At 38.6% G+C, this 72,089-nt stretch overlaps 6 protein-coding genes across 6 annotated transcripts; 3 read left to right on the forward strand and 3 right to left on the reverse strand.

Moving 5' to 3' along the window:
• Nucleotides 1-6,669: 6,669 nt before the first annotated feature.
• LOC102716989 (WAT1-related protein At5g64700-like) lies at nucleotides 6,670-9,732 on the reverse strand. The gene is made up of 7 exons (XM_006658561.2): nucleotides 9,477-9,732; nucleotides 9,306-9,368; nucleotides 8,640-8,756; nucleotides 8,169-8,421; nucleotides 7,906-8,061; nucleotides 7,637-7,788; nucleotides 6,670-7,151 (listed from the first exon to the last, which is right to left on the reverse strand). Exons 1-7 carry the CDS (start codon nucleotides 9,662-9,664, stop codon nucleotides 6,977-6,979), a joined length of 1,104 nt encoding a protein of 367 aa, XP_006658624.1. The 5' UTR covers nucleotides 9,665-9,732; the 3' UTR covers nucleotides 6,670-6,976.
• Nucleotides 9,733-22,609: 12,877 nt separating this feature from the next.
• Nucleotides 22,610-29,483, forward strand: LOC102717268 (rab GTPase-activating protein 22). Its single transcript, XM_006658562.3, has 11 exons — nucleotides 22,610-23,134; nucleotides 24,188-24,283; nucleotides 24,407-24,510; nucleotides 26,251-26,507; nucleotides 26,593-26,715; nucleotides 26,791-26,879; nucleotides 27,187-27,292; nucleotides 27,384-27,481; nucleotides 27,879-28,142; nucleotides 28,786-28,869; nucleotides 29,292-29,483. Exons 1-11 carry the CDS (start codon nucleotides 23,024-23,026, stop codon nucleotides 29,337-29,339), a joined length of 1,380 nt encoding a protein of 459 aa, XP_006658625.1. The 5' UTR covers nucleotides 22,610-23,023; the 3' UTR covers nucleotides 29,340-29,483.
• A 41-nt stretch (nucleotides 29,484-29,524) lies between these two features.
• Nucleotides 29,525-31,670, reverse strand: LOC102717542 (bisdemethoxycurcumin synthase-like). The gene is made up of 2 exons (XM_040526313.1): nucleotides 31,517-31,670; nucleotides 29,525-31,096 (listed from the first exon to the last, which is right to left on the reverse strand). Exons 1-2 carry the CDS (start codon nucleotides 31,668-31,670, stop codon nucleotides 30,000-30,002), a joined length of 1,251 nt encoding a protein of 416 aa, XP_040382247.1. The 3' UTR covers nucleotides 29,525-29,999.
• An 11,586-nt stretch (nucleotides 31,671-43,256) lies between these two features.
• LOC121054998 (2-hydroxyisoflavanone dehydratase-like) lies at nucleotides 43,257-50,869 on the forward strand. The gene is made up of 3 exons (XM_040526314.1): nucleotides 43,257-44,294; nucleotides 49,739-49,870; nucleotides 50,771-50,869. Exons 1-3 carry the CDS (start codon nucleotides 43,257-43,259, stop codon nucleotides 50,867-50,869), a joined length of 1,269 nt encoding a protein of 422 aa, XP_040382248.1.
• Nucleotides 50,870-51,656: 787 nt separating this feature from the next.
• On the reverse strand, nucleotides 51,657-53,117 carry LOC102717817 (bisdemethoxycurcumin synthase-like). Its single transcript, XM_040526255.1, has 2 exons — nucleotides 52,827-53,117; nucleotides 51,657-52,749 (listed from the first exon to the last, which is right to left on the reverse strand). The coding sequence occupies exons 1-2, from the start codon at nucleotides 53,011-53,013 to the stop codon at nucleotides 51,755-51,757; spliced, it is 1,182 nt and encodes a 393-aa protein (XP_040382189.1). The 5' UTR covers nucleotides 53,014-53,117; the 3' UTR covers nucleotides 51,657-51,754.
• Nucleotides 53,118-65,121: 12,004 nt separating this feature from the next.
• LOC121055040 (probable carboxylesterase 2) lies at nucleotides 65,122-66,629 on the forward strand. Its single transcript, XM_040526437.1, has one exon. The coding sequence runs from the start codon at nucleotides 65,200-65,202 to the stop codon at nucleotides 66,589-66,591; it is 1,392 nt and encodes a 463-aa protein (XP_040382371.1). The 5' UTR covers nucleotides 65,122-65,199; the 3' UTR covers nucleotides 66,592-66,629.
• The last annotated feature ends 5,460 nt before the right edge of the window (nucleotides 66,630-72,089 follow it).

The following is a 72,089-nucleotide window of genomic DNA, read 5'->3' on the forward strand; positions in this document are numbered from 1 at the left end:
GGAATTAGTAGCCGTGGACTGAACGCAGAATATTTCCCTTTTTTAAAATAAAAAATCTCTTTGCTCTTTTCCTGACTGAATTCTGATGCCTGGCTGCTGAGCAAAAAAGGAGTAGAATCTAAGGACGTGAGCGGCATACGTAGGCTGTAAGATGTAATATGGCGCTCGCCTTACGAAGTTGATCTTGTCAATCGCTTTGATTAATTAGCATCTGATTTTTTTCTTTTTGTTAAATATCCTAGGGTTCATTTGTTTCAAGTTTATGTGCGCCTCTTGTCATGTCACGATTCTCTCGGCACATATGGTCAGGTTTTAGGCACATCAGTGGAGTGGCATCATTTGGCGATATTTTTGAAACGACACCAATATAGGAGTAGTGTAAAAGAAATTAATATAGTGGCACTAGAATATTGTTTTACTCTGTGTTTGGGAACGCTAGATAGGGTAAAAACTCCACCTATTTCCCATGAATACACTACCTGAATAACTAAATGATACGTTTAAAATATATATATATATATATAGCTTTAAAAATTATATAAATATATCTTTTAAGTTTACAATAGTTAATATTTAACTAATTATTTATTAACAGGTCTCCTTGTTTTGTGTGATTATTTTTATACTTTATCCGTCTCAGAATAAGTGACTATTTTGGCCAAGTTCAAACAGATAAGTACTCATGTAAAATCATATCTATACACATATCTATTTACCCTTTTGACGATGAAAAAAATGTGTAATAATTGTACAGGTCTTATTTAATATGTTATCTTTCCTTCTTAGCCCCAAAATAGTCTTATTTTGGGACAACATTTGTTTAACCAAAATAATCACTTAATTTGAAAGAGGGAATATGTTTTAGGCACATTAAAAAGTCATATCCTAAAACAATTTTATCATTGTATAAATGATTTTGATTTTTGTGAAACAATTAAGTAGTCAAAATTTTGTCTCATTGACTTTAAATTATACTACGGCAGCGGGATTTTTTCTTTTTAGATAATAAAACATAAACCTTCCAGTCTGCATCGTGAGATGCACGTAGCCATGTCTTGTAACACACTACATCGCTTCAAAAATATAAAAGCCTATTTGATTTGGTGAAATTTCGACCCATAAGAATATAAAAATTATAGGAATAGGAATGTTAGGAATGTATGGTTATATCAATTCATAGAAATTCTTTCAAAATATTTGAGTTGATAGAATTTTTTCTATACTCTCTCTATGACTTGTAGGGAAAATAAATCTTTGTTTTTCTATACTTCATTTCTCTAAACCGAATAGATTCCATATGAATCTAATAACTAGGAATGAATTTCTTTGTTTTTCCCCCAAAATGAATAGGCTCTAAGTAATTATTAGTTCTTTAACATAGACTAAGGAGATATTAGAAGGTTTTCTTTTAGCCACTTCAGACTTCAGTGGTCTTTTTTAAATTTTAAATTGATTGTATTTTCTTTTTAATCATATGATTGGCTCTAAAATATTGGAATATTATGATAATTAGTACAAACATACTTATATTTTGGTATAAAACTTAACTCCAAAAAATATTTAAATTTTGAGCCAGACATTTTTAGCTGCCGCGCCAAAGTTTGTGAATAGCTAATGAAAAAAAAAACATATCTGGAATGAACTAATTCAGGCACATTCTTTTACGCCTTGGGAATATTTCCACTACAAGATTTGTTTAATAAATGAAATGGAATGATAAATATACTTAATGAGATATGCTAACACTTTTATTTGCGATTGATGACATGACATCACGAAGCTACCAAACAAATGACATCACCCAGCCCCTGCTGCTTCCTAGACCATACATGTGAAATTCCACGATATTTTCTACAAAGGCAAAAGAAGGCGGTCGAGTGCCTTAAAGCAAGGGCGAAAATAGGAGGCGAAAAGAAATTAAAGGCTACTTTGGACACGTGTGATACTCACTCAAGGAGCAGAAATCATAGGCCACTATTTTCCTCTAAGTAAAGCATTTCATTTTCGGTTGGAAGCTAGCTTTTGTTCCTATTTAAAAGGAATAACTAAAGGCCGGTCAACGGAGAGGTATTGGGTAACTCATATCTACACCTGATTTTATTCATATTAATTTTTAAAAAGATTAATCATATCTAAACTAAATGGTTATTATGTAGTGGGTACGAGTAACCTGATTGATAAAAGGAAGAAATATGTGTCAGTCCATATAAAGAAATTGACTAAAATTTATACAAAGTTGTTGTTCTATGTAATAAATTATCCCATCAATTTTTAGTCAAATTTAATAATTTGTATAGTGTGAATATGAGTTTAAAAATTTTAGATCTGAGTTTATACATACTAAATAGGTATTAATTACAAACTGGGTTAATTGGGTAACACCATCCCCTACCCAAAATTCAAATGCGTAATTATTCTTTACACATACGCTATCCAAATGACATGGGTATGGATATAGAGGTAGATATTCTAGATCAGTACATACTGCAAAAAGGTTTGGTTAATCACCGCAAATCGCTATCATTTTATAAGATGTTTAGCTTTTTCTTAATACATTTGTCAACCATTGTATATGTTATAGCTCTTATGCACATGGGAGACCAGCCGTGCGCAGTGATGAACCCAGAACAGAAATTACCAGGGGTCCAATACGTACTAATTATTTAATTTTTACACTTGTACACTAATTAATATGATATAATTAGTAAGAATTAAATGATTTACTCGGGGTCCGAAGACCCCGGGGAAGCTGAACGTAGGTTCGCCACTGGTCATGCGTAGCCTCCATTTGATGCTTCCATCATCCGTCTCCGTGCCAAAGTAAGACTTAGTTTGGTGGCATTAGATCAGTTTCACATAAACAAATCCAAATCAAGACCGCTGTATGAATCTCCAAATCCCCAAACTACAAAAAGCCACCTCTAAGCCCAACTTACTATGAAGAGATTTTGTTCGCATCGGTCTCTGCTCATGTATCGGCGATGTTCCAATCGACCGCCGGTGGTGGCCAGATAAGCCTCTATGGTTGACGGATTTGGTGGTGGAGCATATGAGGACAATACAGTTGAGAGGCGAGGAGAGAAGAAATAAAATTTTGGATTGGTCTTAGGCAGTGAAGTTGGATGGAAAAAGGTATCGGCCATAGGGATTTATTAGTATTCATATAAATCTAGAAAAGAATAAAAACATCTTGTAAGTTAAAACGGAGGTGATACAACTCTTTCAAGGGAACTTCCAAGTTCCAACACGGTGATAACTGATAACTACTAGTGCTGTACAGCATTTACAAGTCCAAACCATTTTAACCAAACAGTGTCACCTAAGTGCAAACTGGTCCCGGACCATGCAACAGATGGCAGCAAGCACTCCTGCGACATGCAATCGGCGATAATACATCGATGGATCCCCATCGACGGTGGCAACACGACAGCAGCATTAGAGCAGGTATAATAGTAGACTATAAACCGGCTATAAATATATTTTTTTTAAAAAAAGAGAAGAAAGCAGTGGACTACTAATCTATAGCCAGCTGTAGCACATGCTCTAAGACGCTTAGTGTGTATGATATATGAAACCATATATTAATACTTTATAGGTAACTATTATATAAATTGGCTATTAGATTGACTATATAGATAAATTGAAAACCATTCAACTTTAGCCTGTTAGGTGGAGTAGTTGTTTGTGCCGATCGTGTTGGAGCTTGGAAAGAGCAAACTGGGCCTTTATTTTTCTTTTCTTTTAGCTGGCTTGATCGATGTAGGGCCTTACATTCAAGTGTGGTTGCTCTCCAGAAGCCCACGATGCCTTTTCGGGCTCTTAAGTTCCGGTTGTTTTTTCCTCATCTCGCTCTTCCGGTTTCGTTACACGAGGGTGCGAACGGCATTTTACAAATAAAAAATAATTTATGAGTAAAACTTTTATATACGTATTCTTAGCAATCTAAGGGGTAGGACTGAAAATAAATCACGATGTAAAACTCCAAAATCTATTTAAACTAAAGTCAATTAATTTTTTTTTGAAACGAACGTCCGGTTAACCGGTGCTTTTTATATTAAGGAAGATAGCATAAACATGTACAAGAGGCCGTATGAAAATACGGTGACAGGGAACAGTAATCAAGACAACGGCAAGGCCAAGCCTAGGCCTGAAACCCAAGCTGCAAATGTTAGTTTAAAATTCTCGCGATATCCTTGGCGCCGCAGAATTGCCATGTTCTGAGTTCCTCTCCAATTTTCTCCCCAGCAATCTTTGTGACAATTCTTTCCCCTAGAAGATTCTTCTATTTCTTTCGCACCATACTGGATTGTCTTTTCTTTGCTTATACTCCATCCAGATTTCTCGCACGAAGCAACAATCTTTGAAAAGATGCTGTGAGGTTTCCAAATTCCTATAGCAAAGCTGGCAGAAGTATCTGTTTGGTCACTCCCCTGTTTGTAGACGGTCTGCTATCCAGAGCCTGTTTCGCAAGAGAAGCCAAATGAAGAACTTACACTTTGGTGGTTCCCAAGCGCTCCAGAATGCTGCGCGGTCGAGTGATCCGATTCTGCCATTAAATTGCGCCATGTACGCTCATCTGGCCGTGTAGGCTCCTTTCTCTGACCATCTCCAGGATATGTCATCCTCTACTCCTTCCCCCAGCTCTACGTTTGCAGCCCGCAATCTTTCATTGATTTCGAAGAACTCATGAACTGTTGATTGGTTCATATTGGTTGTGATTTCTTGAATCCATTTGTCGTCCGTGATTGCCTACTGCACCGAGATAGCTTTCTGCTTGCAGCATCTGTACAGCGTCGGCGCAACTTCCATGAGTGGCATGTTTCCAATCCAGTTGGACACAATTTAAATTTTAGCTTACAATAAAAAAAAAACAAGAAGAGAGGTCTGACCGTAGTATAAATTGTTAATCACATAGTAGCACCTGCACAAGAGCTAGCAGCCTAGCACTAGCAGTCCGTCCGATCGCAAGACCGCTGGATGTAAGAGCATCCTCAACAGCTCATTCATCTCATCCTTCATACTAGGAATGAAGAATGAAGAGTAAAAGTTGAGCTCTAGCAGATCATCTATCTTATCATCTATTTTTGGATATCATCCATAGTAGGAGAGAAAAACTCTATATTTAGATGTTCTCTTTTCAATCCTTCAAATAGATATAGAGTATGTCATATGTAGATGATCTGGTGGAATACAAAGGGAAACGAAGGATGGAAGTTTTTAGATGATCATCCAAATGAAGATATGGATGACCAAATTTAGATAAGCTGTTGAGATGCTCTAATCACGTTGACGCTCTAGCTGCAGTTGAGGCACAGGGTTGGCGCAACAAACGGGTAGTCCGGCACGGCACGTACGCGGCCGCCGGTGCTTGCGGTTCTGGCCCTGGCTGCACCGGATGCACGCGAATTTTTTTTTTTTTAAATTTTTTAATAAATAATTTTATTACTAAATCTCCAAAGTAAATATTTTCACCGTACGAGCCTTTTGGCTCGCCACCAATATTAGCGTGACGAAACGGCTTGTCACGCCATACCACGTCGACCAGGCTGCGTGACAGTTGTCACGCCACCGACATTTGTGTGACAAAAGGTTCGGTTTTAGAAAAAAAATTACCAAGTGGTTTAATTACTTGCTAAAAATATTTATTTAATACAAAAATCGTACGTCGTCGTGCCGCTTCGACTATATCGATGTACGTTTGGGTCATCGTACGACTGCGTGTATATTCCACGTTTGTACTCCTACTTAACGGTCTAACCGTCTAATCGTTTCTGCAGCTTCACATAAGGTACGCTAAACTTTACTTCATCCGTCCAAAAATATTTTTTTTAACCCAAGTGTTTAACAATCGTCTTATATTTGAAAATCTTTATAAAAAGTAGTCACACGTAAAAAGACTATTCATGTTATTTCATCTGATAGCAATAAAAATATTAATCGGAAAAGAAATTTAAATAAGACAAAGAGTCAAATATGATATCTAAAAACTAAAAAATAAACTTATTTTAGAATGGAGGGCTAAAATCGTAAAGCTTAACTTTTAAGTTGATTTTAGCTTATTTTATTTTCAACATTCAATTCTAGAAAGACAAGAAAACACATGTAAACATTTTATTTATAAATTCTTGATTATGTTTATTATAAGCCAAATGATAAGGTTGTAAGCACCGTAGCCTGTCATGAAACTGTACAGGTTAAGCTTTGTCTCGTGGACGGAGGGAAAAGTATCGGGGGACCATCACTCCAAGAAAAACTCGAACTTCAAACAAATCCTGATCGAATTTGGATTATTTGAATAAAAGTCAATGTATTTTGAAGAAATCCTAGCGAACCCGAAATTACCGACTAATTAGAACGTCCTCTGAGTCTAAGATAGGGAGATTTCTATTCATGGCGAGAGGACTGTACTTAATCTCCAGATGAGATTTCGATCCATGCGTGAGGTTTAGCACATATCACATGATGTGACTGACACTCGTAACAGCACACGCACGAATGGATCCGCGAGGGTTAATTTTGCTCCTAATCAAATGTTGTGCCGTCGCTTTCGATCGCCACCGTGATCAGATGCGTCATGGCAAACACACCGGGATACATGTACAGCGACATCGCATCTCATCACTGCTACACAAATCAAACAGCACATCCTGAATCCACATAGAGGCTCACTGAGAGGCAACTTGAGCTTTAATTTATTCAGCTAATCAAAGCACAATGCACACTGCTGGAAAGGAAAACATGGTGCCCGGGATTAAATTAAAGCAGAGCAGAGCACCATGGCATGCTACATCGATCCTGAATAAATTGCAGCCACAAGTTCGCTCGCCGGCCGGTCAGCCGGTGAGTAGATCGATCGATCTGCTGCACACGTCGCCGGCGGCCGGACGGACTCGACAAACTGGAGGCATTCAGTAGATTTCGGTCTGACGCAACCGATCGATCTTTTTGTGTCACATCGTTTGGTCGGCCGGCGGGCCTAGACCTTTGCTGCATCAGTGTCAGCAGATTCAGCAGGCACCTGGGCCTCGCTGTCGTGCAGCTCCAGAGCAGTTTTGCCTGCGCCGATCTTGTTCATCTCGTCCTTTTCCTCTATGCTTTTCCCCCACAGAACGTTGTACAGTCCTCCGATCAGTAGTATCCCAGCAAAAATACTGCACGGTTTTATTAGCAATGTCGGCAAGATAATTAATTAGTGCATGAGAAATTGGGAATACTACGAGATCTACAAATTTGTAAGTAATTTAGATTGGGAAATTTTACGGCCCCTGGAAAAGTTTCGCATTAAGCTAGATAAATTTTGGTACATTAAGGTAAATAGTGTCTAGAGGAACTAAATTTGTATTAGAAAATGTGATAACTTTCGGTACCATCGAAATACTCATTTCAGATGCATACGAAGGTCCACATTTTGGAATGAGAAAAACCAGGATGAGTTCATAATTCAGAAAAAGAATCAAACATAAGATCCAGACAAAATTTGAATTTGATCTCATACGATATGAATTGAACAAAGTTTTGCTAAACTCCTAAAACATTTTTTTGCTAGAACTTCCATCTGAGAGACACTTCTAGACCCAATCCCTTTTTTTTTAAAGAAAATGAAAATTTATAGTGAAGTTGTGAACCCTGTACGTACCTTCCTAGGCTAACTGCATCCCCTAAAATGAATGAGGACATGATAATTGTGAATATGAAAGTAAGTGGCATTGACATCGCAAGGAACACCGGGCCCCTCTTCGCAATCGTCCACATTTGCATGTAGTATGACAGTGCAGTGACGACCACGCCCTGCAATAATATATTGTTTCATGGGGGGATTAAAAAAAAAGAGCATGCATTCAGTTGAGCAATTCGAGCTGCACAATTTGAACTTGAAAACGTCGCATCATCAGAAGCTTCAATTACACTGTAGATGACTGCACCAAGCTCAACATTCCATCCCAGCTTCCATTTGGAGAAGTCTCTCTCGACTGCAACAGCCACAACGAAAGCCTGGACTGATGCGCAGCAGATTTGCAGCGTGGTGTTCATCAGCTTGGAAGTATCTTCTATCAGTGGTCCCTGAAAAGGAGAAGAAGAAATCAAGTTGAACATGCTCAATGATGAACCAAAGTCTGAAGTGCTCAACAAATCTGAAGTTTTGAGTGGATATATATATATACACACACCTGAAGAACCGTCCATAAGCCTGCTAAAATGTTAGATAGTGTCATGAGGAAAATTCCAAGAACCCATTGCTTCTTGGAGTGGGCATCTCCTGCAGAAGAACTGCTGCTGCCTTGCTGAAAAAAGTGGTGACGGTTGAATGATTTGTACATTGGCCCCTCGTAGAAGGCCAGCACGGTGACACCGGCGATGCAGAACAGAATACCTGCCGCCTTTACATTGCCATGGAACTTCTTAAGTTTCATGGACTCCATCCTATCACAGGTAGTAGTACAGATTTCAAACTTCTGATGATGTGTGCATGCTTTTTGCGCTCTCTTTCTCATGCAGATTTCTCTTTAAATTCATCGCAGTTAATTTGAGTAATCAGTTTTTAAAATTACTAAGCCAATTCAAACTGCAGTTTTCATGACTTAGGTGTAGAATGAGAATGTTCGAACTTTTTTCTTGAAAAAAAAAAGAAATTCCATTACCCAAATACAACGGCAAGGATAAAGGTAACCACTGGTTGAACGTTGTACAACGCTGACGATGACGTTGCGGAAGCATAATTGAGACCAAGGTTAAACAAGTCGCCACAAGCTGTCACCCTGAGAGAAAAAATATACCAGGAATTACACCAGTTTCATAGGTCAAGGTAAATATGTTCATTGTTTAAATATGTTCTGGACTTCATGCATAATAGTAACAAGCATAATCTGACAAGGTATATAAAGGCTTGTCGGCTTGTCGCATCCTTTGCCTGAACATTCTGACCCTGTGCTATGTTGTGTAGGCACATGAATCAACTCAATGCAAAGCATAGCATAATTAAATCGACAAAACTAGGGAAGGTTTGGAAAGGCAGTGCCAGACATGCACGGAAGAAGGGGTTCCAGGTCACAACAGAGCACAGCAAGAGATGACTTGCAAGTCGTGAACACAGTTCATATCCACAGTTTTTTGTATCTTATAGCAAGCCTAAATTCTGCAAGAAAAATCATCTCGCCCTAGACAAGACTAACAGAAAGAAGAGCCACAACTCCTGCATGAACTTTCGATTTCAGAGAACAATTCTTGCATGCAGACATGCACCACTGAGTAGAGCCACAAGAATATAACTGGGTCCTCATACGAGCTAGAACCAAACTCAAACTCACCCATATAAGGCATGTATAAACATTTTCCCTGCAATTTTGAACGTCACCGGTTTAGCTTTTCGCCTGCACAACAACAACAGCAACAACATCATAAGAGAACAGTAAAGTCACGATCAATGCACAGTTAACACCTGACAAGCTCCTCACAGCAAAGAACAAAAAGAAAGAAACCTCTCAAGAACAAATGCAGCAGGGATCAAGACGAGTGCAGCAGTGGTATGGCGATAGAACAGGAACACCAGCGGGTTCATGCCATGGTCCAGGGCGACCTTGCTCACGACGTGCATGCCGGAGTACATGAGCCTGATCAGAACCACGGCCGCGTAGGCCTTAGCGCCGCTGCCGCCGCCACTACCCATCTCGAGCTTATTCTTGATGAGTAGCTGGCTAGCTAGCTGCTGCAAACTTCTCTGAAACTTAGTGTCTGAATCTTGGGTTCCTCAGACTTGTTGCCACCTATATATACATTGCCAAAAGCACTGGCACTGCAACCTCGTAAGCGCATAGGCCTTGTGTCCGGTGTGCACGACATGGATAATCACCTAATCAGTGATGCGCCAATGGAGGAAGGATTAGTAAAGCGGATGGGAAATGCAAATGAGTCATGTGCTGGAAGGAATAAATTTGAGGAGGGGATTTGGGTGAGGGGTGATATGAGCATCCACTGATGAAGGGAGAGAGGGGGGAAAAGATGGTTAGCAAGCCTAGCTAGTGATCTGAGTCGATCCCAACTTAGTTTTGCCCAGTAGCATTAATTAGTGGCTCTGGGTTTACCATTTGGAGCCCCAAGTCCACTAATTTGCTTTTTCCCAAAGGCAAATCAGGAGCATACTGTTTCATGTCAACATATTTATATGTGCACATTGTTTGATTTGATTAATTTCTTCCTGGGTGGTGACTGATGACAGAAAAGGAGGCATCAGAATTTGTGACAGATGGAACAAGCAAACTGACATGCAGTGCAGAGATGCACATCAGAAGTGCATTGTGTTGTGATTCTGGATGTTGCCTCTAATTAAGTCTTAGTTGGATATCTAGAGGTTGATGCTGGTGGTAGTGGTAGTGCTTGCATCTGTTTCTAGTTCCCATCAAAGTTAATTACCAGAAAAAAAATATATAGATACAGTGATCGAAGTGGTAGTAGGTTTGGCTTGCACCTAGAATATATAATTAGCATGCCACCTCCTTTTTAATGGATATGTATCCTCTAAATAAAATGGTAAGTAGGACAAATCAAGATCATTTAGGCAGGTACTAGTAAGGAAACTGTGCCCATTTTTTGCTTGATGGTTCCGTGAGGGTGAAGGCAAAATAGCAACTAAGCTAACTGGAGAAAGACTAATGTCGATACAAATTTTAGAGCTTTCTACTACTTCCCCTGTGTAGTTTGCCAAAAACTGAGCATGCTATTTTCAGGATTCAATTCAGCTTCTGATAGTGAAAGATTTCAGTAGATGCTCTGGATTTGTGCCAATTCCTGGATCAAGCAGTTAGATCCACATGAATGTATTTCGTGCACACAAGCTTCACCTATAGACCATGCATATGTATGGGTGGTATGGGTCCAATCTTTTGATCTAGAAATTTCAAGTGTGTCTAAAATGAGACGTACTGAAATTTTGTTGATTTTTAAGAAAAAAAATATATAAGCACCGAGTTAGGATGTGAAAGTACCAATTGTTCTCGGCCGATTAACACTCTATGCATACCAACTAATAAATGTCAATGAAAATTTCAGAAAAAAAAGATACATTTACTTCCAATGGTATTGCACCTATGAGACACTCATCTTAAAATTCATTACATTTCAACTATAACAAAAAAAATTGAAAAATCAAGCATTTAATGTAGACTCTATATCTACTTGAAGAGTGCTTAGCCTAAAGAATACCTTAATGTGAAAAATTAGGGGTATTGACTAGAAGTCGAACCCATCTCAATATAGTTGATCTCCTCCATGTTGATCGTAGTAGAAGTGGAGGATGCTGATCCTCGAACAACCCCAGAACCAGCCAATGGAGACACACCGGTCACCGGCTTGATCTCGAGGGGTCACTGGTGACATGCAAAGTAGTGACGGTCTTCGGGTCGCCGCCTACACTACATAGGAATTGCTGCACATTCTTCCTCCAATTCCTTGAGTTTTTGGTTAGGTCTAGAGAGAATTTTGAGGAGAACATAATAGTGAGAGATGTATCCCTTGTCACGCAGGGGCGAACCTACGTAGTGTTTTTCAGGGTCCTCGGATCCCGGGTAAATTATTCAATTCTTACTAAATTATATCGTATTAATTAGTGTAAAGTATAAAAATTAGATAATTAGTACGTATTGGACTTCCGATAATTTCTATCCTGGATTCTTCACGGACCTCACGGCCATACTCCCCTTATAATTAAGTACCGAGTGAGATCGGGTTAATCATTTCAAAGATGGTAAACGCCTCCAACCATGACACGTGTTTGATAATGGAAGTAAACAGAGAGCCCAACAGTGTAAGGTGCCCTCCGTGAATTTCTTTGGTTACCATACCAAGAGATCAAATTGTAAATTGGAAGTGTCTTTTCTATTGCTCCTCTATGTATTTTGAATTTGAAGATGACTTTGAGCATAGTTGTAATACCACTGAAAGTAGATATACAGTTTTTTAGACTTTTTGGTGATATTTTTAGTTGATGTGTAACGGTGTGTATGCAACAAAAATGCTATGAAGATTGTAATTTGTAAAGATACCTTCTCTGCACCCCCACAAGTAGACAAAGATGCTATGAAGGTTGTAATTTGTAAATATAATCTTTGTACATATGTAAATTCATACACATATCATGCATGCATGATCTTAATAACTAACTACCCCGATTTAATTTGAGTAGTGTGCTTCCTTTGTGCCTTGGCCAAATTTTTAACTAATGTAGTAGTGTGCTTCCTTTGCTGCGGCCACTGTTCTATTTAACTAATATGATTGAGGAGTGTGCTTGACTTAATATTGTTGACACATGATACCCTGATCGACTAGCACAAAAATTACAATAAACATTTACAGTAGACCACGGTAAAGTCAACACCAGTCAACATTAATTAAGCTTTGCACAACAACCAATGCGTTCCTAGCTAGCTTATTAATTAGCTGATCTCATGAAACGATATGGTGATTAACTAGCTAAACAAATCATCTAGCTTACAGAATAAGGGAAGAAGATCCTGGAATATTCCAAATCGTAGGGCCTGAGGCAGCAACAAAATCTTGTTGCTGGCAAGCATATATATATATATGTGCATCCATACTTTGCAGATATGGTTTAATTTCTTCATCTTTAGCCGCTTTCTTCAATTCCCTTTCTTCTTCCTTTTTCTTTTTTCCCCTCCCTGCTGGTGGATACAGGACAGACTGATGTGTCGGAAAAGTTTCTTGACAAGCTACTCCGCTAACTCTCTCTCAGATGGATCGTACCTAGGCATGTTAGTTCGCGAAAATTTTTAGGTTGCGTCATATCGGATGTTTGACCAGATTACTGGATGACTAGTTCAACGTCTAATTAAAAAACTAATTATATATGTGTCAGGAAAACACGAGACGAATTTTTAAGCCTAATCAATCCGCTATTAGTACGTGTGAGTTACTATAGTAGTTATGATTAATCATGGACTAATTAATTAGACTCAAAAGGTTCGTCTCGTAAATCTCTTACAAAGTATACAATTATTATTTTTTAACTATATTTAGTGCTCTACGTATGTGTCCAATGATCCGATACGACGGGTGAACATTAAAATTTTTTAGCTAAACAGGGCCTTGAGAGCGACACGATTCCAGATCAGCTAGCGTTTTGTTTAATAAATCATGAGAAGCTAGGAGGGATAATTGCGATCGATGTCTGATAGCTATAGCTTCGCGCGTTAATTGGGAATTAAGTTGGATCACACATGATTGTGCACTAGTGTGCCAGAATATATGCATTTCACATTGCTAGCTAGCCGGCACCGCATCTTTTTCCTTGATGATGCTTATATTTATAAGCCAAAATTTAAAATTTTTAATTAAGAATTTAGAGTTGATTTTAAGATTTTTCACCGTACTTAGTTTATTTTTTAAAACATTTTTCACCGTACGTAGTTTATTTTTCAGCCTTGTCTTTTAGATCGCTAAGAATATATATATATAAATTCTATTTATAAATTATCTTTTGTTTGTGAATATGTTATTTAGCTTTTTTTTTTCATGATCACCTCAGGCTAGCTAGCTGGGTACTGTATATATATAATTCAGTTCTTATCTGGAGTGTTGTCGAGAGTCCGGAAACCACCGATCGATTGGAAACCTAACGGAGCAGAGAAAAGTTGGTGAAATTTAACTGCATACGTTAGTTAGTAATCCAACTTCCATGGAGACTTTGTTGGTGTCGACATAATTACTGTTCGTGTATAAGTTTATATATGTCTGCATCGATCATCAGCTAGCTGCAGGCTAATTAAGCCAGGATTGATCCCACTCACACATATACATTGTGATGTGAGGGTACGTAGCAAGCAACTGGTTGCTTACCTATATACCAAACTCATCGTTTCGCTTCTGCTTACTTATAAACTAAAATTTAAATTTTGAACCTTAAATTTAGAGTTTATTTTAGGTTTTATCATAGTTTATTTCTAGTCTTTGTTTTAAGATTACTAAAAATACATATATAAAAAATTATTCATAAATTATTTTTCTATTGTAAATATATTGGTTAATGCCAGGTTCCCGTTTATGTGGTTACTGCAGTAACCAGGGCCTCCGTGGGGGCGCGATACGGGATGTTCCGTGGTTTTGAGTTTAAATTCGAGAAGTATTTAAAATTTTTGATGAAATTTAATGGATAAAATATATTTTGTATAGGTTGATATATAGTATAGTTTTGTCAAACAAATTCATGAAAAAATATATTTTCTGCATAATTAAAAATCATAACCGAGAATTCTGAGGAAAAAGTTAAAAAAATAACTTATTGCAAATAATATTTCGTAAGAAAATGGTTAAGAGTATTTTGTTGTTGAGTCATTATTAATTTGCACTAAACACCAAGGTACAGAAATACAAATATATAACGATGGATATAGGAAAAATATATATGGAGAAAAATTATATGTGCATGTTAGTACATACATAATAATTTTATTCGTAATAATAGGTAGTAGGTATAGTTGTGACATGGCAATCAAAGTGAAGTTGTTATTTGTTATCGATGTGAATTATTTAGTGAAAGGTGATATGACGGTGTATGTTTGTATGTTGCAATATCAAGAATTTAGAAAAAGCCATGTCAAAATTTTCTTTTTTTCCCTATAACATGTCCTAAATGTCACAAATATAATCACAAAATATTTTCCTGTATTTTTTAAAGACTTTTTTAAAGTTTTTTTTGCATTTAACATCTCACAGATTTTCTTGTTTTAAACCTTCTTCTCTCCCGCGGTTTCGGCTGCGAAAACCGCGCGAGAAGCCACGGATTTCACCGTTCTCATGCGCTATTATGACAAACATTAGCCACGGTATCCGTGCGAAACCGCGCGATAACCATGTTTACCGTGGAGATTTGAATTTAAATTTTTGGTTTTCAAATTTATCGTGGTTTTTACGACATCCGTGGTTATCGCGTGGTAACACGCTATTGGCAAGCGGTGGCAGGGGCGGCAGCCATGGTAAGTGAAACCGTGGTTAAGGCACTCGATTCGATAAATTCCCCAACTCGATAAGGCGAAGTGATATTGGCTACCTTTTTCCTCATATGTCTTTTCTCAGTTTTCATGCATATACTTTCTATGCTAATATTTTCTTTAAAAAATTACATAATATATATAAGTTAATAAAAATTATATATATAAGCTACCCATATCACATTTTAAAGTTGATATTCAATTGTAATAAGTATTTAATAGTTTATATCATTAAATAACTATTCTAAAATTAGGAAATCTTCGTCCTAAAAAAGAACGCAACCATTACCATGCAAAAGACCCCAGATCGGGGTCATTTGTAATAGCATGTGCTACTGTAGAGAACTACGGTAACCTAAATTAGGACTATTTTTTACCTTTTGATCAAAATGGACTAGACCAGGTGCGACAATAATACCACATTGATGCTATAGAGTCTAAAACACTATGGTTATAGTGTTTTTTGGAAATTTTTTATTAAATAAACCTTTTTAGCAAGTAATTTTATTACTAAACTACCGGGCAAAATTTTTTCAAAACCGAACCTTCTGGCCACGCCAGTGTTGATGAGCCTGGTCGGCGTAGCATAGCGTGACAGCCACCGATAATGGCATGACAAGCCGTTTCGTCACGCCAATGACAAAAGATTCATACGATAAAAATATTTTCCCAGAGCTCTAGTAATAAAATTATTTGTTAAAAAGGTTTAAAGAATAAAAAAATCTATTTTTTGTGTTGCTCACATTATTTTTTCACTGTTCCACTGACATAAACAATGTTCCATCTGGACCCAAGACCGCCTTCTTGTTGCCGAGACGCCATGCCTCTCTCTGTCGCACAATCTCATGGGGCGGTCAATCTTTGGCTTGAGACGGATTGTCAAGTGTTTGTTAGGCTTTTGGAGGATCGTGTTAAACAACGCTCTAAGGTTTCCTTCATTCTCAGGGAAATGGCAGAGCTCAGCGGTAGTTTTGTTTTTTTAACCCTTAGTTTTGCCAATAGAAACTGTAATAGGGTAGCCCATGAGTGTGCTCGTTTTGTTTCTGGCGATAACCAGGTGGTGGAGTGGCATGTAGCACCACCTAGCTTATCTGATCTGGTAATGGCTGATTGTGAATAGGGATGGATAGAAAGCTCGTGGCTCGTTACCTCGCTCGACTCGTGACAAACTCAGCTCGGCTCGGCTCGTTCTAGCATTTTAGCTCGTTAGAGATAACGAGCCAGCTCGAGCTAGCTCGTGAGCTGCTCGCGAACCTAACGAGCTAGACCAAACATATGCGATTCGTCGGCATTCATTGATTCTACCCCGGAAAGCATGTGTTCAATAATTTATAGGTTCATCATGTGATTTGTTGGTTCAAACTTTAATATTTAGATACAATTCCATATGATTTGCATGTTTGAACTGAAAATTTGCTTATATAATCTATTAAAAAATTGTTTAAATTAACTTTTCATCCATGGCTCGCGAGCCTAACGAGCCAGCTCGAGTTTTGTAACGAGCCGAGCCAAGCTGGATTTTTAGCTCGTTACGATAACGAGCCGAGCCGAGCCAGCTCGTTATCTTAACGAGCCAGACCGAGCCAAGCCGAGCCGAGCTGACTCGTTATCTATCCCTAATTGTGAAGCCATTAATATCTAATATATGAAGCTACGGCTTGCTAAAAAAAAAGGTTGTTTAGTTTGCAAAAACATCACATCAAGTTTTTGAACACGTATTTGAAGTATTAAACGTAGTCTAATTACAAAATAAATTTTAGACTCCGCCTGGAAACCGCGAGACGAATCTTTTGGGTCTAATTAATCCGTCATTAGCACATGTTGGTTACTATAGCACTTATAGCTAATCATGCACTAATTAGTCTTAAAAAAATCGTCTCGTGATTTCTTACATAACTGTGTAATTAGTTTTTTGGTTCATCTATGTTTAATACATTATTTAGATATCCAAAGATTCGATGGGATGTTTTTGAAGAAATTTTTTGGGAACTAAACAAGGCCTACCAAAAATTTTCTCTAAAAACATCACATCGAATTTTTGGACACCTAAATAAAGCATTAAACGTAGATGAACCAAAAAACTAATTGCACAGTTAAGAAAGAAATCTTGAGACGAAACTTTTGAGCCTAATTAGCCCATGATTAGCCATAAGTGCTACAGTAACCAACATGTGCTAATGATGGATTAATTAGGCTTAAAAGATTCGTCTCGCGATTTCCAGGTTAGCCGTGAAATTCGTTTTTTCGTTCGTGTCCAAAAACCCCTTTCAACATCCGATCAAATATTTAACGTGACACTTCTCCCAAAAAATTTTCTCAATGTATACACACCTGAATGTAACGTCGGCTAAATAGAACTTCCCGCAGGCCATACCCGCAGGGTAACCAGCTGCCAGCGTGCGCCGCGTCGATCTCCCCACGAGAGACGGACGGAGGATATCACAAAACACACCCGCACCGCGCGCGCGCGCTGCGTATGTACAGCGTCCCGCGCTTCTGCTTTGCTGCTGCTGCTGCGCGGCGCGGCACAAAACCGGCAGCGCCCCGGCCGCACGCACGCATGCACCGTGCAGCACGGTGGGCAGGCCGGCGCTGCGTGCTGCATCTGCGACCCCCGCGCCGCGCGCACCGACGTCTTCGAAGAGCTTGGTTGGTTCGCACGTTTTGGTGGTGGTGCTGGCCTGGTGGGTTTTGTTCTGGGCTTCGGTAGGCCTGCTAATGGGTTAAATGGAAATGAGTTAAATAAGTTGGTTTTAATTTGGACTGTTTGGTTAGATGCAAATGGATTATAACTTTAAATGATTAATGATCTGGATTGGATTGGGTTATATAGACAAATGGATTGGTATTAATTGGATTTGGTCAGGTGATTTTAGCTTTTAAATGGATTTAACCCGTGGAGGGTAAATGGATCCTTTAATTGGATAGCTAATAGATAAGATAATAGACATACGTGGGGCCCACATGTAGAAATCGATCAAAATTTGCACAAAGTTGCTTTTATACATAACATATCATCCTACCAAATTTCAGTCAAATTTGATAAACTTTTATAGTGTGAACGCGAGTTTTAAAATTTTAGGTCCGAGTTTATACATATCAAATGGTGCATCCATTCTGCAAGCGTGGATTGGATTCATTTTAACCAAATGGGTTGGTGCGGGGTGGGCTAAAATCAAAGTTGGATTGGTTTGGATTGGATTCTAATGAAGAATAATTGATACGGGTTGGTTTGGTAGACTAATTAGCAAAAAATAGATTGGAGAAGATTTGGATTGTATTACAATCCACTAGCAGGCTTAGGCTTCGGACGTTGGTTTGGCACAGGCCTCCTAGCTTCTTCTTCTTCCTTGTACTAACTAACTGAGATTGGCCCAAAGCATTTTCTTACCTCAAAGCCCAGACTCGTTTGGGTTTACATCTAAGAGCATCCCCAACCGCTCATCTATTCTATTCTTTATTGTGAAAATAGATGATGGAGACTACAAATTAAGCTCCAACTGAATGACCATCCTATCATCTATTTTTAGATGTCATCCATATTAGGAGAGAGAACCTTCATATTTGGATGATCTCTCTATTCTCTAAAAAGATATAGAGGATGTCATATATGGATGATCTAGTGAAGTACATAGAGATACGAAGGATGAAACTAGTTTAGATGATCATCCAAATGAAGATATAGATGACCAAATTTAGATGAGGTATTGGAGATGCTTTAACTGAGATTGGTCCAAAGCCTTTCCTTACCTCAAAGCCCAGACTCGTTTGGCTTTACATCCAAGATTGCGTTCGTTTGGAGGGGAGGTGGGTTAGTATATCTGACGTGAAAAATATAGTAATAGCTTAGTATAAAATTAATTAATTATTAAAAATAATAAAATAGATTAATATGATTTTTTAAAACAACTTTCATATAGAAAATTTTTACAGAAAATACGCCGTTTAGCAGTTCGGGAAGCGTGCGTGTGGGAAAAGAGGATGGTTAGATATTTAACCACGGAAGCCGAACACGGCCTAAGTATGCAAATAAATTTATCTGAAACAAAAGTATGCAGGTTGTTCGCAATTGCTATTTTTATAAGCTAAATTTGTAACCTTACATTTGGAATAGTTTTTGGAGGTTTTTACACCGAAGTCTATTTTTCAATATTGGCTTTTAGATTACTCAGAATACATATATATATATATATATATATATAATTATTTTTTTTAAATATGATGTTTGAAATCAACCCAAAGCAGAGAAGAAACTGATGAACATAAATAAAAAATAATTTCAGGTATACTGATGGAGTGATGGGCTCCAAGCCACAGAATAGATGCGTGCTTGCCACCGGGCTGGGTCCCCTTTGGGCTACGCAATGTGCAGTTGTTGCTCTTCTAGTTCAATTTGAACAGGACCAACAAGACCTGATATGATATTGCCCAAAAAAATATATGGGATTATTTAAAAAAATGAGTTCATACAGGCAATTTGCATCTGATGATCAGATGTATGTGACGAAACCCAGATGTCACAGGAGCATTTTCCTCGTCACTCATTTAGGGTGAGAGAGGCTCGAACTCTCGACCTCAGGATAACTCGACAAGCTATCTGACCAGATACAGAAAGGATTTTCGAACACGAATGAAAAAATAAATTTCACATCTAGTCTAGAAACCGCAAGACAAATCTTTTGAGCCTAATTAATCCGTCATGGCACATGTTAATTACTGTAGCACTTATGGCTAATCATGGACTAATTAGGCTCAAAAGATTCGTCTCAAGATTTTTTCATAACTGTGCAATTAGTTTTTTTGGTTCATCTATATTTAATGCTTTATTTAGGTGTCCAAAAATTCGATGTGATGTTTTTGGAGAAAAATTTTGGGTACTAAACAAGCCCTTAATCTCTCATTTTACCAATGTGACTGGCTGACATTTGACATGATCGTCTGGACAACAGCGCTCATTGTGTTCCAAACAGAAAATTGCTATTTACCCATTGTCAAATCAGGGGTTAGTTAGAATAACACTCTGCATTTGAGCTTCACCACAATATCACTCTCAAAACCAACAACCGAAAATGCCATTTGGTTCCTTTTCTTGTAAATTATTCCCTCCAGTATTTTATTTGATATCATTCTACATCTGATTATTCGTCATATTTATTTTTTTTATAAATATGTAAAATTATAAGTAATGCTTGAAGTATTTGAAGTAATAAATTAAATTAAAATTAACAATTGAATAAGACGAACAGTTAAACATAGAATCAAAAATCAATGGTGTTAACAATGAGAGTAAGGCCGTGTTCGGGAATAAGACGAACGGTTAAACATAGAATCCAAAATCAATGGTGCTAACAATGAGAGTAAGACCGTGTTCGGGAGTGGGGATTGGGAGGGTTAGTTATCCGGCGCGAAAAACGTACTAATAGATTAGTATATTATTAATTAGTTATTAATTATTAAAAAATATATAATAGATTAGTATGATTTTTTAAAACAACTTTTCTATAGAAAACTTTTATAAAAAAATATATCATTCAGCAGTTTAGAAAACGTTCGCACGGAAAAAGGGATTAGACAACTTAGCCATACAACCGAACGTGGCCTAAATCAATTTAGCATTCGATTGGTTTGTGACTTGTGAGGTTACCAAATTAACTCCGACCGTTGAATAAGTGGTCAAGGGCTGTTTAGAAACTCACGTTACATAGGAATAAGGCTAAATTGATTTAATTTATGAGAAAAAGGGACTAATTTAGAGTGTTGACTTGGTTTGAGAATGGTATTCCGATGAAGCCTAAGTACATGGTTTCATTTGAGTGAGACCCTGTTTTGAGAATAATAAAATAGTATTTTTTTCGAGATTTATGAAGCTGTTTATTTTCGTTAAATTTTAATATGAACCAACCACTACTCCATGAATGGTACACCGTCCTCAACTAGTACGACTAGACCCGGTCCTTTGGTACAAAAGTTGAATATTTGACAAAGTCTAATCCTAAACTTGACCATAAGTCACTAGGTCAGCCTAATCCAGCCATTAAGGCCTTGTTTAGTTTGCAAAAAGTTTTTGCAAAAACATCACATCAAGTTTTTAAACACACATTTGAAGTATAAACATAATCTAATTACAAAACAAATTTCAGATTCTGCCTGGAAACCGTGAGACGAATCTTTTGAGTCTAATTAATCCGTCATTAGCATATATTGGTTACTGTAACACTTATAACTAATTACGTCCTAATTAGGCCTAAAAGATTCGCCTCACGAATTTTCTCCCATAACTGTGTAATTAGTTTTAATGTTCATGTATATTTAATACTTTATTTAGGTGTCCAAAAATTCGATATAATGTTTTTAAAAAATATTTTTGGGAACTAAACAGGGCCTAACTCCACATGGACCACATCTACTTAAAAAGATCCATGGCATCAAGTCCAAAAGATCCATGGCATCAAGTCCAACAGGCTTAGAAGTCAGAATAAAAGCCAATGCTATTTCAAAATTCTAAAATATATATGATTAATACTATTTCAAATTTTAAAACAATAATTAGACTGATAGTTTAGTATTATGCAATTACTACCATAGATTCGTATGTAAAATATTTTTATAGTTTATAGTTATTGATAGTATATTAGAAAATCATGTATTCTACTAGTTAAACCAAATTAGACCTTTTTTTCGATAAAATGGATTAGATTTATTTATATTACCACATCAAGAACAATCAGTAGAATACTTTTCTACCATTAAGACTCTAAATCAACTATCAAAATTTTTCTACCAGTGATAATACTACTTGGTAGAGAGCTGTAGCCAAGTCCGAAAATATGTGTTCTACCAAAAATAGGTGTTCTAAAACATTACGGATAAAGCACAGTGTTCGGTGCGTGTAAAAACTATCCCCTGAGTAATAAGATTTTTCTCACACCAAACTTCAAATGATATTTCACATTTTAGTCTTTTTTGAACTTAATTTATAAATAGATCCTAAAAACTTATCTAAAAATATATTACTATCTTGACCACATAGCCGCTGATGCAGATGTCAAACATCTTGGTGCCAAAGCCACTTGCGATGAACACATATGACACCAAGCTAAGTCATTATAATCGGTGCCAACCCTATTAGTGGAGAGCTAACATATAATTTGAATATTATCATTCCTATTTAGATATATAAATAACCGTCGGAGATTATGTGTGTATGACTCTACTTTTATATAATCTAGGTTCAAATCCTCTTGTTATACTCCTAACATTTTTAAAGTGCGGCCATCCTATGTTGATGCCACCAACGACGCTGGTTGACCGCTACGACGAGAGGCTCAATACCACTAGCATTCATCTCGTATCGCTTCATTGCTTGGTTTTGAACTGATATGAGATGATTGGTCAACGGTATTAGCGTTGATCCTTGTAACATCTGCGACAGAGTTGATGGCGCCACCAACTTCGAGAAGCAAGTTTTTAAGGGTATATAAAGAGGTAAAATGTAAAAATAGACGTACCCACCACCTTCCTCCGAGGAAGAAGAGGGAAGCGTTGCTTTCCATTTCCCACCATGAAAACCACACCACCAAGAAGCGGAGAAGAGAGAGAGAGGGATGCCCGGAGAAGCCGGCAATGTCGAGCCGAGCTTGGAAGCGGTCCTCGTCCTCGTCCTCGTCCTCCCACCCTCCCGCGCATCCCCTCGACCTCCTAATTTAACCCCGCACACCGCCTCCCCGGTTCCCGCGTCCCCCCTTTACCCTCCCCTCCTCCTGGCGATTCCACTCCCATCCGTCGCCCACCAGGAGGAAGGCCCGCTAGGAGGGGGGATCGGCGCTCCATTGCCGCGTGCTTGCTTGCGTGCGTGCGTTGCCCGCTTTTTTTTCCCTTGGTTCCCTGCCTTCTCGGAGGTTCGTTTGGATTGGCGCCCGGGCCCCCTCCATCGACGTGCCGCCGCGTTTCTTCTTGATTTGGATTTTGGCCTCCGGTGTGGTGTGGTGTGGGTTGGTTGCCTCGGCTGTTCTTGATTCGGTCGGAAGATGATGAAATGGGGCATCGGCGGCGGCAGCAGCGGGACGCCGGCGGATTCGTATTACGAGGTCCGGTCGGATTGCACGGACGATGTGCCCAAGAGCAAATTCAAGATCAAGGTTTGGTTTTGTTTTTCTTTCCCTCTCGTTTCTTTTTATGCACTTGCTCGGATTGCACGATAATGTGGTTCTGGTTCTCACAAAAATGGGATTTTTTATGGCGCTAGAATTTTGTCAATCACTCGATATAGCATTGAAGAGATGTAGAAAGCGGAGGAGAGTCATGAGGAAGGTTGTAAAAATATCGTGAAAAATGGTGAAACTATTGCTTCACTAGCGCGCGAATAAAATTACCTCTTATATACCGTTTTACGGATGAAAGAAAAATAAGTGGAGATTGCTTTCCGTATGTTCTATGATCTTAAATTTAAAATTAAGTTACTCCTATTAAATTTAGAACAAGTGGAGTACTAATGACTATGCTGATCGGTATTAATTGTTATTGATTATCTTACCATTTCACAACGGTATTGTTGGTTTCTAGCTTAATTTACAGTTAATCTCAAAAGTATATGTCTGTCAATTGCCGATTCATGTTTGAGCTTTACTCTTGATGGTTTCATCAACCTCTGCTGCCATGGATATATTTGCTTGCTAGCATGTCCTTTCATCAGACCACATGCAATTTTTCTGTTGTTTAAGTTAGAGAAAGGTACTGAGAACCTGAGACATCCTGGAAACTGGAACTGCCATATTCACCAATCTAAAGTTAATCACAGTACCAAAAATTAGAAAATTTCTCTAAGTCCTTTTGCTTAGGGAACTGGATTCCGTACTTGTTTATTGTGGCAGTATCCTTTTTTTGTTTCCAAATCTCATTAGTACTTAAGATATAAACACATTGAAGATATGCACTACTGGTTATAGCTCTTCTCTATCCTATTTTATATCCTATGGATAAATTGCTCAAATTTAGAGTAAAGATGTCGTTTGCTGTACATTTCTTCTGTAGCAAAAATCGAGTTTACTCTAATTAAATGAGCATAGTTTCTGAACTAGATCAGTTTCTTGGAATGATCAATGATCTTGGTGCCACAATGTCACTCAATTTTCCTATGTGCAAAAAAAGTCCTATATTGTTAGCAATTTATCTTCTTCGTTTCTTCATTTCAGGCAGGAAAAACATTGAGTGTCCGGAAATGGCAAGCTGCATTTAGTGCTGATGGTTGTCTTGATATTGCCTCAGTCCTAAGCCGGATACAAAAAGGAGTATGATTACCTTTTTACAGCTCCTTTTGTCGGTTTCAGAATAGGCTCCTCTACAAACATTTTTCTTTGATCATTTTATAGGTCTACTTCAACAATGATGGGTAATTATTTCTCTTCTTTTAGGGTGTACATCCAACAGTAAGGGGAGAGGTTTGGGAGTTTTTACTTGGATGTTTTGATCCCAGGAGTACCTTTGATGAGAGGGAGGAAATCAGGCAAATAAGAAGGTATTTACACTCCTCAACAGTATCTGATAAAAAGTTCATTTCATAGGCAATTTTTGTTCACTTGAAGAAGCATATAAGTTCCATACATTGATGCTAGTGTATCAACTAGGGGCGGGCGTTCGTTCTTTAGCTTTATCGGTTTGGTTTCTGATCAGGTCGGTTCTAACAAAATGCAGACCGAAGTATCTTGAGAAAAAGCAAAAGCCAAAATAAACAAAATCCATTGCTACCTCCTAGATGTTGCCTTAGGGTACAAAGGGTTATAATTGCCGTCTCTATCGCTGCATGCTCGCTGACGTGGAAGAGAGAGACGATAGAAGAGAGAAAAATGGTTGTTTTGCACGGAGTCAGCAGAACATCGACTCTTGGCGCATAAAACGGAGAGACAACCATAAAATCTGCTATGTACGTGTACGTGTGTTGACTCTAATTAGAGACACTGACCAGATGGAATACAAATGAGAAATTAATTAGTCTAGAGCCAGCTTGAGAGACTGTCATTTGTACGAGTAGTTTTTTCTGCTGACATGGCTTGAGATAAAGCCCATAATAGACTCTACCATTGGACATGTCCTTATCACCTCGTGAGTAACAGTGTGGGGCCCATGTGTGGGACAAGCAGACAACAGATACACATGCATGCTGATATTTCAGGAACTCTGCACGGAGGCCATAGATTCAAGTGAAGCGAGTTCGCAATGTGCGCGCAACTCGCGAGACAACCATCCGCTTGACGCATGGACCCTTCGGTTGGTTCGGTATCTTCAGTTCAGGGGGAATAAAAACCGACTAACAAACCAAACAACCGAACTAAATCCAAAAAAAAGAGACTGTAGCACTAACCGAAAACTGTAAAACCACCACTTAGGTTCGATTCGGTTTGGCCTTTGTTTACGGTTTATTTTTGCCTGCCCCTAGTGTCAACCCATGGATCCACCATAGATTAAACAGTTGGTTTCTATCACTTTCTTGCCAAAATTTGAAATTCGTATCTGTCATATTTTGCTGCATATTTTTTCTCTGCCTTCATCCAACATCTTTGGAAGATTTTCTTTGATATGCAGACACCCAAAATTTCATTTGACTTCTTTTCTATTTCAAACGAACATGATGATACCTTTTTATCTACACTACACTGCTTTTTATCTGTTTGTTTTTTTTACTTATATTGCACTTCTCTTGGAGTCTCAATTTTGCACTTCTATCATACACTGCAATTTTGGTTTTACAAATAGATGATTTCACAGATTATTGACTGTTTTCCCCCTTCTATAACATCAGTGAATATGTTTCATTCAGTATTTGGACTCTATTTTTAGAAAAAAAACTGCTTCCAGAATAATAAATTATTGTGAACCCTAAAAAGTATTACGTGTATGAACATAATTGTGCCAAATTTGCTCAATTTATTTGGTTTTTAAATTGTACTGGTACCTAGGACCCATAATAGCTAATTGTCATTTGGCACTTTCTTGTAATATTCATGCGCAATAATTTAGTATTATGATATATATACTTTTTTTTGACTGGGTTCAGAAATAATTTTAGCCTCAATAATTTTCCTTATGAACACAGACTACAATATATCCATAAAAGCTAATTGTCATTTAGCAGTTTCTTGTATTATTCATGTGCAATAACTTAGTATTATGATATATATTATTTTGTTGACCGAGTTGATAAATAATTTCACCAACGAAACATCTACTTAGCCTGATATAATTTGCCTTATGAGCACAGACTACAATATGCTAGATGGAAGGAAGATTGCCGAGAGATGGATTCTCATGTTGGCAGCGGTAAAGTGATCACAGCACCACTTATCACTGAAGATGGTAGACCCATTAAAGATCCTTTGGTTTTACTTGAGGCTACATCCCAAAACACTTCAGACAGTACTTCCACAAGCAGCAAAAATGCAATTGAAGTAGATGATTCTGCAACCCGTATTACAGATAAGCACATTATTGACTGGAAGCTTACTTTGCATCAAATCGGTAAGCTTTAACCCATTCTCTCTGTTACTTTTAACTTTATTTTACGCTTGTACCATTTCTCATGAATACTTCAAAACCATGACAGGACTTGATGTGCTACGTACAGACCGCACCATGGTATTCTATGAGAACAAAGAAAATCTTTCCAAGTTGTGGGATATTCTAGCTGTGTATGCTTGGATTGACAAAGATGTTGGTTACTGTCAAGGTGAGCTATATCTGAGTTGTCTATTTATTTAGTATCCAGAAAGGCTTACAGGTGTAACTTTTATACCTCAAACAGGAATGAGTGATTTATGCTCGCCAATGATTGTGCTACTCAACGATGAAGCAGATGCCTTTTGGTGCTTTGAGAAATTGATGCGCAGATTGGTATGCTTTGTTTTCATGAATTTTCTCAGGACATCGTTACTCTAAGAGCATTTTTCCCAGCATTGAGAAGGAGGTACCATTGTTTTCTATGTAAAATTTGGTACCTTCTAATATCTAAGGTACTAAAATGTATCAAATTTTACATAGAAAATAGTTGTACCTCCTGATACCTTCTTAAGAATGGTAAAATTGCTCTTACTCTAATGTTAGAGATTGTGATAGTGTATTTATACTCATATAAATACATACAATTGCTTCCTTTTATCTTTGACATAATTTTAATCACTCTGATGTTTTGAATTTAAAGCGAGGAAATTTCAAATGTACGGATCAATCTGTGGGGGTGGCCAATCAACTTCAGTACCTTGCATCTATTATTCAGGTGCTTGACCCAAAGCTACATGACCACCTAGGTATAAATCTTAGTATCAGTGAAACTTTTAAACACGCAACGTTATTCTCCAATTTTACCTACTGTTTCTAATGTTATGATTCCTGAATCAGAAACACTTGGTGGAGGTGACTACCTTTTCGCATTTCGTATGTTCATGGTGCTGTTTCGGCGTGAAGTGTCATTTGGGGACTCCTTGTATCTTTGGGAGGTATGAAATACCAATTGGTGAATATTTCTAGAACTAGAATATTTTTGTTTAGGTATGAAATATTCTTCAGAATTATTTATTACATAGACCATATTTATAACCAATGCTACTTTACTAATAGGTGATAGTACTCCATTCATTTGTACCAATTGACCATGTATATTTAAGGTTGTAGCTGAAAAGTTTGATCAACGTAAACAGTGTTGATGCTAGTGGATTAGGTTTGTCTGTGTATGCTGGCAGGAGTACAAATTGTGACATTCTAGAAGTTATAAAGATGAATACTGTATTGTTAAGTTTGTTCTTTGGTGAAGACACACACACAGTGCAGCGTATACTTGAGTATCCAATTGAGTTTTATATCGTATGCTCATCTTTGTTCATAACCTGTCAACAGATGATGTGGGCCCTGGAATATGATCCTGACATCTTCTTTGCCGCTTGTGAAGAAGCAAGTTCTCACAAAAGTAAAATATCTAAATCAAAATTGAGAGGGGTCCGCCATTTTACCAAGCGGGATAAAGATAAAGATAATACGAAAAATGGAGCTGAAGATACTGAAGGTCCAGTTCCAATTTCAGTTTTCATGGTTGCAAGTGTTCTCAAGGAAAAAAGAGAAAAGCTATTACAGGAAGCTAGAGGACTGGATGATCTTATTAGGGTAAGTCCAATTTCTCCCTCTCTTGTTTGATATGGAGTCTGGAGTCGTACATGATTAATTCAATTTTTGAACAAAGGACTAGTACCAGGACTACATTGAGGTGCAAAAAGCTTGCAGTCAATTTTTTATTGCCTCAAAATCTCCTAAAGTTGAAAAAAAGAGCTGATTTTGGTCAAACTCATAAGGCCCTGTTTAGTTCCCAAGTTTTTTTTTCCCAAAAGCATCACATCGATCTTTGGACACCTAAATATAGCATTAAACATTGATGAAATAAAAAAAATTAATTGCACATTTAGGGGAGAAATCAAGAGACGGATATTTTGAGCCTAATTAGTCTATCATTAGTCATAAGTGCTACAGTAACTTACATGTGCTAATGACAGATTAATTACAAAAGATTCGTCTCGCGGTTTCCAGGCGAGCTGCGAAATTCGTTTTTTCATTCGTGTCCGAAAACTCCTTTCAATATCTGGTCAAACGTCCAATGTGACATCCCAAAATTTTCTTTTCGCAAACTAAATGGGCCCAAATTGAAGTCAATTTTGACACAACCTCATGCTCAAAGATTTGCCGTACATAAGCTTCTATGTATAAGCATGTATTGTTCATATGGATCTTACTCTTGACCTTTGTTTTGTTTCAGATTCTGAATGATGTAAATGGAAATTTGGATGCTAAAAAGGCTTGTGCTGGTGCTCTGAAGCTTCATAAGAAATACCTGAAAAAAGTAAGTAGCCATTCTTGTTGCATTACTGTGATAGTGTGATTACTTTTTATGAAGAATAAAGTACATGGCCGGTCTTTAAACTTGTGGCGCGGTACCACTTAGGTCTATAAACTTAGAAAATGCACGTTTAGATCCATGAACTTGTTTTAATATACCATTTAGGTCTATGAACTTGTTTTAAATTTATCATCTAAGTTCAAGAACTCGTTTTAATGTATCATTCAGGTCCATAATTTTAGACATTAAAACGAGTTCATGGACCTAAACATGCACTTTCTAAGTTTATGGATCTACTCTTTTATGAAATATCATGAGCTAGCTCTTCTCTAAAGCATGTTTTTCATCACTAAAATACTGTAACAGTGAGAAAAATATATATGCTGCTTATGAACTGAAAAATGTAGCACTGTTTCTTTCATCAGGTACAGGCAAAGAAACCCCAAACTGTACTATTTAATCTCACTGGGTGATTCATTACCATGTGGACAATACAAAACTATACTTGACAGAAAAAAAATGGTGAGTTCCAAGTTCTGAAATGTAGTCGCCATCGATCGGAAATTGGCCTGGACTAGACTGGCTTGTGAAGTTACCAGCTAGTCCGTCCGATATTACAGGAAGAACGCGACCCTTGTTGTATGTAATGATCCTCCAACTCTTTGTACTCCATAATTTTGCTGCTTGTAGAGACTAGGCGGCGTGGGTAGCATGCATGCCTCGCATACACAACCATTTCAATACAAATTGAAATGAGCTCCATCTTGTGGTCTGTGTGAATACTGTAGCCACACAGCTCTGTTTTGAGAACATTTTACCCTTCCAACTGGAGATATGAAAGGCATCACCAATTTTGAGTTTATGCCGAACTGTAAATGCCCAAAAGAAGGCTGAGCTTGCTTCTGGTTTTGTGTAGGACAGTGTACATACGGATTGCCTGACATGTGTACTGAAACAATGCTTTTATTACAAAATTAAGCGACATATGTGTGAAATACTGAAATCATATAAAATAGGTGACATGTGACGGAACAGAGTGTGCAATACATCATGAATGCACTTCTTAGATTACAGCTGACATCATGGATACAAAAAGAGAAAAAAAAGACCTGAAGTTGAACAAAGAAGAAAGGTCAAGGCCTGGAGTTGATGAACGAAGCATGGCTATGATTAAGTTTGTGCTCAGTTGACTTAACGTTTATGTAAACATAATTAATTACCTTCATGTGGACCATGTAAGTTCTTATTCCTTCTGGGGAGTGCAACACCATGGTCTCAATGGTGAAGCCCGGTCCAAACCCCATCATCACTCCCCACTCAGCTCCGTCTCCTTCCTCCTCCATCCGCCTGTGCTGCTCGTCGAGCACGAACATCAGCGAGGCGCCGAGCATGTTGCCGTACTCCCTTACCACCCTCCGGCTCGCCGCCAGCTTGCCGGGATCCAGCCGGAGAGCCGTTTCAATTCGGTCCAAGATCGACGGGATGCCGGGGTGCACCGCCCAGAACATGTCGTTCCACTCGACGGCGGCGAGGCCAAGCTGCCGGAATGCGTCCGTGAGGTTCTCCTCGGCCTTGCCTGCCGCTAGAGGGATCAGGTCCTTAATGGAGATGTGGCCGTCGAGGCCGTGCTCCGTGAGCCGCATGTTGAGGACGTGCTCGGTCTCTGGGAGCACGGTCTGCGACACGGCGACCATCTCGAACAGCGGGCGCTCGACGGGGTGCACGGCGTCGGCGCCGACGATGACCGCGCCGGCGCCGTCGCCGAACACCGCCTGGCACGTGAGCGTCTGGGGGTAGTCCTCCCTGGGGCCATGGAACGCGACGACGTTGAGCTCGACGCAGACCACGAGGACGCGCGCGCCGCGGCTGTTCTCGGCGAGGTCCTTGGCGAGGCGCAGCGAGGCGGCGCCGGCGGAGCAGCCGCCGAGGTGGAGCATCGTGCGGCGGACGGTGGGGCTGAGGCCGAGGAGCAGGGCCAGCCGGTGGTCCACGCTCGGGGCCTGCGCGCCGGAGTTGGTGCTGACGACGAGGTGGATGACGTCGGTGGCCGGACGGCCCCACCTGGCGATGGCCTTCCTGGCCGCCGACGCCGCGAGCTCCGGGGCGGCAGCGGCGGCGATGTCTAGGCGGGCGTCGAGCGACGGCGTGGCGCGGTCGAGGAGCTCTGGGTGCGCGGCGATCAGCTCCTCCGTGTGGTAAAAGAAGCGCTTGTCGGCTCCTGATGCCTGACCTGATTATAGCGAATTAAACAACAAACACAGGGGTCATATTAAGAAAAAACCAAATGTCATATTTATAAATAAAAAATAATTTAGTGAATAAGACTTTTACGAACGTGTTCTTGACAATCTAAAAGCTTAATGTTTTAAAAGACAAGGCTAAGTAGGATGGAAAAAAAACTCTCAAAATCAACTTCAAATTTAAGAATACAGATGCAAATTCTTGCTTATAAGAATAAACAAAAACAAAAAAAAAACCGGGGTGACAATTTGATGTGCTACGTTATATTTATGTTGACCGTTGAAGCTCCTAATCTGTAATTTTTCGATCTCATCAAATCGAGGAGTATTTGGTAAAACAAGCTAAAACGTTTTATATTTTAAAACAGATGGCATACGAAATACATGTTAATTAATTAATTCCGTCTTACATATCGTCTTGAGTTTAGCTTTGAGATGAGTGAGATGCTCGCTGTTGGTGATGCGGAAGTAGTAGTCGGCGGGGTAATCGTCCTGGGCCACGCACGTTGCCGGGTTCGCCGTGCCGATGGCCGTCTGCACGCCGGATGTCGCCGACGGTGACATGACTGGTTTGTCGCCATAGCCTAGCTCTTTGCAGCAGGCAAATAATGTATGGTTGATTGGTGCTGGATCGATCGAGAAACTCATCTTGGACTGTTATTTATACAGAGGCATGCAAGGTGGGCTATATACCTCAGCATCGTCGATAGATTCTCCTCGTGCATATGCAGGGGTCAGTTTTAAAATCACGTGCTTCCTCGGTTTGATAATATAAGATGTTTAACTTTTTTACTTATAATGTTTGATCATTTATCTTATTAAAAATTATGGAAATATTATTTATTTTGCTTGTGACTTACTTTATTATCAAAAAGAACTTTATGCATAACTTATCATTTTTATATTTGTACTAAATTTTTAAATAGATGAATGGTCAAACGTTATAATCAAAAAAGTCAAATATGTTACATTATGAAACGGAGAGGTAGTATAATAGTATATACCTCATCCAAACAAAGTTTCAGCTAATCTTTTCTATAATGAGAAGTTTCCTCCATCTGACCATGCACACTATACTAGCTTCACAAAGCCATCTCCCTCCACCACACCATGTGTGCTAGCTCCCTAGAAAGTCCGCTCCGTCCAACTAAAAACTGCTATAACAATAAGAAAAACCGGGATAAAAATAAAGTTAAACCATGCCCTAACTGAATAAAAATAAAGTTAAGCGATGCCCTAACCGAGAAAGAAAAAACTAAACCATAGTCAGGAGGAACCATCGACAGTCCTTCCTCAAGATCAATTTGAAATGTACCGGCATCTCGCTTGCACTACTGCATAAATCTAAATAGGTTAGGGGGTATGATATGCATTTGCTCGTATAAAATAGACAACTATAACGGCCTTACACTCTCTGGAGCCCTAGAGAAGGACCCATGATGGAGAAAAAAACTGTTATGTACGATTCTAGAGTGTATCGGTGGTTGGTATATTGCGAAAGGATTGATATAATTTTACAGTTTTTGAGAAAGTACCAAGAGGTACTAAAAATTTAATACGGTACCTCTTGGTACCTAGGTGCTAGGAGATACCAAATTTTACACTAAAATTTTGGTATCTCTGGGTATCTACTCAAGGACTGTAAAATTGCTCTATACAGTTATATATCTACAAGATAGACATTCTATGGAAGCATAAACATAGCATAGTTGTATATTAAATCTATATGCAGAATTTTAATTTGAAAAATCAAAGGTTGGCTCTACCTATATATAACCCCCCACATTGGATATTTCACTCTGTTCACCTCAAATTTTGCAAAAAGAAAAGGCAGATCATGTTATAATATAACCAGTTCAGTTATTAGCTCTAGCGGAGTTAGGGAGGTTTTGAGAAGCAACCGCTGACCTCCCTGAGTATCTAGCCAGTGAGAATTTGGTGGTGTTACTCATTTTCTGGCTATGGTTTATATTTGAATAATGTTTTTCACTTACGGCAAAAAGTTCATACAGGTCCATGCACAGTAGGATTTGCAGCGATGGATTATAAGAAAAGGAATATATGTTTCTAGTATAAAATACTAGGTATATTTCCTTGCAATTTTACACAGCTAGATTTTAAATTCTGAAGTAGATTTAATACATTACTCTTATTTCATGTATTTATAGGTAAATTGTTTTTTATATCCAATAGATTTTAATTAGGATTACAATTAGATTTAATATAAAATTAGTACCTTCTATTTTGTATTATGTCTTGTAGAATTGTTCTGAATATATAACTATGTCAATCAGTCTTCACCACTCTTAGATAGACCTATCAAACAAATCAAAAAGCAACTATGGAAACATTTCTTTTTTCCATCTACACATTAATGTCTAGATGTTTATAGCGAAATGTACATGCTGTCTCCTTTTCAAGTTATATTATATTGATAATATTGTTGAAGGTAGTTGTGTAACCCCTTATTATGTATATGTTGGATACACATGGGATTTTACATGACCACCAACAGGACAAAAACAACCAAGTTGTTGAGGAAAGAGACTAAAATAACAAAAACATGTTGTCTCTTTTTTGTATGTCTGCTTACTCCTTTAATTTGCCAAACAGTTCTCAGAGGGACTCAAATCCAGCCGTTGTTTACAACAACAACATAATATTTCTTTTTCAGATCTAACAACGAATCTAGCTAGTCATGCGTACGTGCTAATTCGTCTCTGCTGTCACAAGTTTAATTAAGCTTGCATGTTGCCGGTTGATCACATGAGCACAATTAGTAAACCAATTAATAAACATGAGAACGATGCAGTGAAAGCTAGCAATCCAGTGTACCATGCATCATGCAAAACACGAGTACTATAGCACACATGCATTATATATATATATATATATATACACACACACACAACTACTACGACTGTGGTTTTGTAAGACCAATTAGTTGGTCTTGCTGATATAAACTTGGACTGACGATCGACCAACATGGCAATATGTACTCAACTGCATTATGCATACCTAATCAGACATCCCAGAGTACGTGATGAGGTGCATGATTAACTAATTAACTAATTAAAGCCTTAGCTATCCTATCCATGACATTATAATTAAGGGGCCCATATAATTAAACTAGTAGCACGAATCTAACCACCTCATCTTTTCACTGCTGCTTATACTTATTACACAAGATTTAAAAAAAATTTAACTTTAAATTTAGAGTAGATTTTATGATTTTTTCACCGTAGTTTATTTTCGACAAATACTTTGAGATCGCTAAGGTTACATATATAAAAATTATATTAACAAATTATTTTTCATTTGTAAATATACCTTTTGGCTGAATAAGCCAAACAATAACTTCCTTAGTGGATATACATTACTAACGCGTTGATTGTATCCAGGCAGCAGGTATATGTGTTAGAAATATGCCCTAGAGGTAATCATTCAGATGATCATATTTCATTGTATCTATGACACTTATTTATCTATTGGATATCCATGGGAGGCAACTTGTATTATTGGCAATTATGGAATTGTTTGTGAAACTCGTTACTCGTACATATATTAGTTGATGACTATGTTTTACCAGTCATGGACATGGAGATGTTAAATTAATAATGTGGGCGTATGTATGATGTAATGCTGGACCGATCTATCATGAGATATTGTAATATTGTTCTCTCTTTACACAACATGTATGCTTTGTCCTTAGACCTGAGGCTCTCGTATGTTCTTAAGATGTGAACTGACCTACTCAGGGGCTATCAAATGCTATTCTGTAACTGGGTAGTTATAAGGGTTGTTTTCGGGTTTGTCATGAAGCATGATGTGAGGCATGGTCACTTAAGATGGGATTTGTCTCTCTCTATATAAGAGAGATATCTCTAGGCCCTTCAAGTGATCGGATCAAGAAATGCATGGCCGTGCTAGGTTAAGTGTTAATCTATTCAAGGATTCGACTCACAGCATCAAGAAAGAGAGACCAGCTTGGAGCTAGACCAAATACCGTGAGGCAAACGGAATAGCTTATACATGACGTTATGATGGTCCGTCTGATATGATCTTTACGTGCACATAGGAGTTGACACTTCTTGCTAGAGGCCGCTATCAACTATTGGACCAAGTAGAAGTACTTGGGCCATGACTATGTATGCGTGAACCCATAGGGTGGCACGCTAAAGGGGCTGGAAGCCTAATTCGGATAAGATCTGAATTAGAGAAGGCTTAGGGTTTCTAATTAATGAGCCTCGGGATCAGAAGCCTATTAGAACGCCTATATAACGAGGGGTGGGGTGTACGGATTAGGGAACATCCATGCCAGCCGCCACTCTCCCCACGTCCACGCCTTCATTGCTCTCGTGGATCTAGCAGTCCAGGGCATGACCGCTTCTTCTCTATACGTGTGGATACCTCGGAGGTGCTGCATCTGGAGCACTAGGACGAACCGCATATGAGTACGTGACCAACGAAGTGACGTGATCAACCGCATGACAGTGCGACCTCTACGTGCTTCGTCTACTCTAAGACGGTTTCGCTTTATCTGCGCGTCTAGTGGTAATCCTGTGATATCTATAACAACAGTAGTTTCTGTTTTATGGGGTAAAAAAATTTTGATTTACGCTAGCGTACCCTTCGCTATATTCCTACAATATGATCATCCCGTCCCTTTTGTGTGCCGACAAAGGAACTTTGAATTGGAAAGAAAGAAGACTGGTGGTGTCTCATGTTTGAGGTCAATCACATGGGCAAATGATCGACTTCTTGTTATGTCCACGTGGACCACATGACTAATGTTCAACCATATATATTTATAACCCAAAAAAAATTCAATATTAAATTTAGAGTTAATTTTAAGATTAAAGTTTTTTAACTCTTAAATCAATAAGAATACATATATAAATTTTTTATTTATAATTTTTTTTATCTACAAATATGATCGGTTCGCCTTTTGTTGGCATATATACTTACAATGTTCAACCATATGGTTGATTGGTGCTGGATCGAGAAGCTCATCTCGGACTTTTATGTGCAGACAGACATGCGAAGGTGTGCTACCTCATCGTCGATAGAATCTCCTCGTGCATATGCAGGGAGCAGTTTTGAAACTCTATATATGCCTCAATCAAACAAAGACTATCTGTTTGTTTCCCTCTGACTTTTTTTAATCCCTGTCACGTCAAATATTTAGACACTAATTAGAAGTATTAAATATAAATTATTAATAAAACTCACCCCATATTCTTAACTATTTCGTGAGACGTATCTATTGAGCCTAATTAGTCCATAATTAACGATTGTAATGCTATAATAAACATGTGCTAATTATGGCTTAATTAGGTTTAAAAAATTTGTCTAATGAAATAACCTTTATTTATGCAATTAATTTTGTTACCGGTCTATATTTAATACTCCTAATTAACATGCAAACATCCGATGTGACGAGGGACAAAAAAAAATCCCTATACACAAACAGCCACAAAGTTTCAGCTAATCTTTTCTACTCCCTCCTATTTTATTTGTATGACGTTGGTTAGCTCAAAATTGAACTAACCAACGTCTACATGGATGCATGGAGGGAGTACCATGAGAAGCTTCACAATGCTATCTCCCACCTCCCTCTCCCCCACACGGCCACACACCATGCGCTGGCTCCCGAGAAAGTCCGCTCCGTCCAACTAAAAACCGCTACAACAGTAAGAAAATACCGGGATAAAAAATGGAGTTTAACCCTGCCCTAACCGAGATAGAATAAACTAAACCATAATCAGCAGCAGATCTTTTTCAAATGTACGTACACCTTGCCTTGGACTACTACACAATCTCTAACAACACTGTATTTCGGCTTTTGTTTATACTTATAAGTCAAAATTTAAATTTTTAATTTTAAATTTAGAGTAGATTTTATGATTTTTTTATCATAGTTTATTTTTTACTAATGACCCTTAGATAACTAAGAATACATATAACATTTTTTTACTCATAATTTTTTTTATTTACAAATATACCCAGTTCAGGTTATAATATAACCAATTCAGTTTTTAGCCCTAACAGAGTTAGGGAGGTTAATTTTGAGAAGCAACCACTAACTCGCTAAGCATCTAGCCAGTGAGAATCTGGTGGTGTTACTCATGTTCTGGCTGTGATTTATTTTTGGATAATGTTTTTCACTTAAAACACATGCATGCAAAGTAGGATTTGCAATATTGGACTTGTGAATTTTCTTACGACATATTCATATATGCTTTTATAAGCGAGAGAATATAGCTAGGTTTGTAGTGTCAACTAGGGTTCACGAAACCGCGGGAGGCACAGTTACCTCACAGTAACCGCGGATGCCACTGCAAATTCGAATTTCAAATTTTTGGATTCAAAATCAATGGTTACCGCAGCTTTGTCAATCAAAACCACGCAGTTTGAGCTGAAAACTATGTCAATCATGATTCGAATGTAGATAACTGTAAAAAAAATCTGGAAAAAATATGTAAAATTGTAAGAAAAATAGGAAAATAGTAGATAGATTTAATTCTAAGAGTAAGGTCATGTTTTGGAAAAAAAAAGGAAAATTTTGGCATGATCTTGACTAAATTTGTGACATTGCAAAAAATATATACTCCCTCCAATTTTTTTTGTTTGACGCCGTTGACTTTTTGATCTTCGTTTGGCCCTTTCTCTTATTCAAAAAATTTATATACTTATTGATTATTTTATTATGATTTGATTTATTGTTAAAGTAACTTTAAGTATGATTTATAATTTTATATATTTGGACGAAATTTTTGAATAAGACGAAGTGTCAAACGTAAATAAAAAAAGTCATGAAAAAAAACCCACAGAGAGTACATGACAACCGATAGGTCATAATTATTGAACAACACAAGTTCTATTTCAAGCACATTTCACATCATAAATAGTAAAAGGGACCATAAATAACTTAGTGTGCGTACTCCAGAGATTATAGGGTAAATAGAGTGTCCATGGTACAGTCCATACCATAATACGAAGCAATAGTTTAAATTTAGCAGTGTCCACTTTATAATAAGAAATATTTTGGTCCCTCACTCCTCTTGGGCCTTGATAGGCCTTCAAATGAACAGGTTCATTTTTCCTTTTTTTGCCATTTTTCACCAATGATTTTTAACTAATCAGGAAATACAATTTTTCATCTATTTCTCACATAAAACTATACTATAAATCAACCTCTACGGTATATATTATTTTACTAAATTTCATCAATTTTTTTAATTCACCTCAAATTTGTTGGTCCTACCGCGGTCGTACCATTACGGTAACCGCGGTTTCGTAAATCCGGGTGTCAACTACTAGCTATATTTCCTTGCAATTTTACACAGCTAAATTTTATATTTTGAAGTAGATTTAATATAATACTCTTATTTCATGTATTTATAGGTAAATTTTTTATTATATCCAATAGATTTTAATTAGTGTTACAATTAAATTTAATTTAGAATTAGTAGCATCTATAGAATATATTGTTTTCAATATGTAACTATGTCAATGAATCTTCACCGCTCTTATATAAACATATCACAAAATTCACAAAGTAACTATCAAAATATTTCTTTTTCCATCTAAACATTAATGTCTAGATGTTTCGAAAGTGTATATGTTTGATACGTAGACATGGGCTTTACCTGACCACCAACAGACAAAAAAAACAACCAAATTGAGGAAAGAGACTAATTAATATATAAGCAATTTTAGAGTCACGAGAAGATAACAAGAGGTACCACTTTTTGCTATGTAAATTTTAGAACCTCCCAGTACTTAAACTAAAATTTAGGTATGTCTGTTTACGTAACATTGCTCTTAATATATATCTAAACCAGCGTGGGCCATTCCTGTATGTCTGCAAATCCAGTCGTTTTCTATAACATAATAATTTTTTCAGATCTAACAACGAATCTAGTCATTTTGCTGCCTTGTTGACCAACGAAACTTTATAATCAAACTGACATGTACCGGAAACGCATGCCCGAGCAACCGGACAGTTCGTCAGTGCATGCACTGCTGTGTGGTGCTGCGTGATTGATTGCTACTTCTTTGTCACGAGTTTAATTAATTAAGCATGCGTGTTGATGTGACAGTCGATCACATGAGCACAATTATTAAACCAATAGCAACGAGAACGACGTATGACAAGTGCCTCGAGTGAAAGAAATCCAGTGTACCATCTGACCATCATGTAAAACACGACTCCAGTAGTACTCTAGTCCACGTGCATACAACTAGGACGGATCCACTACCGGGGCTAGCGGGGCTTTAGCCCTCCTAGCTGGTCGGAGACATTGAAGTCCCTACTTAGCAATCACAACAAAATTTCTAGTATTATTAAAGGGAAGGAGGGGCTAGAGGCAATATTTCTCTTTTGTCTAGCCTTTTCTAATATTTTTTCTGGATCTGCTATAACAGCGACTGATTTCGTAAGGTCAATTTGTTCGTTTGCTATTGTATATCGATATTCGGCCATCTTCTAAGTTTTTATTCTATACGAGGAACTACGTAGATATCTGTCATGACATTATCGAGTACCTGCTGACATAACTTGGAATAGGTCTTGCGCCCTATTATACTCAGATTTTCGTGGTGGCGTTTTCAACTTGACAGTGTGCTTGGGGTGCGTTCTTTGCCCCTATTATACTCAGATTTTCATGATGGCGTTTGCACGATTCGTTTTCCAAATTACTGCCTCTGTTTTATATCATAAAACTTTTTAGCTTTGTCTAAAATTCATCAATTAATTGATGAATGTATATAATTTATATATATATATGTCTAGATTTATTAGCATCCATATGAATCTAGACAATGCTAGAAAGTCTAACGGAGGAGAGGTAGTACTGAATAAAGTATTTTGATCTCATAAGCAGAACTGGCGGGGGCGAGCGATAACCGGGCATGCAGCAACGGCAACGGCCACCCGACGAAACTCAGCTGCGATGGCGTAGGCTGAGGCAGGATAGATCTATCTCTATGGCAGGATCATCTCCCTCTATCTTATCTTCTACTTTCTCTATATTTTTTATATGATATCTTTGTCTTTTATATTTACGTTTGATCATTTATCGTCAAAAATTTTATCAATTATATAATTATAAGACATACTTAAAGTTTTCATAATAATAAATCTAACTATAACAGAACAATTAATAATTATATATATATATATTTTTAATAAAGTAAATGATCAAACGTAAATATAAAACATCAACGGTGTCATATAAAAAAAACTTGAAGTGAATATTTATTACCGATCCTTTATAAAAAAACTTGAAGTGAATATTTATTACCGATCCTTTTCTAGATCGATCACCTTCGCTCTTTTTCTTTCTTTGTTTGGATTGATCTCTTCTTATTTGGCTGGGTTTCTCTCCACATTCTTTTTTTTTTCATTCTGGTTAAATAGTCGAACTTTCTTTGTTTGGATTGATTCAACCTGACAAGGACACACCTATATATTTTCCATGCTTGCCCAAGGAACAGCAGGTGCCATCCCGCCATATTTAACACTAACACGTGGTGGCAGACAGCACCTAACACCACGTGTTTCAGCGTTAAGCACGGTTAGTGAGGAGCTCCTGCGCCTCATAGGCCTCCCTAGGTGGGCCCTCTGCTGAGTCTCAGAAGCTTGCCATGCTGGAAGGCGTTGGGTTACATAAGAGCAAGTGTAATAGCAGGCTATAAATTGGCTAAATGTTTATGTGGAGAAGAGAGGATAAGAGTGTAAGCAGACTATAAGCTTGTAGCCAGCTTACGCACAAGAAACAAAAAACTCTGTGAGAGTGACATGTGGATCTTGCATTAATGATGAAGAGTTAACTAGTATATGGGTGGACTAAGAGCTGGCTATAAGGGCATGTACAACATCTGTCTTTAAGCCGTCTATATGTTACGAAATTTGCAAAAAAATCCTTCTCCATCTAACAGACGATCACAGCTTCTCTTCGCAAAGAGACGGCAGGGATGCGTGCTCCAATGTCAAATCGACACCGCTAGCACTGTTGTACGTTGCGTCTCATCTATTCACTAGTACTATTAATTATATTGATTTATGTGTCAAACGATAAATTAAATATTTTGCAGACAAACAAATAGACAAGTCATTGTACAAGCTGTCTATTTAGCTGTCTGTGTGTGTCAAATAGCCAACAACCATCTACACTGTTTAACTGTTGTACTTATCCTAAGAAGTCTTATAGCCAACTTGTTAGCTATATTATTAACATTGCTCTAAACGTATACCGGCTTGCTATAGGTCTAAGCAGCTCGACCCCTCGCAAAGGGGGCGCGAATAGATCTTGATGAGCTACGAGGTTTGGTTCCCATATCATCAATATACATGCCACCTCTATCATTTTAGTCTTGTGCTTATCCGCTAGGTAGGCATCTAACTCTTAAAAAAATTCATGGCATGTACGTAGCTCCGCCGACATCTTTTCATGTCAACTATGATGGCTCAGATGGCTTATTCGGTATGGGTTTGTTGGTGCATGTTCTCTTACATACATCTCTATCTTCGTGATGATACCTAGTTATGTAATTTTTGACAAATCCACTCGTCAAAGTGAGATTTTATTCATGTGTACATGTCCATACTTTCTGGTTTTTTTTACAATTAACACATGGGCAATGGATTTCCTTGATCTTGGTACTGATGGCATGCACCTTGGCAGTAGCAATGAAATTACAAACTCCCGTAATGTATGACATATGAAATACTGGTGTATCGTACAACCATGACCTAGACATTGGTAAAATGATAATCACAAATTTATGACAACGTAAAATTCCAGTTCGGACCATGTCATAGAAATCGACGACACTGTAATTTTTTAGTGCGAAAAATGATGAATAATTAGTCTGGGCAAAGGGTAATAAAAATATGCACATTTTATTTTTTATTGCCCATCATAAATGATTGTTTACTAGTGATATGGATATGAATTAATAATAAAAAACAAATGTTTATGATAACAAAGAATATGACAACATGATTCTATATTTCTATTATTGATTATTATTGATATCAGGTGTCGCATGGATAAATCACTTCTGTATTGATGACATATTCAATTGCAGATACATGTTGAAGAGCATCTAAACTACTCCCTCCGGGTTCTTATATTTGTCGCAGTTGACTTTAAAATATATGTTTAATCATTCTTCTAATTTAATTTTTTTTTAAAAGACATGCAAAATTATAGGTCATGTTTAAAGTATCTTTGTTAATAAATCTAATCACAACAAAATAAGTAACTAATAATTATATAACTTTTGAAATAAGATGAAAAGTTAAACATTAACTTTAGACTTAAAGTTAATAAAGTCAAAAAAAACATCAGAGAAAGTATTTGGCTTGCAGCCTAGAGGCCCTTACGGCAGTTGATGGAGGAGATGCTTATTCCCGTCCTTGTTTAATACCTATTGTGGCTGAGCGCCGGCCGGTCGGGTCGAGCCGACGAAGATTGTAGTCCTTATATAAGGCGTTTTTTTATTATTCTTAAAAATTAACTCAAGGTATTAAGTATAAATTTTTGTTGGTAAAGTTATAATGTCTGGATTTAATGTAAAGAGAAATCTTTTCCATGAGAAATTGGGTGACATGTTCACCCAATCCCTATGGGGTTTGAATCCCTAACTTTCCCATAATCCCTTCCATAAAACATCCGTTCGATTTGGCAGGGATTTATAAAAAGTAGTAAGTTGAGATTTTACCCATGATCACACAAGATGGCGGGATTTTTTCACACCATCTGGAGATGATTAATTCCTTGGCTAAAACAATAGAAAAATTCTGGGATGGACCGAGTTAGAACCCCGGTTGGGCTTAACCGAACCACAATTTTTCTATGTGCCAAGATTTATTCCGCGGGGAGAAATCCACGGGAGTTGTGGCCCAATCCCACCTAATCCTCCTCTAACCGAACAAGCCCTCAAGGTAATACACTATGTATACTAAAAAGTGCAGTATATTAAGATACTTTTTCAAGTACGATAAAAATCCTCCCCTATATATATATATGCACCCGCCCACAAGCACCAGCCACACCACACAACGGCACAACCGATCCAGGCTTACTAGAGTACGTAGCAACTAGCCACTGCACGTACCTCGATCAAGTGTCCATCACCATGCACGCACACAAGAACGCCGTCGTCGGCGACGTCGCCGTCGACCTCCACCCGTTCATACGCAAGTACAACGACGGCCGTGTCGAGCGTATCCTCCGGAGCTCCTACGTGCCGGCATCGGAGGACCCGGCCGCTAGCCGCGGCGGCGTGGCCACGAGGGACGTCGTCATCGACGGCGGCGCCGCGGCGTCCGCGCGCCTGTTCCTCCCGCCGAACGCCGCTAGCCGGGAGGGGAGGCTCCCCGTCGTCGTGTACATCCACGGCGGCTCCTTCTGCACCGAGAGCGCCTTCTGCCGGACGTACCACCGCTACGCCGCCTCCCTCGCCTCGCGAGCCGGGGCGCTCGTCGTGTCCGTGGAGTACCGCCTGGCGCCGGAGCACCCCGTCCCAGCGGCCCACGACGACGCGTGGGCCGCGCTCCGGTGGGCGGCCTCCCTCTCGGACCCCTGGCTCGCCCGCTACGCGGACCCCAGCCGCACCTTCGTCGCCGGCGACAGCGCCGGCGGCCACATCGCGTACCGCACCGCCGTTCGAGCCAGCAGCCGTGACGAGGGCGACGGCATCGGGATCGAGGGGCTCGTGGTCATCCATCCATATTTCTGGGGAGCCGACATGCTCCCCTCCGAGGCGACCTGGGAAGGCGGCTCGGTGATCACGCCGCACGGGGCCGGGATACTCTGGCCGTTCGTGACGGCCGGCCAGGCAGGCAACGACGACCCCAGGATCGACCCTCCCGCCGACGAGGTCGCGTCGCTGGCGTGCCGCCGCGTGCTGGTGGCCGTCGCCGAGAAGGACCTCCTGCGCGACCGCGGCCGCCTCCTCGCGGCCCGCATGCGCAGCTGCGGCGGACGACGCAGCGTGACGCTGGTGGAGTCGGAGGGCGAGGACCACGGCTTCCACCTCTACAGCCCCCTCCGCGCGACCAGCAGGAAGCTCATGGACGCCGTCGTGCAGTTCATCAACCACCAGGGAGTGTTTCTTGGTAGGCTGGATTCGCAAGCTCGCCGCGGCCCGATTGCTACGCAGATGAACAGTTCGGTAACGGTTGGACAAACGAGAGTGTCCAAGAGAGGATTCGGGTTATTTCCGACCTGGGCCAAGCCCAATAAGTTCAGGGCAAGCAACGGTCCACTGCTTGCGTCAGTTTCGTGGAGCGCTATGAGCACCAAGAGCTTGTTTTAGCGCTTATCTATTCAGATCACGTGCTGCCGGAGATGGACTCTCACCACACCGTTAGACGTGTAATCATTGTTTATCATCTAAATAAATAAATAGTATGTATAATATTTAATAAATAAATGGATATTCACCTATGATGAAAATGCATTGGTATGATATAAGAGTATATGTTAAGGGTGGTTTAACCTAATAAGGTACTTTTTCACTATTCCCTGTTATAAAATGTTTTGGATGCATCTAAATTAATTTATAGATCAATAAATGTATTTTATATAAGTATTTAAATTTATTAGTATACATATAATATAAATTTAGAAAGAACCAAGACACTGTGACGTAGAACACGGCGTTCCGACCAACGCAGACGTCAATCTCTCTTCACAGCCCAGCACCCATATCCCCGCCTCACCGGTACCTGCTCTCCTCGGTTCATTCTCTGTTCTTGCTCACGCCTCGATCTGGACTCCGGACTCAGGAGGAAGAAAAATTGTACCATGTGGGTACTGTGCAACTATGGTTTGACCCAAAATCACTAACATACACGTGAATATGCGAGAGTATATTCCCTTCGCCTATCCAATGTGAACTTAGGCGTAAAATACTTAAATACAATCACAGTGTATTATCTGATTAATCTTAAATTTAAAAGGGAGGGGTACGGACTTTTATAGTACATAAATTTCCTTTACAGTATTGTGACTTTGTTCATGAACACAAAAACGTATATGCGACTAGTGAAAAACTAGTTGCACATACACATGAGAGGTTCAAGTAGATGATGTTCGAAATGCTCCGGTTTTGTATTTCTTATTAACTTTGAATTTTACAGGATAGGGGTACGGGCTTTTATAACCCTGGAGGACCCCTTGTACAATTATCCAAATGTCCGTGGGTAGTTACTAATAGAGCCTAAGAGTACAAGGATAAAATATCTGGCTTCTTGGGGACTACCATGCTAGTTGTCTTCAGTACTCGAGTGCACTTGAGTGCTGGTCTCCAGGCATCTTGACGAGAATATTCCTTGCAGTCGTGATGAGCAAGCCTCCATGTTTTGACTTGGACCAGATTGCTGAAGGGTGCTAGTAGTGCTTAAGTGTCTTACTCAAATACCAAGGCATCTTGGTCATACATGCCGCAGAGACATGATACTCGAATAATAAGGCATCTTAGTGAAACATGATACTCGAATTCCAAGATATTTTGGTCGTACATGCCACGGAGGCATGATACTCATTTTAGGGCATCTTAGTCGTACATGGTGTCGAGGCTCGGTACGAGCAAATAGGACAGGAAGGAGGGGCACGTACCAACATACAGTTACAAAAATGAAAAAAAGACGGTTACGAGAGTATTAAGTTAACCTATCTAGCATCTTGGGAATACTTTGCAAGTTATCTAGTATGTTGAAGGAATATCCACAGGAGTTGTAGCCAACAAGTTTCATCTTGGCACTTCTCGAATCCTGCCTCAAGTGCTCTTACCCCTCTGGTGAGGAAGCACCTACGCAATACATATACTCTGGCATGTTCATAATGCATATACAACACGTTTGTCAGAGGCATCATCACAACCTGCTTGCTGTGCACACACATCCGACTACGCTGTTAGTGCATATAACTCAGAACGTGCATATACACTTGAACGTGTATATACTTCATAATGTGCATATACACTGTAGTATGCATACACATCGTGGAACGTGCATATACACTAGAATATGCATATACACCTCGAAAAATGTGCATATACACTGAAACATACATATACGTCGAAATGTGCATATACGCTAGAAGATGCATATACCTCGGAATATTCATATACACCTCGACCGATTCCAACTAGCTTAGACCAATAGGGATAAGGTGAACCCGTATCAACACAAACAAATTCAACCATGGTATAACCCTACGTGAACAGTAGTTGAACACCATTACGACCGGCTGGTTTCACTGGCTCAGCCAATATAAGTGTACAACGAGTTCAGGCTTCAGACCCATTCGATTACGGTTTTTCCTTTTCACTTCTAATTTTGTCCAGTGCAATAATTTTCATTTTGTTATATTATGATATTAGTCTCTAAAAATTAAAGTTACATGTGCAATTTATTGTTCACAAACTAATAGCCTTATTCGTTCGCTTCTATTTATACTTATAAGCCAAAATTTGAATTGAAATTTAACCATTTGCCACTCTTACGAGTGGTCTTAATCTCATGTGTCTATGACATGTGGGCCCGAACGCACATGTCATAGACACATGTGAGTGGCAAAAAGTTAAGACCATTTATAAGAATAGCAAATAGTTAAATGCCCCGTTGTTCCGACTTGACTTTTAGATCGATAAAAACACGTATATTAAATATTTTATTCACAACTTATTTTTTGTTTTCAAATATGACATCCCATAAATATTTTTGAAGTTATTGCTAGTAAAATTTAATAGTTCAATCGAATATCGAATCAGGTTACCATGGATGAGGATGAAACATGGTAGATGTGCAAGAAAACATTGAAGACTATATATGTTGCTGATTCGTATGGTGATGTTGCAGGATGTGACCGAACAACATGTGTAATACATACGATTCTTAATTAGATTATGGTCGTGTACATTCACAGCGCTAAGAAGGATAGCATGGCTGCAGTGCTAATTTTTATTCCTTCCTACATTCAGGAGACTGCAACACCTTGGTCCCAATAGTGAAACCCGGTCCAACCTCCCCTTCTCACTCTCCTCATCGAAGTGAGATAGACTGACTTTATTTTCTTCTCCGACATGGAGTGTGGTATGTGGGCTCCATAATTATCGGGCCTACAAGTCAGCTTCTAAGGCCACGTTCGGCCGGGGATAAAGTTATCTTAGTTTACTTGTTTTTCGCGCCCACAATTTCTAAACTGATAAATAGTATATCATTTGTAAAAATTTTCTATTGAAAAATTATTTTAAAAAATCATATTAATATATTTTATATTATTTAATAATTAATAATTAATTAATCATGTAATAATTTTTTTGACACCGGATAGCAAACCCTCACTCTCGTACACCTGGTAATCACGCGAGATCGCGGACACCGGCTCGCGGTTAGCATAGGATACGTGGCTACGGGTAGGCCAGAGTTGGTGCCGTCACGGCGACGACATGACGCCGGTGGAGTCGGAGGGGGGCGGGGGTTTCATAATGGGGTCGGATTTGCGAGTTCGGCACGGGCTGGGTGCAGCGGATAATAGAGGATCACGTGATGCTCCGAGCTGGACGAAGCCCTGTAACTTCAGGGTAACCAAGGGCCCACTGTCAGCATCGGTTTCGTGGAGTATTATGGCCAACAACTTCTTTTAGCTATTAGCATGGTTGGAATAATAAGCTTACTAACATGCTCTCGATCGCATACCCAAAGTAATGGCTTTAATAGTCTAAGTACTACTTTTTTCCGTTTCATAATATACCGGACTTTCTGTTATTATCTAAAATTTTATGGATGTTAATAAATTTAGATATATACAATAATATATATTTATTAATAAATAAATTTATACATGACCTGGAATGTTTTATAATAAATTTTAAGAGTATCTAAAATTTAAATTATAGATTAAGTATTATGCATAAAAGAGTTTATGTACTCGTACAGTTTATAATACAGGTAAATGGGGTTTCATGTAAAAATTTAACTTAAAAAATTTAAATTCAAATTAACAATTAAATGTAATTATTATTAAAATAATAGACACTATATAAATACAATTTATAACGCTGCGCAATATGTATGGGCCATACTACTAGTTAGATATTAATTATTACGGTACGTTTCATGGAGTCTCAATAGTTGACACGGTACGTTTCATGGAGTCTCAATAGTTGACACGTTCCTCTCGACTGACGGCTGATTTGGAATCAATTAGCGCACTGGCTCAAAACGTCGTGTATGGTGAATCAATTAGGGCACTGGCTCTAATTATTGTACGAGTACGGTGTATGGATACTGGCCCGCCGACCAGCAGTAGGCAGGACACGTCGTCGACTTTGCACAACATCACCCAATTGACTATTAATTATTATCGTACATTTCACGGAGCTTCATGGTTTACAATCGTCTCATCCCTAGATATCTCTATAAAAATACAAGTTTAAATTTGAAGTCTATAATTTACAACAATAAAATTAAACTGAAATTCCTACGGGTATACATTCGTAGTTAATTTTTTTATTTTTGGATTAAATTTAAATTTGCATATTTATGTAGTTATATATCTCAATTTAATATATGTTATTAAAATTCTAAAATATGTTAATAATTATTAGATGACACGCATGAAGATGTCAACATCTAACCGACCCGAGAAAATACTTCCGCTTGGTTAATTGCGCTCTCGTAGCTCTCTTTCGTGGACAAGGACATGACTACATGAATACGTACATGACCAAGATAAGAGCATGTTCGGATTCTCTAAACTTTTTTAAGTATCACATCAAATGTTTGGACACTAATTAGAAGTATTAAATATAGATTATTAATAAAACTCACGTCATACCCTGGACGATGAATCTATTGAGCCTAATTAGACCATGATTAGCGAACGTGATGCTATAGTAAAGATTTGCTAATTATAAATTAATTAGGCTTTAAAAATTTATCTAATGAAATAGCATTTATTTATGCAATTAGTTTTGTTATCGGTTTATATTTAATACTACTAATTAACGTCCAAACATCTAATGTGACAAGGGACTAAAAAATCCCTAGATTCAAACAACCACTAAGCTATGGCCCCATCGAGGTAGAAATAAAAGAAAAACGCCAACTACTCCCTCTATATTTTTTTATATGACATCGTTGAATTTTAGGTTTATATTTGACGTTTCATCTTATTTAAAAAGTTATATAATTATTAATTATTTTGTTATAATATGATTTATTATTATAGGAAGTTTAAGTATGCTTTATAATTTTGCATATTTAGATATAAATTTTAAATAAGACGAATGATCAAACGATTTAAAAGTTAATGGCGTCGTATAAAAAAATTTGGACAGAGTACGTGTGAGATGTGACCAATTATATATGACGGGCATTGACGGCTACATTAATTCATCCATCAGCTGTACCCCGAATGTACGTGTTCGCCGAGCAAAATTCACAGAGAATAAAAACGTACGTACCACTACCAGTTCATCAACCAGCCGGCCGGCCAAAATCCTTCCGGAGCTGCACGAATCGGGGTAAGGTGCGCGACGACGACGGCACTACGTACAGATTGTTCGTCACAGGTTCTTCTTCGATCGCATGCCCACTACTCCACTAGGATGTAGACAGGATGGAACAGAACGCTAAATCTCGGCCAAGCGCTGCTACTGCTGCTGTCAATGCATCATTGACAATTGGCCGGGTGAAAGCAAGAAAGAAAGGCTATGGATTGTCTTTGGGTCGGACCAGAGCTTATAATAAGAGAAAATCTAAAAAAATATCACTGACAAACGTCTAAGTCTAAAATATATCATTGACGAATACGAGTTCTAAGAAATACCATTATACAAACGAATTTATCCGTTAAATGCCACTGCTGTTAGGTTTCCGTCCATTTTTTGCCGTTAAATACACTGTTTATATTATAGCACTTAATGGAAAAAGTCGACGGAGCCCTAATGGCGATGTTATTTTTTAGACAAATTCGTTTATATGATGGTATTATATAGAACTCACACTCATCAACGATATTTCTTAAAATTAGAATTAAGTGTTTATCAATAACATTTGTTAGATTTTCTCTTATAATAATAATAGAGGGGTACGTAAAGTAGCTGCAGGGAGCCAGCACATATCAGTACCTCTTCTGCGGAGTACCGTCAGGTTAGCTAATCTCCCGTGAATAGAGCGGATTAGCGTGGGTGCTGTGGTGCTCAAACCTTCTCTAACCGCTGGATGATGAAGGGAAGTTAGTTATACCGTTACGTGAACAAAGCAACTCGTGTACAGAGTAACTCGTTTTTTTCTTGTAACCTCATTCTCATCCGACATTGCGCATGAAAACGATTAGTCGGCCAGGTTCAGGCGGGCAAAACGATCAATCGTCCGGAGACGAGATATCGCATGAGTGTCGTCAACAGAGAGGGCCGCCTTGCGGTCAATATGTCCGCCTAACGAAACAATACTATCTCTATTTTATACCGTAAGACTTTCTAGCCTCGTTTAAATTTATTAATTAATGAATATATGTAATTTATAAATATGTCTAGATTCATTCGCATACATATAAATCTAGATAAGACTAGAAAATCTTACATTAGCATACATATAAATCTTGATAAGGCAGAAAACCTTATATCGTGAAATGAAGGGAATACCAAATAATTCGGTGACTCTTAATGGGCTGGAGATGGAAGCTGTGGCTGGGCTAAGCCCCCCTTTCAGTTTGCAATGCATTGGATTGGATTGAGATTAATTGTTTGTAGCCCAACTTTTCATAGCGAATTTCTCTCGAAAAAAAACTTTTCATATCGAATAATTGTCAAGCCAATGCATGCACTGTATTACTTATCTACTATTCCGTCCCAAAAAAAAAACAGATTCCTGAGTTTCGTCTATGGAGCGTTTGATCATCCGTCTTATTTGAAAAAAATATTAAAAAATTAGTCAAATGCAAAGTACTATTCATGTGTTTATCATGTAATAACAATAAAAATATTAATCATAAAAATTTCAAATAAGACGAAGAGTCAAAAACTCAATCCAAAAACTTAGGAATTCGTTTATTTTGGGACAGAGGTTGTATTTAAATAGTTTGTAAAAGAAGAGGGAAAAAAACATGCCTTGGAATAGTTGAGTTGTGGCTATAGCTTTTTGTATCGCCACACAAAAACCCTGTCAGCCTTTTCGCGAAAATTGTAGCCAATGAACAGTTACTGCCATTCAACTAATCGATATGGCTGCAAACTGTGACAAAGCAAACATGCCCTATGTCTTGAGAACTATACGGCGAATAATTATAATTTGTAGGTTGATTGAATACATACCATTATAAATTTATTGTATTAAAGAAATATTACTGTTGTTTACAGTTCGGGATTTATTTCTGATAGGCTCATAATATCAATCTTCACGTTCATTTAGCTTTCCAAGAAGAGATTTGATATGGTGCAACAAAAACTACCTCGAGATACTGGTATCTCGAGGTACCAAATCGTTTCTCACCAATGGATCTAAATAAGTAGGATGTGCACTGTTAGATCCAATGATCAGAAATGATTTGATATCTTAATGTACCGGTACCTCAAGTTACTTTTTGTTGGACTGAAGCAAACCTCTTCTAAGAAAGTGTGAACTAATTTTTGTTCCGGCGTTCAGGTGCGTGCAAAACCATGGTCTCAATGGTGAAACCTGGTCCGAACCCCATCATCACCCCCCACTCAGCTCCGTCTCCTTCCTCCTCCATCCGCCGCCGTTGCTCGTCGAGCACGAAGATCAGCGTGCTGCCGAGCATGTTGCCGTACTCCCTTAGCACCTTTCGGCTCGCCGCCAGCTTCCCTTGCTTCAGCCCGAGCGCCCTTTCGATGTGGTCCAAGATCAACGGGCTGCCGGGGTGCACCACCCAGAACAGATCGTTCCACTCGCCACCGTCCAGGCAGAGCGGCCCGAGAGCGTCGTGGAGGCATTGCTCGACGTTGTCCGCGGCTAGAGGCACGAGCTCCTTGGCGGCGATGTCGCCGTCGAGGCCGTGCTCCGTGAGCTGCATGGTGATCACGTGCTCGGTTCCGGGTATCAGGGTCTGCCCGACGGAGACGATCTCGAACATCGGGTGCTCGACGGGGCGCACGGCGTCGGCGCCGACGATGACCGCCCCGGCGCCGTCGCCGAACAGCGCCTGGCAGGTGACGGTGTGGGCGCGGTCGGGCTCACGGAAGCTGAGGACGGTGAGCTCGACGCAGGCCACGAGGACGCGCGCGCCGCGGCTGTTCTCGGCGAGGTCCTTGGCGAGGCGCAGCGCGGCGGCTCCGGCGGAGCATCCGTTGAGGTGGATCATGGTGCGGCGCACGGTTGGGCGGAGGCCGAGGAGCGCCGCGAGGCGGACGTCGGCGCCCGGGGCGTGCGCACCGGCGTTGGTGGTCACGACGAGGTGGGTGATGTCGGCGGCGGGACGGCCCCACTTCTCGACGGCCCTCGCCGCGGCCGACGCGGCGAGCTCCGGGACGGCGGCAGCGGCGACCTCCAGCCGCGCGTCGAGCGACTGCTTCGCGCGGTCCACGAACTCAGGGTGCGCGCTGATCATCTCCTCCGTGTGGTAAAAGAAACGCTTCTGGGAGCCCGACGCCGACACACCTGATCGAAAACGAGTCAAAACGACGTCGAAGTCATGAAATGGTTTCAAAAATTTGTCGCATGTTCGGAAAGCTTACAGAGTGCGTTTAGTTTGTGTTTGAGGCCGTCGACGTGGCCGGTGTTGGTGACGCGGCAGTAGAAGTCGGCGTAGTCTTCCTGGGCCACGCAGTTCGCCGGGTTCGCCGTGCCGATGGCCAGCACGGTGGCCGGGCCTTCTGCGCGCTGCGCACGGCGGAGCTCGTCGACTGCCGGAGTGCTTCCCATGTCGTCCTAGCTTAAGCTCTAGCTAGCAAGCAGTGGCTCTAGGAGATGAAATGCAATCAAGAGAGCACGATCGAGCTAGATGGTAAGCTAGTCCGAGATGCAATTAAGCGTTGGAGAGATGCATGATTTAGATGAAGCTTTGCCGTGGGTCTCATTATATAGAGAAGCGATGCTCATTGATCTCTCCAATTAGCTCTTCTCCATCGGTTACACACCAACCGTACGTACGTGTCTCTCTACTGTGTAAGTTCAACGAGTACTATGTATACTAATGAACAGCTTGAATGTTCATCCACTCCTTTCTACAAGGAGATGATTTTCATTCAATCCTTTCTTGCGTGTTATCTACGTAGTTATAAAATATTTTTAAAAAATAAAAAATAGATTATATAAGATATATCTCATCGTAAATATGCGAGTTCAAATTCGAATTCTATAATTCGCAACAATAAAATTAAACTGAAACTACTATGCATATATCCATAGTTAAATTTGTTATTCTTTGACAACTTATATAAGTCAAATTTAAACTTACATGTTACATGTTTATGTAGTGGTATATCTCAATTTAATATATTTTATTAAACTTTTAAAAAGAATTAATACTTCCTCCGTCCCTAAATATTTGACGCCGTTGACTTTTTTATGCACGTTTGATCATTCGTCTTATTTAATTTTTTCTAAAATATGTAAAGTTAAATATATGTATGAAAATATACTTAACAATAAATGAAATGATATAAAAATAATTAATAATTATGTAATTTTTTTTGAATAAGACAAATGACCAAACGTGCATAGAAAAGTCAACGGCATCAAACATTTAGGGATGAATGTAGTATGTATTTAAATGGTATGCAACAAAAGATTAGACATCTAACCGACCGAAGAAAATTAATACTTCTACTTAGTCAATTGATCTCTCTTAGCTTTCTCTTTCGTGGACAAGGACATGAGTCATGACCAAGCAAAGCTAGGGCCCCATCTTTCAGGAGGCAGAAATAAAAGAAAAAAAACGTGAACTACATGCGAGATGCGACCAATGGCGGGCATTGACCGCTAGATGATTAATTCCTCCATCAGCTCTACTCGAATGTACGTGTGTGCCGATCGGGCGAAATTCGAAGAGAAGAAAAAAAACGTGTCTGCTTGAAGACGGTCATCAGCCGGTGAATTTCTTAGGACATGAGGTCCTAGGTACTAGCAAAAGAAGCTTCTAGCTCCAAGAGCTATGTTTATATTTTGAGTATTTTTTTTATCCTTAGAAAAGTACCACTATTTTTTAATGTAAAAAATCTAAATTATCCAGAGTATCAAATTTTACATAGAAAAAAGTAGTACCTCATGTTATCTTTTAAATTCTTAAAAATAGTAAAATTAGTCTTATATTTTTTATGATCTCACGTCACACCTAAGTATTCTTGGGCTTCCTCGTTATTATCGTCGTCGTCTTCGTTTTCGTCTTCGTTTTGTCCAGGCCAGAAACGAAGACAGTCAAAAGCAGGGCAAGTTGACGATCGAAAAAGTTAATCAGTGAGTGATCAGTAGCGAGTGAATAACATCTTACATCTCTAAACTCCAGAAACCAGGAAAGGAGGAAAGCGAGTAGGCGATGCAGTCCACACCTAGAGTTTGCAATTTCCGAATTTTCTGAAATTTCGGAAAATTCGATGGGGTCCGGTACTATCTTATGAAATTTCCGAAATAATCATTTATATTTTCAAAATTCATATATCTGATGATAAAACAACCGTTATTATTAGCATTTGAATTTGAAAAAAAAAACTGTCATCCGAAATTTTTCGGTGCACCGGTAATTTGAAGCCCTCTCCACGCCTCGCCTACTCTGTCCATTGGTTCCGTTTGGCGTTCTGGGTTTGATCAAGTGATGAACCGTGACAATTCGGCAAAGGTAGCGCGCGTCCAAGGAGTCCACAGCGTGGAGGTGGACCTCGATCGCTTTCACCCATGGCTAGCTCCAAGCTGTCCGTCCACCTGTGCTGTGCCTTCCCCAACATCAACTTGCTCCATCCTCATTGGCCACTTGTTCGATCGATCAACGGCCACGGCGGCAGCAGCCGGCGGTTGTAGGTGGTCCATCGGACCCGAACCCAACTGGATCTGATGATAACGGTGACGCCAACGGCGTAGCAAGGTGGTAGTCCCGGTAGACATGTGACCGTCCAAAAAATCATTGGATCCAATGCACACATGTACGTAAAAAGGAAAATAAACTCCTACGAAGAGGAAATTGAGAAACTCTAATAATATGGGATGGTGAGTTTTTGATCAATTTTATACTTATCTGCTATATGTGGCATGGTATATTTATAGTAATTAAAACTATATATATAGTGTAGATTTCACAAAACTACATATTGTGCGATCAAATTATCTAAAAGTTATAAATTTAAAGTGTTGTATCATAAAACTACAAATTTAAAATCAACTTTACCACAAAACTACATAAACTAAAGAGTTTTACTCCCATCCTTACTTATTTACCTCGAGATACCGGCACCTCGAGATACCAAATCGTTTCTCATCATTGGATCTTGCTAAGTAGGATGTGCATTGTTAGATCCAACGATAAAAATGATTTGGTAACATGAGATACCGGTACCTCGAGGTACAAAAGGAAGGATGAGAGTAAAACTCTAAACTAAAGTATCAAAAAACTATCGAATTTTAGTTAGCATAAAACTAGATATTTTATATATAGTTTCCTACTACAACTGTTTTACTTAAACTGCTTGTTTTGTGCTTAAATCGGAACTAAATATGTAGGTTTAAGATAAAGTTGATGTTCAACCTATATGTTTATATGTTTATGATAAAGCACCTTAAATTTATAGTTTTGTGATAGCTTGGACAAAATTTCATAAAATTTACTTAATTATATAAGTTGAACCATACTTAGAATCCTAAATATGCCACTTACTCTCTCCATACTTGAGGGTGTGGTGGGAAATGTGGCTGGGATGATGTGCTAACGCAAGTGTTTTTGGCATGCCATGCCCAACCTTGGCTATCGTTGTCGTAATCGTGTGAAAACTTGAGTACCGATATTGGTGATGCCTATGGGCGCCACACAGATTTGTGAAGGCAATGTCCGGATGGCCCCTTCCTCATTCATGCATTGGTGTGCACTCTCTAGGTAAAAAACTTGTTCTAGATCTCTGAAATAGCAACAGTGACACTAAAGATACTGCGACCTTCTTGAAAATATAGAATTGGAGTTCTCCATGGTGCGATGTCCTTGTGGTGGTATTCTCATCAAATCGGGTTTTGTGGTAACGGTGGATGAACGACCGATTTATAAGTTACTCTCTAACATTTTTATCCGCATTGATTTGATATTAGTTGCCGGTGGTGATAGGTGCGAGATTCCATCAATAAAGAATGGATCGTTAATTTTGAAAGTTCTTCTTTCTGTACTTTTAAGGGGCGTAGTCCTAGTATTTTCTTGATTTTTTTAGTTTGCATTTATTAGTTCAATATTATTTGCAAATATTAGCTATAACTTTTTCAAAATAGACTGAAATAAATTGCATTATCTTTTAAGAAATAGTGACTACCTGTTACTATATTAGACATCTATAATAGGTCAACACTTTTAAATCGCCCTCCACACTCTTAACATAGTACTGCTCGGTGAAATTTCAAGAAACCTTCTTATTAGAGTTGATTTCACATCTTGGAGTAGTTCATCGCTGCATCACATAGGTGTCCGTTGGTTAAAACTACTATACACATCATGCGTGCAGTGCCATATGTGAGTTGATTCCACATCATTAGCAATTATATTTATCATCCATATCAGATGGGTATCGTGACCGTTCTGTGCCCACCACATATAGGTCATATGTAACGGGTTATAGTTGTCATCCGTCATGAAAGTGAGCTTATTTATGATCGGTCAGTTCGATTCGATATGGGGTCACAAAATAGTTCTGTACTACCATATCTCCGTTTTAAAATATGGCAATCTAGTGCTGGATGTATAATCTGGATATTCACTTCTAATATTATATTGCTATATTTTAGAATCCATCCGGTACTACGTTGCTATATTTTAAGATCTAAAGTACTGAGTTTTTACTAAACACAGCAGGTTTGATCCTAATTTGATCAACCCCAACTTAAAAGTGATATTTTAATCTGAATTTGGTTTTTGTCTTTTTAAAACATTTCTGAACCAAACTCAGACAAAATTTACACTTGGGTTCAGACACCATGCATTTATGCACACCACAATGCATACCACTGATGATCCCACTGTCTTAGGAAATATCGACAATAGGACTGTGACTGTTCCTTGTGTTTTTGTCTTCTTGCTGCAGCACAGAATCTTATCTAGCTACCTCCTTAATCAAAATATCATTTTAATAAACTTAACCTAACAAAAGGCATGCTCTGCACATTTACATTATTAACACAATTTCCAAACCTGCATATCATAGGCGCAATTTCCGAATACGCACCAATCAACCGAATTTTGACCAAGGTATTCTAGAAAGTTGGAAGTCCATCTTAGCTTGCAAATATAATGGGTGGTCCTGGACACAGTACAATCTAATGTAGCTCCAGTTGACTATGTTTCCTAGTAGGAGTATGCTATATTCCTCATGTAGGATCCCATTATTCCGATGTGAACGACCATAACCAGCATTTTCTCTTCACTTTGCCAATGTTAGGGTTTAGTCCCAGTCAATGACTGCCCCTAGTACTATCAATCAATTGACCTACCAGCTTGTACATGCCACATAGATCCAACTATGCTTATATATGAGGTGTTGACCATGAATTGCTATTTTCTCACTCTTTTACCTTTATTTTTCATTCAAAACAATCGAGTTTCTTTTGTTTTTCTTCTATAGATTTTTGGTTGCGAAATTTGCCTATTGGTTTAAGAACCATTCTTTCATACCTGAATATGGTAATACAAAATGCAAATAACTAATCTCTATTTTGCTACTATCTTCTCATAAGCAAGGTTTGCAATATGGCGATTATCTCGATAATCGGCAATATTGCCAGGGAAGAATACGGTAAACCACAATTTGGTTTGGTAAATATCACAAGAATTCAGAAATAGGAAAGAAAAATCCGAAAACAATTCATTGTGATATATCATGACATATCACAGGATTTTCGCAGAAAACCGTGATTATTGATATCGCAAAAACCATTGCTATTATTATCCCAGATGCCATGATCATCGTTTTGATCAAACTAGGGCGATTATCGTTCCATATCGTGCGGTTTGACTCATAAAACCTCGATGAATTTATTTAAAAAAATTGAATTCAAATTAGCGGATTTTTTCATGATTATCGCTGATACGTGGTATCGTTGACGCACGTTTTTGGCTCATGAAACCATAAGTAAACCCTATTGGAAGAGCGCACGGTAAACGATGGAGTAGAAGTTGGGAAAAGGGTACCGAATGCATACTTTATAGTATTTTTCCAAAAAATTCAAATCCGATTTTGTACTAAATCTATCCAATTCATCCTCAGGAACAGCTTTCACGTTGCGCCGGTGTGTTGATTTTGCTCAGTTTTCAATCAGATGTATCCGCCACTTCTTCAGTTTTACCTCCGGTGCCATTGTGAATAGAAGCAATTCATTATTTTTTTTAAAAATGAAGATAAATATATTGTACAAGTACCACCAATATAATTCAGTCGTTCACATGAAAACAGATTAGTGACCAGAGAGAGTGACACTTCTGATGAGTATATAATAATCTAGCATAGTGTGGAGAAAAAAAGTAGAGGTTTAATTATTCAACAAAGTAGACTAAATATGATTATTTTGTTGAACTAATACTAGCAGCCATATCGATCTCTATCGTTCATCTTCATCACATTATGTTCGTGAAAAATGTTTGGCTTTTAATGGCCATAATAATTTTTTTTATAATAACGTCTGCTGCTGTCAATTAACAGGCCTGCCCCCCTGGGGGCAAGTGTGCATGTATGGGCACTGTATGCATGACGTCACAATGCCTCCTGCCCAATGACGTAAGTACATTGAGGGGGGTTGCGCACGTCACAGCTAGTATGTACCATTCACCGTGGCACGTCACAGCTAGTCGTTTAAGAGAAAATACGACCGGAGAGAGAGAGGCGAGTGCGACTTGGTGCCGGTCAAGGATCCCTGATGAACTGTGCATAATGAGTGACGGATCTTCAAAATTGTGCAACCTCTCTCTCTCACAATGTTTGTTTGACGCAGTTAATTTTTTTATATACGTTTAATCATTCGTCTTATTAAAAAAATTTATATAAATATTTTTATATCATTTTATTTATTATTAAATATACTTTTATGCATATATATGGCTTTACATATTTGACAAATTTTTTTAATAAGACGAAGAGTCAAACGTGTATAAAAAATTAACGGCATCAAATATTTAGGGACGAAGAAAATATTATATTAGATGCATCTAAATAAATTAAATAAAGTTTCAGTTCTCATATAAAATTTTAAAGAAAACTTAATGTAAGCTCTCATAGTCTTACTAGCCTGAGTAGCAGGGGCCGAGCTCTCGCTGTCCGTCTCTATGCTAAACACACACGTGCATGATGGTGTTCCAAAATAGAACATCAATCTCTTTGTGGCTGGTCACGAGGACAAAACTCAGAATGAAGCTCAATTCAACAAGAAATCCACGCTAGCTTGTGTACCTTCAATTGGAATTAATTTCGTAATACTCTGTGACTTTTAGCCTAAGTTAGCTAGCTCAACACACACCAAGCTACTTTCTTCGTATTTTAATGTATGACGTCGTTAATTTTTTATACATATTTAACTATTTTATTTAGATAAAAAAACAACTACAACTAACGAGTTCTTCTACCCCGGACAGCGAAAAAGCCCGTGCGGCAGTTTTTTTCGGAGGGTAAAAGGGGGCTGACAAGACAGGGAAAAAAGAAGAAGTCCGTTCCATGAAGGGTGTTGGCAAAACCTGTTTTAGTCGTTGTAGTTGTTTGTGTAATTATTATTTATATTATTATAATTAGATAATTATTTAATTTAATTATAATTTATATATTATATGATTGAAAAAAATTTACGTTATAATTTAAACGTATGCCTAAGAGACAATATGTCATGTATTAAAATACAAAGAAATTGCATATATATATATATAATATTTTTTAAAAGGCACATTTTTTATGAAAAAACGTGTATCGTTACTTGTAGGCTATAGTCAATAAATTGACCATAAACTTACATCTCGCTTCTTCCTTATTGTGTCTTCTCCGTATCAATCCATATCAGTATTTATTTAGCCGGCTATTATACTTGCTCTTACTAAAACTAAATGTAAATTTCTAGGCATGGAACGAGCCGTGCGCCGAAGGAGAGAGAGTGTGGTGTGTGCTAGCTGGTAGGTACACCTACCGGTCGTACGTGTACTCGACTCGTGTGCCGAACGGCCGAGAGAAGCTAGGCTCCGCGGTCAGGACACGCCGGCAAGGCTTCCTTCCGTGCAGATTCGCATGCGCACGCCGTCTACAGTAACGGAATGGCGGTCAAAGACTACCCCCGTTTCCAAAATATAATTTTACCATTTAAATCTTATCTAAAGCATACGTGCATTTAGAACTATTTACGGTACTGTCATAGGTTTTTTTTTATTCGACGAAGTTAACTTTTAAATTTATGTTTAACCGTTCGTCTTGTTTAAAATCTCTGTGCAAATACATAAAATTATAAGTCAATGTTAAAGTTTTTTTAAGTAGTAAATCAAATCACAACTAAATAATTAATAATTATAAAAAATTTACTTCTAAAAATGCATAGAAATACTTATATTTCGGAACATTAATTCAATGTTACATATATACATATACGTATATATATACGTATATAGTACTAACATAAAACAACAAATGTTTGTAAAGTATAAGGGATACTAACATAAAACAACAAATGTTTGTAAAGTATATTCCCTTATTTTAAAACACAAAATTTATAAAACTACATATATTTAACCTAATTACCACAAAACTAAGATGTATCACAAAACTATCGACTTAACACCAATCATAAAACTACATATTTAATGTATCTTATCACAAAACTACAGATATGATCATGAAATTATCTAAGAACTACATATGGTGGAATTTAGATCAATTACACTATTTTTTAAGTTAGAAAACAATAGTTGTTATCTAAGACCTTGGTAGTTTTCACGATACAACATCTAAATTCTGTAATTTTGTAAAGATTTTGGTAACGAACCTATAGTTGGGTGATAATTTAATCGAAATATGCGTAGTTTTTTTTTCTTTAAAAAGTGTTCTCATAAAGCAAATGATGGTTAGATGATAAAGAATCACACCCTTTAATGACTTAGAAGGACACGTTCTTTTACCGGATGCGTAAAACGTAGTAGCGGATTAGTATATGATTAATTAAATATTAGCTATAAAAACATGGAATATATATTCATATGGATTTTTATACAACTTTTCCGTACAAAATTTTGAAAAGAAATACCATTTAATAGTTTAAGAAGCGTGCTTGCGAAAACGATGAAATATGGGTTAGTAAACTGGGCTAAAGAACACAGCCTTAATCGATTAAGACCTTTTGTATTTCGCGATAAAAAAATGTTCAATAAGATAACCGGTCAAACGCTGTTTCCGAAAACTCAAAACGTGGACATGTATCTGGATCAAGCAACGAGGCAGAGCATCAGCATTAATCAGTGAGGGTTCACGTGCTTTATAAACGTACGTCAACATGGTACATACAGCCTTATTTATATATATATGATTGTGTTGTGAGGAATACCGATTTCTTGACCAAATTAGAAATTGTTTTTATGCGATATCATGGCGAGCTTGACAACCGTAAGACATCATCCGACTTAATTATGCTACACACGACTATAATAAACCAATCGTTTCCGGGAAGAAATAGAAGTAATAACCTATCACTTTACAACCTCGTAATTATCGGAAGGTCTCTCCCATGAAACTGCGCATGACCTGGCTGCTTTCGGCACCACCAAATTCCTGATAGGCCTCCAAAACAGCTAAACTGCTAAATGATACGTTTTTCTAAAAAAATTCTATAGAAAAGTTACTTAAAATAGCATATTAATCTTTTTTACAATTTTTAACTAATAATTAATTAATTATATAATTTACTATGTTTTACGCCTGATATCTTACCTCATGTTCCCCACAGCCGTAGTATTTATGCTTTAGATCGTGTGGTGTCATGATCAGGAACTAGGGCTTATTTGTCCCTGTGCAAAAAATAGTGTGACGCATATTTCGATTTTAAAATGACCAAACACAGTTGAATATAGATTTGCTCATGGTCAAAGATTGAGTTAAAAGCAAATTTAATATTGGAACACTGCGCAGTTTTTTTAAAAAAACGACACTGTGTACATTTCATCTCTACAACCATAGGCCAGGTTCGTTAAAAAAACGACACTGCTGCACTATTCTCCGTTAATTATCATAATTTAAGTTTACGAAAAGAGTGCGGAATGTGCGAGGAATACTGAAACAAACATAGGCCAGGTTCGTTAGTAATAAATTAGTACATAATTAATTAATTATTAATTATAAAATTAAAAATAGATTAATATGATTTTTAAAGCAACTTTTATATATAATTTTTTTTAAAAAGCCATACCGTTTAACAGTTCTACGGAAAACGTTGTGCACATTCTTTTGAATGGAATCTATACAGACCGGTCAAGTTGTATTTCTCTGTTTGTGTAAGGCTATGATTAATAATTTAGTTCTCGATCACTCTTCAAAATATAAAAATGAAATCCCTCGTTGTTGAAGGATAAATGGAATTAATCGTCCCTCCCTAGTTGGATGGGACCGCGGATGTCCCGTCGTTGTGGAGTGGTAGGTGACCGCTGTGGGGTTGTTTGTTTATGTGTCACAGTCACATTAATTTAGAAATTAAAAATAGATCATTAATAAAATCTATTATTTTATAAGACGAATCTATTGATCAGCCTAATTAGTCTATAATTAGCAAATATGCCGCTATAGTAAACATCTACTAATCGTGACTTAATTAGGCTTAAAAATTTGTTTAATGAAATAGTATTTATTTATGCAATTAGTTTTGTTATCAGTCTATATTTAATACTTCTAATTAACGTCCAAACATCTGATGTGACAAGGACTAACAAAAACTCTGAATCCAAATAGCAACGGAATCTCCTCTAGGATCAGTAAGGATCATCTCCAGTGTCGAAATAACTCGATTCATCATTCTTAAAATCGAACCTAATGTTGAATGTAACGAATCAAATTGACCGAAGACCAAGAAATGGGGTGATTGTTTGGCTTATTGATGAAAAAAAATCAAACGATATATTTATAAATAAAAATATTTTGTAAATACAAATTTTATATATGTGTTTTTAGCGATCTAAGAGCCAAAGCTCGAAATAAACTGTGATTAAAAAACCATAAAACCTACTCTAAATTTCATATCAGAGTGAAAATATAAATTTTATCTTATAAACATAATAAGTAGAAGAAGAATATCTGGCTGATGAACAATGTAACTGATCCAAATTCCGAACTATCACAATAGAAAATTAAAATTTTGCGGTTAGTTGGACAGCGCTTCATCTGAATAGGGAAAAGAGAAGCTTTTCCTTTCTTCTTTCCTGCTAGTGGGTCACAAGATCGATTAACATACTGGAAACACAGTGACATCGTTTTGCTTATTCTAATCATAAGTGAAATGGCTTATTAAGTGTGGGAAATAATTTATGGTTAGAACTTTTATACATGCTTATAGTAACCTAAAAGTAAACTATTAGAAAATAAATTACAATGAAAAACTCTACTCAGATTCCCAGACGAAGAAATATATATATTGTCTCCCACTCTTTTCTTATATAATTAGCCGTCAAAAAATCGAAATCTCAGTCCTCGTTACTCTCAGTCACACTGCTATAAAAGGATTTTTCTTAAGATACCCTTCCATAATTACGAGCCATCTGTTACTTTGGATCTAACAGATCTGATTTTCTTATGCTACGCTGGCAGTAGTGTAGTAAAAATTTTATAGAGGTAAAATTTAAACTTAAATATATAATATTATAATAAATCTGTGTATAATTTTTATATTAAAATATAGGAATTGCTAAATATGTGTTATGAAAGTTTTAAAATTTTTAATATACTTATAAAAATACATCGGTAGATTTAAAATTTACTACACTACTATCCTTCCTCTTAAAGGTACCGTAATAAGGCGCTACGTCTTAAGCGCCTAGGTAGTGAAAATGATTTTCACTTAATTACATCCCTATTTTAGTCCGTCGAAAAGAAATAAAAAGATGTCATGAACAGTAACTTTTTATTGTTTCACCCTCTATTTGTGAGGAGAGTAGATAACTTTCAATTCATCGCTCGCAGCCAGTACGTTCTCACGCGGGCTGAGCAGAGAACGCACTGAACCCCCTAGCAGAACTTAGCAAATCTAAATCAAAGGTAGTTACGACGATTCCATTAATGTGGTAACACTGCTGAATTAATCTCCTGACAAATGCCATGCAGAGAAAAAAACAGTAACGACCAATTAGACCGAAATTACTCCTATGGCAAGACTAAACTCCGAAACAGATGCGAAGAATTTTCAGTGGACACGTGAAAAACAACACACCATTATTCAAATTTTAAAATCCGGTGGCAGAAACCACTGCTTGGTTTCTCTGTACGTAGGAGACTCCGGTCCTGCTAAATGATCATTTGAAACAGTTTTATCCTTTATCCTTTATATTTATTCGTATTTTAGCAGATCATCTATATTACATCATCTGTATCTTTTTAGAGGACAGAGATAAAACATCTAAATATGAAATTTAATATAGATGATATTAAAAAAAATAGATGATATGATGAATTTTCTGTTAAAGTTTAATTCATAACCTTTATTCTATTTTTAGGAATGAAAGATAAGATACACGAACTAATGGATGCTCTAAAGGCTTAACCACCAACGGCAGACGAGCTAAACGCGCCCGCCGTCGTTGCGTATAAAAAGGCCACGAGATGTAGCCAACCAAACCACACAATCAAACTCGTTCCTACTTGACCAAGTGAAGAAAAGCTCGCTGTACTGCACTTAGGTCTCAGCTCGATCGCCATATATATCGAAGAGAGGATGAGCAGCATGCAGGAGAAGATGGTTAGGGAGGCCATGGCGGCGATGAACGGCCATGCCGCCAGCGACGTCGCCGTGAACCTCTACCCGTTCATCCGCAAGTACACCGACGGCCGCGTCGAGCGGCTGCTGACCAGCACCTACGTGCCGGCGTCCGAGGACGCCTGCAGGGGCGGGGTGGCGACAAGGGACGTCGTCATCGACCCCGGCACCGGCGTGTCCGCGCGCCTGTTCCTCCCTGCCGCCGCCACCGCCGGCGGCAGGAGGCTTCCCGTCGTGCTGTACTTCCACGGCGGCTCCTTCTGCACGGAGAGCGCGTTCTGCCGCACGTACCACCGGTATGTCAGCTCCCTCGCGTCGCGCGCCGGGGCGCTCGTCGTGTCGGTGGAGTACCGCCTCGCGCCGGAGCACCCGATACCCGCGGCGTACGACGACGCGTGGGCCGCGTTCCGGTGGGTGGAGTCGCTCTCGGACCCCTGGCTCGCGGAGTACGGGGACCGCGGCCGGACGTTTGTCGCCGGCGACAGCGCCGGCGGCAACATCGGCTACCACACGGCGGCGCGCGCCGGCAGCGAGAACGGCGCCGGCGACGGCCGCGCCATGCAGATCCAGGGGCTGATCATGGTGCACCCCTTCTTCTGGGGACCCGACAGGCTGCCGTGCGAGGCGGCCTGGGACGGCGCGTCGGTGCTCCCGGCGTTCGGCGTCGACTGGCTCTGGCCGTTCGTCACGGGCGGCCAGGCCGGCAACGACGACCCCCGCATCGACCCCACCGACGACGAGCTCGCGTCCCTCTCCTGCCGCCGCGTGCTCATGGCAGTCGCCGGCAGGGACACCCTCCGCGACCGCGGCCGCCGCCTCGCGTCCCGCATGCGCGGCGCCGTTGACGTGACGCTCGTCGAATCCGAGGGCGAGGACCACGGCTTCCACCTCTACCGCCCGCTGCGCGCCACCAGCAGGAAGCTCATGAAGAGCATCGCGCAGTTCATCAACCAGCCGCCTGCCACCGCACCTGCACCACCAACACCTGCGCCGGCGACTCCGCTGAGGTGGCCGGAAACCATTCTGTCCGAGCTGGACGAGTGGCGGTCGACGTACGACGACGGCGCCGCTCCCAACTCGTCACAGATCCTTCTCGGCATGCCTACTAGGGCATACAAGGCAATATTCATTGACGCGTCGGAGAAGAAAGCCAGCACCGGACATGGCTCCTCTAACACGGCCGTCGTCGCGTCATTAACCATTGGACGCAGCCGGAGCGCATCAAAGACAAGCTACGGGATACCATGGTCAGCAACCACCGCAGCTCATAGTTACAGAGGGGTAGCTGCTGCAGGAAGCCTCAGCCAGCACTACTGTCAGCGTCTGTTCCATGGAGGAGTACTGTGGTGAACGTTTGATGGTTTCATCGTACCGATCGAATAATGATACAAGACCATATATATATATATATATATATATATATATATATATATATATATATATATATATATGTAAGACTTATATATATAATGGTTTGAAGGTTTGATGGTTTCAATTATAGGCGAATTATCACTACTCGGTGAGAGAAAAAAAATATCATCTTTACAAGTGGCATTGTTAAGTTATGAATCTCAGTAATATGTATCTATTGAGATACTAAAGTGTAAAGGAAAAAAAAAATATATATATATAGAAGGGGGGCACCAGGTCGGTAATGAAGACCCTAGAAATTTCCCCATTGTCTCCTAGCTAGGCCACTTTCGACAAGATTACTATCTTTTTCCGTGCGCATGCTTTCCAAACTGTTAAACGATATACTTTTTTTAAAAAAAATCTATAGAAAAATAACTTTAAAATATCATATTAATCTATTTTTAATTTTTTATAATTAATAATTAATCAATTAATTATGTAGTAATCTATTAGTATATTTTTCGTGCTAGATACTTATCCAAAACTACATCCGCCAAACGCGGTCCTAGTCTTCGATCTCTAATCCCTAGTCTCTCAAGCCTAAATACTACAAAATTACAACATGGTATCAGAGCGGGATGATCTCACTTGATTTTCTTGCAATCCCTAGCAGCATGAGTTCATCTGGAGTGCGTGACTGCAGCTTGAGCGGTGAATCGTGGTCCAGCGGCGCTTCTGAGTTCTGAAGAGAGGCAATAAAATCCATTCAAGCTTTGCCTTGGGTTTTTTGCTCCCGGAGCTGTGTTTCTTTGTTGCTGCTATGGTGGTGTGGCTGCTGCTTTCTTTGTTATGCGTGTGCTGCTAAAACCTACAGCCATTTGTGTGGTCTGGTACAAGCTTCCGATCTTGATAAGTCTGTACTGATGAAGTTGTCTTTTGACTGGGTTCCAATCTGCTACAGTCACTAAGAAATGGGTGAGGAGACTCCGATATTAGCAAAGATATGTGAAAGTATGAGAGTGTTATTTACTCAGATTATGCGAGGAATCACAGCAGAACACTAAAGGGGCCTATCACTTTAGATCCTAATCCTGTTAAACTTTCTGGACCTGGAAACTATTTTAGTTGGTCTCGCCATGTTAATTTAGTTTTGGGATCACACGGTCTCAAGAGTTTTCTGTTGAATAGTCCCACATTGGTTGTGGAAGGGTAATACACCTGTGATATAAGTGGAGGAGCCCCTCACCTCAATGACTAGCTTTTGGCGTGAATAATGTCCTTTACGATCATACATTTTCTAGATGAAAAGACAACTAAACCAGGTGATAAATATGAGAGCAATTTTACCATTCTTGAGGAGGTACCACTATTTTCTATGTCAAATTTGATACTTTTTAATACCTAAGGTACCACTGTTTTACTAAAAGGTACTAAATTTTACATAGAAAACAGTGGTACCTTCTGGCACCTTCTGGTACCTTCTTAAGGATGAAAAAAATACTCTAAATTCGAATTGGTGGACTACCCTCTAACTCCAACATTGCATATAAATCTTTATACATATAAAGTTGAAACAAATTCAACACAATTAAAAAAGCAAGACGCGCATATGTATTGTGAGGCCCATGAGTCGGTGCTACAAAACTCCATGAGACGGGCCGAAACAAATGTGGAACGGGCTGACCATGAATCCACTCAAACCTTCACCTGAAGCCATCAAAAGAGGAAAGTCGGACTGCTCTCCCGGTGAGAGTGCAGCTGAACACGCGCGCTCTAGCCCTTTTTGTCATACGCTCAAAACCTAGCCATGCGTCAAGTCGGTCAAAACCGTCTTTAAAACCACTGAGGGACAGGGACCGGTTGTATTTGGTTTTACGATTCAAAGACGAAAAACATACTGAACTATAAGTTAAGAGACCTCAAGTAGACTTATTCCTACGTGTGGGGACTCGGAAGAAGGAACCGACTGGATGGATTTCTGCATTGGAAATGGGCTCAACGTAATGTACAAAAGTGTCTCTCCTTAATGATAATTACCCTATTAATTGGGATAAATTCGATGATTAGATAGTTTATTTGTTGTCAATTTATTTATATTGACACTTATGAGTACGGCGTGTAAAACCATATGAGTCAATGAAAATAGGCTAGGATGACAAATAATCGAACATCAAAATTCGTGTAATTTCTTTTGGAAATAGCATAGAGACACTTCTCTAACATTTTTCTATAAAAAAATTGATCACGGTAATACAAATATTTAGCAGCGAAATTAATTTATTAAAAAAATGTTTGGACCTGGCACTTCAATGGATCATAAATTATAAAACAATTAAAACAAAGTAAGCTCACTGGGCTAAACGAACATCCAATTGTGGCCCATTCAGCCTATTTCGGAAGATATATATATGTCAGTACTGACAACTGTACATCTCATAGCCACTACGGTTTCTCCAAACACAAGCACTTGTTGTCCATCATCGTGCGAAAATTTTCCTCCTTGTTTGACATTGTAATTTATGTACCTAAAAACTTTTTAATATATATTCTGAAATTTTATTATTTTTCATAAACTTTTATGTTTTTATTCCAAAACCAATCGATTTTATACAATTCAGTGAATATTCTAGTTTTGCTCTTTTGAAAACTAACTGTTTGCTCTGTCTTGCATAAAGGTTTTTATTGAAAAAATTAAAACACTTCCATTTTCATTTTTTTTGCCGCATGCAGCTCAATCTTTATCAACAAATTATTTTAAAGCAATTCACCTAGTATCACATTTGGCATCCATTCAATTTAATTCGATAAACCCTAACTATTATCGATTCTCGCCTTATTAACCGTCCTAGTTAGTGAGACCCTAGTTAGTACATAGAGGCTTACCACCACTAAAACCTTTTTAGCATTTAGGAGTATCGCCATATGTTTTCGTGATCTTTCCTGGTACAATGTGCCCGGAGTTTGACACCCGACAAGAAACCATGCCAGATATATTTCCGCTTCTCGCTTATACATACAATTTTAAATTTTAAAAACTAAATTTAGAGGTTTTTAATTATGTTTTATTTTTTAGACTATACTTTTGGATATATACGAACATATATATAAATATTTCATCCATAAACATAATCGAACAAATATGGCTTATGCATTCTTGACAACTACCATCTCCATTTCTCCCGTTTCGTTATCAACAGTGAAGTTCACCTCTCTTTTTATTCTAATCGGGCTGCCTACAAATACCCTAAATTCCAGTCAATACTTTAAATGGCCACGATATCATTGAGATTTATGCATGAACAGTGACTCCACCACAATCCCTTTCTTCTCGCCACGAGTGCATCAAGCTAAATTTCCAGTTAAATTTACGCATCTAGGGACTCATATGATGTTTACCCATGCTGCCATGCAGCGAGTAGACTCAATTCAAATATGGACCCGTGAAGAATTTCATGAAGATACCAAATCTTTCCCCCCATCCTTTTTTTTCCCTTTTCCTTTTCCTCCTTGCGCCTTGTTTGCTCTTCTCGTTCCCATGAAGCCACCAGCAGCAACTAGCACTAGCAGGCGACCGCAGGAGCAACCAGAAGGATTTTTTTTTATTTTTTAAACATTTTTAATAAACAACTTTATTATTACTTTAAGAAAAATATTTTTATCATAAAAACCTTTTGGCCCCGTCACCTTACGTGACGTGACAAGACAACACTGTCATGCGGAGTAGTTGGCGTGGCAGTGCTATCTTATCGCAACTGTAGTAGTTGAGACAAGGATTAATTCTGACAATGATAAAGAAAAGAGCTCCAAAGAAAATCATAACAAAAATGTTTTCTTGTCTCCACCATTTTTTTTTTGACAAAGCTCGCCAATTGTTTCTAACCAGGATAATCTGTCATCTTCTTACACATGGGTGATGTAGACACCAAATGATGGCTAAGATCTCTCAACTCTCTAGAATTTAAATCATTAGGATATAGTTCTACTGCTCAATCAAACTGTCCACAATAAAATCATGAAATAATTCTCTTTGATTAAAAGCAACCGAGCAAACAAGTAACTCAAATGTTGTGCCACTGAAGCGGCTATCCAACTCTTCAAATAACCAGTCAATAACAACATTAAAATAACCCACTTTATAATGATGTTTGTTCATTTTTTGTTTTGTTTTTTTGCCTTGGCTTCTTTGGATTCATATAAATTTCTTTCATCTTTAATTTGACAATACCATATTTTTCATAAAAGTTATACACAACGGCCTCTAATTTTACTAGTGGTGGATGGTTGGGTGATGGCTACAAGATTCCCTTCAAGAGTCCAAGAGGAAGTTCAATTGTTCAAAATCAAAATTGAAACCCTATCTTCTAATCTAGACAAATGAAAAGGCACTATCAACATTCACATAACTTGTAATCTTATGCTACTATTTTGATAATTTTGCATGGAAAAGAATTTAAAGTAATTTGATTAAGAAAAGGAGAAAATAAGAGAGATAAATGCCTCTCTTGTCTTGTGATGGCTGATGTTGATGAGGCGGAGTTGGTGAGCCATCGAGATGAGACGATCATAAAAAATGGCTGAGATAGAGTAGTCTCGAAGAGGGACAAAGAGAGGAAGGTTGAAGAGACAATGCGTGGAAAAATGGAATCGAGTTGTCATGGCGACGATGAAGCACCTAGTGGCTGTGATTTCACTTGATTGCGGACATGTGTGAGCAATCAGGTTGAATGAAACTACCCACTGTGAAAGTGTCGAGGTTGGAGGCACGATGAGTTGATGCATGTCACTTGGGCCTTTTCCTACTCAGCTGCTCGCCTTCCTTTCCCCTGGGCTTTCTTCTAGATTGGTGGGTGATGGGTTGGGTGGTGCATAAACTTGGTCCAAGGGTATACCTGTCTAGGGGTTTAAGTACTAAGAATAAACATTTGGTTTGGTGGATGTGAACCCACCCTCATTGGGCTTCAGCCCTAATATCAATCTTTTATAGATTAAAATGATATATTTACCCCGGAGTCGAAATGTAAGGGTCTCGAACGCAGAGATTTAATGAAAAGTCCTGAAAGAGCTGAATGGGCATGGCTTTGGTCTTGAAGTTGGTAAACTAATGAAACAAAGGTAAATGTAGTACTACTTGAAAAACCCTTTTTTGCAACACCCCTTTCTATTTTTTTTTTCAAACGGACTAAAATAAAGCCACTAGTGAAAATCAACTTACCTTGCTGGTAGATGACATAAGCAGCCGCCAGTGAAAATTATTTTATAAGTGAGTGCACACTAGTGAGAACCTGTTTTAGTTAAAATGTGTACTTATACCTAACTTTTTCATACAAAGTCATGAAGATTTTGTATACAACTTGTAGATCTCAATGAGATTACTTTTTAGTTGATAACTTCTCCATTTGATATAACTGAAGGCTGCAAATATTCGTTGTAAGATTCAAGATCTATTTTTACAAAATTTAAAATATATGATTCAAATAATCTCCGATGGACATAAG

This window comes from Oryza brachyantha, chromosome 7 (genome assembly GCF_000231095.2).
Source record: "Oryza brachyantha chromosome 7, ObraRS2, whole genome shotgun sequence".
In the NCBI taxonomy this organism is placed as follows: Eukaryota; Viridiplantae; Streptophyta; class Magnoliopsida; order Poales; family Poaceae; genus Oryza; species Oryza brachyantha.

What these genes read in the sequence shown, in the direction of transcription:
- LOC121054998 (XM_040526314.1), top strand. Translation starts at nt 43,257, where the DNA reads ATGCACGCACACAAGAACGCCGTCGTCGGCGACGTCGCCGTCGACCTC. An exon ending in CTACGCAGATGAACAGTTCG is followed by an intron (nt 44,295 to 49,738) that starts GTAACGGTTGGA and finishes CTACTCCACTAG; the next exon opens with GATGTAGACAGGATGGAACA. An exon ending in TGTCTTTGGGTCGGACCAGA is followed by an intron (nt 49,871 to 50,770) that starts GCTTATAATAAG and finishes CGTGAAATGAAG; the next exon opens with GGAATACCAAATAATTCGGT.
- LOC102717542 (XM_040526313.1), bottom strand. Translation starts at nt 31,670, where the DNA reads ATGTCACCGTCGGCGACATCCGGCGTGCAGACGGCCATCGGCACGGCG. An exon ending in AGCTAAACTCAAGACGATAT is followed by an intron (nt 31,097 to 31,516) that starts GTAAGACGGAAT and finishes CGCTATAATCAG; the next exon opens with GTCAGGCATCAGGAGCCGAC.
- LOC102716989 (XM_006658561.2), bottom strand. Translation starts at nt 9,664, where the DNA reads ATGGGTAGTGGCGGCGGCAGCGGCGCTAAGGCCTACGCGGCCGTGGTT. An exon ending in TTGGTGCAGTCATCTACAGT is followed by an intron (nt 7,789 to 7,905) that starts GTAATTGAAGCT and finishes ATATTATTGCAG; the next exon opens with GGCGTGGTCGTCACTGCACT. An exon ending in GATGCAGTTAGCCTAGGAAG is followed by an intron (nt 7,152 to 7,636) that starts GTACGTACAGGG and finishes AAAACCGTGCAG; the next exon opens with TATTTTTGCTGGGATACTAC.
- LOC102717817 (XM_040526255.1), bottom strand. Translation starts at nt 53,013, where the DNA reads ATGGGAAGCACTCCGGCAGTCGACGAGCTCCGCCGTGCGCAGCGCGCA. An exon ending in ACACAAACTAAACGCACTCT is followed by an intron (nt 52,750 to 52,826) that starts GTAAGCTTTCCG and finishes GTTTTCGATCAG; the next exon opens with GTGTGTCGGCGTCGGGCTCC.
- LOC102717268 (XM_006658562.3), top strand. Translation starts at nt 23,024, where the DNA reads ATGATGAAATGGGGCATCGGCGGCGGCAGCAGCGGGACGCCGGCGGAT. An exon ending in GCTTACTTTGCATCAAATCG is followed by an intron (nt 26,508 to 26,592) that starts GTAAGCTTTAAC and finishes AAACCATGACAG; the next exon opens with GACTTGATGTGCTACGTACA. An exon ending in AGATGTTGGTTACTGTCAAG is followed by an intron (nt 26,716 to 26,790) that starts GTGAGCTATATC and finishes TACCTCAAACAG; the next exon opens with GAATGAGTGATTTATGCTCG.
- LOC121055040 (XM_040526437.1), top strand. Translation starts at nt 65,200, where the DNA reads ATGAGCAGCATGCAGGAGAAGATGGTTAGGGAGGCCATGGCGGCGATG.